Genomic DNA, 60,948 nt, shown 5'->3' with positions numbered 1-60,948 from the left:
CGACAACACATAATAAACATATATAGCAGGTTATTCTGAGAGACATGGAGGAAGAGGATGGAAATGCAGGGCACACAGAGAACAGAGTTAAAGTTTAACGTCGAAATAATTATAATTAAAAAAACAAAAACAAAAAGCAGGCAAAGGTTATACATGGGGAATCATATAATGTAGCAAACAATCAAAATGATGAGCAGGCAAAAGCTAAAGTCCCTGACATAGTCCAGAGTTCACACTCAAACACAAATTAACACACGGGAGGGGACTTTCCACAGTAAACAAATTAAAACTGGGAGTACATTTATTCCCAAGTGAGCAATCAGCTGATAGGGAACAGGTGAGGGAGACTAAACTCAGGTGACAGGTATTGAGGACAAACGATCAGAAAAGGGGGAAAGAACAACAAATACAGGAAGCAAAACTGGCAAGCGTGTAAACGGACTAAGAATTGCAAAATTAAACAGGGAAATCCCGAACAGGAAACTAACACCATGACACACACATACAACTAACTGTGCACAACATGAAGCTACCGGGAATATTTAATATACTATAATACAACCTTTTTGCCGTGTCAGTGCCACCCACTGCATCAGCACAAAGTTGTTTCTCTGAAATCTATGTGGCTCTCTGGCTCCATCTCGTGGCCCATCAGACGTTTTGGAGTTAACTGGTTGGTATGTCAGAACAAATAACCTTGTGGATTTCTGTGCTTCCCTATTTAGCCACATGCTTCATGTGGCTAAATAGGGAAGCACAGAAGCACACTGACCCGACAGGCATGCGTTATCGCCACGGGATCCAGGTGCACTGAGCCCTTGACGCTATAAATACCTTCGTGTTCCGATGTTAAAGGGTCAAACAAGAATTTTTATTGAACACCTCGTCTTATATTATTCATCACTAATAGTTGTTGCTTTCACATTGTGTCTTAGGCGATCTTTTATGCGCTTTGTTTCCGCTCGTTTGATGGGACCGAGCAGACGTACTGCAGCACGCGGACAAGAAACCGCTCACGGAGGACTGCGGGAGTTAAAGGGGCGGCAAGAGCCGGTGGAAGAGAGGCGGACTCTTGACTGTCAGTCAAACATCCGGGGTTATCCGTTGCTACGTTATAACGCCTTAGCAGATCTAAACGACTCTCAGAAGTAATTTTTTTCAGAATACCAGGAGGAGACGGACACACCTAAGTCTCTCAGAATGGGAAACCTGCTGTTCTCCACAGGGTAAAATATAAATATATACATATGTGTTTATCTATATATATGTAGACAGATACATCATGTTGTTTTGGCATTACTTGTGCATGCCCTGCTTACTGCTCTTTGCACGAATATCCACTGAAACAAAGGTAGTCAAAAGATGTGACGTGTCCTCGCGTGACCCAGTAATGCTCTGAAATTATCCCCCAGGATTCACTTCACTCAGTGCACGCGTTGGTAAAAGCAGCAGAGGTATAAAGCAAGCTGTAATGCTATGTGTGGATCATTTTCCTAAAGTCTGTTAATCACATGTTCAAACAATACGGTAATCAGTGGATCGGCGTGGAGCTTTAGGTGTGCGTCAAGAACGCAGTAAAAAATATTAACAACCAAGGTCACGCATTCGTTTTGCCAGCGTGTCGCTATAGAGCACCACCAGTAAAGAGCCAAGAAAGATGGTGCAAAATTGACTTAAACTACGGTTTATAAAAGTCTAAGGTGTTAAAAAAGTACAATTACAAGGAGGTGACACAATAAAGCCAAATATATAGCTAAATGCCATGCGTGAAGTTTTTGTGATCACGGAAATGGATCCATCGATGAAATGAAGGGGTGAATGTGTCACTTTAATCAGGTGTTTTCTGTGTAGGTCAAATTAACAACCTGGTAAAGTTACACTCATTCAGGTGAGGCAAGAAGATGGTTTACAGCTGACTTTTCCTTTCCGTCATCCATAGTAGCGAACAACCTCCAATTAGTTATTTGATTTCTTGTATTATTTCCTTTAAAACGACATAATTTTACACATAAAATGGGCCAGACTCAAATAGGAAGTGCACACTGACATGCAAAAACCTTGGCCTGCTATGCATCTCAGTTGCATGTAGTCCACTAATGATGATTACATGGCTTCAACATCATCATCTAGAAATAAAACTTAACACAGTAAACATGTTTCCAATATAAATTAAGTCTTTTAAAAACGCATGTAAATAAACAGTCTGTTGAGTCTAATGCATGGAAAATTGATCATGTGAACCACTGCACTCACAGGCTATGTAAAAATAATGTCATTAAAATGGAAATGATGGCATTAAATAAGGTAAAATGATTTTACATTGAAGTTAAACAAATGGCCATCTGGCACAATAAATAAACTTCCTTCCTTTAAAACCATACTGATGACTTTATTATAGTCATTTTGTTTGTCCATAATTTCAGTCCTACGATGGGAATTAAAGTTAATTTAACCTCAAAGAATTCTCCATGAATTACTGTTTGTGGTGACAGTCACAACAGATAATGACAATAATCAGTCTTTGAGTTCTCTGGGTCCTCTGAGGATATGTTTGCAAATCCTTAGCCAAGTGAATGTTATAGTCTGTTGTTCTGTGATGTTTCTCTGGTGAACTGTGGAAAGTATTCATGTTTCAATCTGGCCTCTTTTTCAGCCTCATAAGGACTGATGCAACCAAGTCGGATAAAGTTAACAGACGACATTTAATAGCCAAAACGATCTGCAATGGCATAACCTATTATTACACTCCACTCACTGGTACAGGTTGCGAAACAGAATGTCTTGCCAAAAATTTTCAAGATTCTGCAGCTCTTTGCCCCACGTTCCCTGTTTCACCATCTGCAGAAGCCTCCTCTACACTCCTCTCAGATTCACCGTCAAACACATCTGTCTCCTACCAAAAACAATCATATTCTTCGTCCACTTCTCGTCCACTTCTGGTTTTCTTCTCCTGGCTTGGAGCCCAACCAGGGGGAATGGCTAAGTACCGGGACCTTTATCTGGACCGTGGCATGGATGTCCTCCTGGTTCAGAGCAGTGTGATGCATTTCCTGTGGCCTCGATGGGGGCTTGAGTATGGATTGGAGGTTCTGAAAATTCTGGAGAACCCTCCCTTCGCAGGGAGGGTGATGCTGGTTCATGCTTCTTCCATCGGTGGCTACACTTTCACTCAAATCCTCACCCACATTGTCCAAGAACCAAAAAAACATGGAGGCCTGGCACAGAGGATGATGGGACACATCTATGACAGCTTAGTGGTCGGCACACTGGACCACATGGCGATAGGTGAGTGAGAGTGATCTAGTATATTCGGTTGCAGTTCACTTTTGTGTTGGATACGTGTGTCAGATCTTTACATAATTTATTAGCCGATCGACCCACTGCTCCAGTTTGTCAGGAGTTCTCTCTAGCTGCTTGTTTTAATCGGCTTTAGGGCTGTGTCTGCAAGCAGTTTATCCATTTAACATTTGGGATTTTTATCAGGTTCTATCTAAGCCGCTAGTTCTGTCTAGTTTTCTAAAAAAAATTAACTGGCATTCACACTGTGTAGTTACTGTACTACCATCTAAAACCTCATTTATTTAAATTAAAATAAATTCAAACATGTGCACCCAATTCTTTTCTTTTGTTTTTTGAAGTCCTTAAAGATTCCAAAGAGGAAAAAGAACATTTTGAAGAAATCAAAAGTCTGTTAGAAGTGCAAAATTTCCATCAAATTCATGCCCATGATGCATGTAAACTTCTGACAACATGGACGCAAAGCACCTGGTAATTAGAGTTACGTTAGGTTACAAAGAAAAAGGCTAGAATTGCAATCAGAAGAACTGGAGCACAGACTTGTTGGTGTGTTTGACTACAGGGTAAGCCATGACATTACTTGTCAGGTATTGGATTGGATCATCAACACAACAAAAGCACTAAAAAGGAGGTAATAATATTTGATTTTGCCCTACAGCTGGCCATTTTAGGACTTAGCTATATAGGTCTAGGTTATTTTTGATACACGGCCTACATAAGAGTAAAGCTTTAAAACTCTAAACTATTTACTCTCTTGTGTTTTTTTTTTAAATTTGTTTTTTTTTTTTTTTACATTTTTTATTCAGGCATTGGTAGGACTCTGGTGCCACGTTTTGAGAGCTTTGTCAAAAACACTGCCATGCTTTACTTCTGGCTTTTCAAAACCCACACGGCAGACTTCTATGAGACCAGCATCCAAGTGTTCCACAACAGCCCAGTTACCGCTCCCGCTCTCTTCTTCTTCAGTGAAAACGATGCAATGTGCAACACTGCAGTGATGGAAAAGCTGATTGACGTCTGGAGACAGAGAGGAGTGGACGTGCACAGCAGAAAGTGGAAGAAGTCGATACATGCGGCCCACTTGCGCTGCCACCCAGATGATTACCTCTCCACCCTGCAACACTTTTTGAACTCGCTGCCCATTTCCTCCTGTAAAAAAACAATCTAAGAGGGGAGGTAAAAATACACCACCACCAAATATTAAAAAACAAAATAAGTTTTATGATTTAAAAAAGAATGCACTTTGATTTTTTTTCCTTTAGCTTTGTTACTAATTAAAATGAGAAGTATTTTTTCTCTCTTTGTTACGACCCCCTCTGCTAGGCGACAGGTGGGGAGAAACATACACAAGCCCACTCACGAAGTCAGAGTAAATAAGGGGTTTTATTGCAAACGTTAAACTAAAAACTGACGGGGCTGTTCAACAGACCACCGGGCAAATAATTAATACACAAAGAAAAGAACAGGCAAGAATAAAAACTAAGGGTTAACTAAGCTGAGCCAGCAAACACAAGACTCTAACAAAACTAAGGTCAGCTGTATCTCAGAGTTTACAAACGGAGTTCAAATGCTAGGCAGACGAGGAGGACACTGCATGTTCACGTCAGCACAGCAGTTCCCCTCAGTGTGAATCTTCAGCGTTTTTATACTCCCAGGTGCAGACAATCAGCCAGTCAGTTGGTCTTGGAGTGTCATTGGATCTCCAGGCAGCCAATCGTCCACGCAGTCTGGCACACTTTGATCTGCATAAAAGAAGGCTGGCACAGGACTCCCAGCAGCCAGTCATCCACGAGTCCTGGCACACTTAGATTTGCATAAACAAAAGGGCAGTCTCACTTCCTCCAAGGCCCAGGGCCGTAACACTCTTTTGCATATTCATTGTTTGAATTTTTGTTGCTTGCTGTTAAGTAAAGTTGTATTTTAAGTTATTTTAAAAAAACTGATGTTATTTACCTGTGTGCTTATGTTATGGATTATTTTGCACTTTAAACAATCAAAAGCTTTGATAAACTGTTGGTACTCTTACCAGAGATGTGGTTGCTGCACATTGAGTGAAATAAAATATTTCAATTGCGCTGCTTGGAACAGGACTTTTACTTGTGAGTTTTTTCCATATAAAAAATTGCCAACATGGTCTCACTTCTACTAAGAACTTCTTGAAAGTCGGCGCTGGTTTAGCTCAGTGCGTTGAGCGAGCGACCACATGCCATACGGCTGAGAACGGCCGGCCTGGGTTTGAGTAGCACCCGCGGCCCTTTGCCGCATGCCTTCTCCTCTCTCTCTGCCCCCACCTCCTTGTTGTCTATACTGTGTCCATCTAATAAACTTAAAAAAGGCCAAAAAAATAATTACTTGGAAGTCTTGTAACTGGTTTATCATTTAAGTCATTTTAATTACTTTTATACACATATATATTTGTTTATTTTATTATTATTATTATGATATTTAGTCTATCTGATATTTCTTTTCCAAATTTTTCCTTTTAATGATGAAATCGGGTACTTCATAATGTGGAAAAAGGATAGTTTTCTTTGAATGTGAATGGGTGGACCTGGAAGTTAGTGGGAAATTTATTCCAAGTTGAAAAAAATACAATATATAAATGGGTTTATAATGTGTGTATAAGTGCAACCAAAGGCTTACTGTTAGTCTTTAACTAAAGGAGGGTAGCAAAGTTAAATCTAATACTAAAGAAATGCTGAAAATATATGTGCTAAAGCAAAAATATTTTTCTTACCCCAAGCATATCATCTTAGCTAGTTTAGCTTATCTACACATGTTTATTCCAACCATATATTTTAATCTATTTTAGCAATTTGGACTTACAATAACGTTTGCTTAGAATTAGACCTGTTTTCTAGTCTTTTCTGTTTTATTTTCAGTGTAATTCAAACATTCACATGAACTCATGTTATGAAAGCACAATCACTCTTGGTAAGTAAAACATAAACTCCATAAAACCTATGTCATTTAACTTCTTTCCAACCATCTTTGAAGTCGGTATGTCTGTTTTCAACCCTTGCTGTTTATTTTAGGAAAACACAAAGATAAACATTTTGAAAACTTTAATATTTTTAGTTGAATTTCTTTTTAAAAATTTCAGTCTGCAACCCTCTCTGTGTGAAAAGGAGCTTATGATGGTGTTTTGAGGTCTCTTCATCCACTTCTGTGTGAGTTACATTTGAGGAATGATATGTACTGCAGTTACTCAGAGTTGTTCATATATATTAGGACCACTCTCACAAGAAGTGAACCAGAAGTGCTTGATTATTGATTATTTCCTGGCATTGTTCATAAAACTATGTTCTACATCATCCCAGATGTTCTGTGATAAAAAGCCATACTGTTATTCACTCTTATTGTAGTATGATCTTAACAGCTTACAGTTGTTGCCATTGTTGTGTAGCAAAGGCACATTAGACCAGATAACTAAGAAACTTCAATGTAATGTTAAGAATGCCTAATAATTCTAAGCACTAAAAAACAGGTCCACAGAAGTATATACGTCTTTTCAGTACAGCTGTTAGTAGTAACCCACTGTTTCCTCCCTGCCACTGTTATCTAACACAAAAATAACCCTGCATTTCCTCTCTAATTACAGAAGCTTCTCTCACGCCAGGAAATAACAATTAAACGCTCTGTTAGCACGGGCTAATGTATGATTCAAAAAAGAGAATTTTACTAAGTAATCAATGGAAATTTAATAAATAAGTTAATAGAATAAACATGCTTTCAAACTGCTCTCAAACAGCTCCATATCACACAGATATTTCTGGCAGTCATTCGTCTTTCAGAGGAAGGCCAAGTGTAGATAACTGTAAAGGCAAGGAACACCAATAAGTCTATATTTTAAAAAAAAAAACTTAATCCTCTAGTGTTATCGTTAGACTTTCTTTGGAATCTCATGAAACTCAGCTGGAATACACAAAAAGCAGACTTACCATAAAGTGCTTACAAGCACCACCTCTTGTGTGTTTAGTCCCTTTAGGTATGTAGTAATTTTTTATTGCATGTCTGAGTAGTATGAAGAACTGACTCCCTACTGTATATTACTGTATACTACTATTCTTATTGTATATATTGTATATCTTATTCATCTGTTCCTCTGTCTCTCCTGCTGCTTTGAGCATGTACGTGACAAAAGAATTTCCCTCGGGATAAATAAAGGTCTTCTTATTCTTATTCTTAGAATGTAAAAGAGTGGATCTGTAAGAATTTACTGTTGATTTACCTTGTAAAACCTTATCAAGGTTCTTGAATTTCAACTCTGTTTACTTTTTTATGTTAGCGTTTCACACACACATGCACTCGTGCTGTGATTATTCATCATCGATTTGTGGTGACTTGTGTTACATTTCCCTTATAAGGTACAGAGTTTTTAACATTTTCAAAACGTGTAGCATACTCTGCTTAGTGTTGTTTAATGGCCGTAAAATTAGAGGGTTAGATTTTGTTTTTCTGTTTGTTTCTTCGAAAGTGGCTTTTGGATGAGAAGTAAAAAATCTTCAAAAGCCTAAAAGAAGTCCTGCTGACTTCAACTCACACACTTCAGACAGTCGTACTAAGAGGCTGCTCTGTAGTTCCTCATTGCTGAACAGCTGCATGTTATTAAAGTGTCTTCTTGCTCTTTTGTAGTTCACGGGTAATCAGTAATGAGTAAGTTAGTTTCTGTTTTTGTGCCGTTTGGTGTTTAGATTGGAATGTGTCTCATGAAGAAAGTGAATCATTAGATTGAAATATGGGTAATTGTGAACTAATTATTGCCTAATGATATCTGTTTTGTTTTTTAAATTCAATTTAGTAGAAATTCTTATATAAGAATAATAATTTTTTCTTTAAAGTTTAAGCAAAGGATTGTTGTTGTTGTTGTTGTTTTTTTGTAAATATATTATTATCATCTGAGTAGTCAGCTTGATGTGATAAAATAAAATAAAATAAAGCCATGATAGCTGAAAACTACATTTTATAATAAAAAACAAACTTAATTCTTTATGCTGGTTAAAATGCTGCTCCCAGCATATGATATACATTAATGCCATTATTGTAGATTATTATATATGAAATTTAAATTTATTATATCTATTGGCTTGTTTTATTTTATAAAACTGTATCATTGTACCATTAAGTTTAGCTGTATTTTATGTCATACATAATATTTTAATAAAGATTTTTTATCAAAGTAACACAAGTGAAAAAAGTCTTAAATGCATGACTTAAATCTTTTAAATTTTAGAAGAGCATCAGTCATGACAGAATTTGTTATTGCAAACTTTATTACAAAAAAATAACACATTTCATTTTTAAACACAACCTAATAACCTTTCGCTTAATGGTTCTGCTCAATAGACCACTGAGACAAGCATCCACTAAAAAACAGTTAAGATTGCACAGTCATCAAAAGGTCTTATATGCTTTCTCTGGCAATAGTTTCATAGCACCATGCAATTCTTTGCATTAGTTTTATTTACTGGCAGAAATGACCACAATCATGCTTATTCACACAACCTCCAAGTACTATGTAGTGTCTCATTTTTCCCATCCTGACCCTCAAAACACACACCATGTCAAACGTGTGTAAAACAGTTTGCCATAAAGTATTAAAAAATGTATTTTGTTAAAAAATATATGAGTATTTTAATCTATCTGTAAAACCCTATAAAACATTTGTTGTATGAAATAAAAGATGCCCTTTATAGTTTTTTTCATTATATTACAAATCGCTGAATTATTGGAATTAATTGCATGCTTTTAACGACTGACAGTTGTCCACGTAGTAATTATATGTATAGAAAATATGCATCACAAAGACAAATTAACCTTTGCCTACACTGGGTCAAGTCCTGGCTTACTATATATGCATCAAGCTTAAATTTGTTAGCAGAGCTTGAGTTTGCCCTTGTTGAGAAGAAGTTCCTCTAGGTAGTGCTGCACCTTTGTCACTGTCATGTAAAGGTGGCTTTCTGGGAACACACTCTCATTCATCTGTACTGCTGGTTTGGGCTTAAGGGGACACTCCATTGAGAAGGCGAGGGAGCGCACCCTTCCTTCCAAGCTGGAGACATCAGCCTGAATCTGGATGAGGAAAGGGTGCTGCTGCAGTTCAATATCCAAAACTCCAAGCTCATGGCTTATATTACTTAGTCCTACAATGGAAGGAGGGGGAACACCTATCGGTGAAGCCAGCAACTAAGAATAAAAAAAATAATACATAAGCTTAGTTTAATATTGAATAAAAACATTCCTCAATGAGAAAATTTAGGCAGAAAACAGTATACGCAATGAAAATAAACAGCAAATCGCATTAACATAAAAATAATCAATATATTGGTACCTTTAGTTTCTTAATGTGGACAAGGGTTATCTGAGCAATGTTTACAATGTTGTGTATGGTGTTTCTGATGGATTCTCCCTTTGTGAGAAGACTAGTGCTCTGATGAGCTGCCATAAGAAAGACGCAGAGAAGGGCCAGAATGTTACGCATCCTAAAAAGGAAAAACGAATTCATTAAATATACAAAAAGAAAAAAGCCATATAAACAAAGACATAATAAAAACATGCAAAAAAAAAAAGAAGTATAACCTTAATAACGTCTTCCTCTGGATATTTTTTGCATTTACTGTGGGGGAAAAAAAATCTAATCTCTTACCTGGATTTCTTGAAATGTGCTCCTCTAACTGGCTTCTTTGCAGGTTTCCAACATTTAAATAGTCTGCCCTGCACTTCAGTCTTGCCTCGGTCTGTTCTCCTCCTCTATCCCCCCCACGATACATCTTAAACGTAAGCCTGACCCTTGTAGGTCAACTTCTTAACATGCACTGATTAAAAAGGAAATTCCCATTAAATATCAATAAGAAAACAGATCACTCTGACTCAGACACACATGTTCTTATTTTTTTTCCCCCCTAAGATGATCATTAACAATGTTAGTATAAGCCAGTTGTTAATGTAACACTTTAATCTTAACTTTGAGTTACTGGAAAATGTGTAGGCAGACTGACACAGTGCAGAGTGCATGCAGTACAGCTGTTTAAAAGAAAATGTGTATGTAGTGCTATTTGAACTCTTCTTGTTTAGTATAAGTGAGTCATCCTATCAGCTCTTGTTCTAATATTTCTGATAAACAGTTGTGAGTTGCAAAATGTCTGCTGGAAAAAAATTTGATGCAGTATGGAAACAAATAACGTTATATCGGTATGATTTTGAATTTTGAATGTTGTCTTGGTGTTACTGTGACTCATCTGCGTGTGTGAAAGGGAGTATATTCTGTTCATTCTTTTCATTTTACCATTATTTGTCTTCAGTCAGAGCTTCACTTCATTGAGAGTTCACTAGCCGTGATCAGGAATGGAATCAGTAATAAAACCAGTGACGGCATGAGAGTTAAGTGGAACAGTGTGGAAGATCCTTGAACACTGAAACCTTTGAATCTGCCGATGACTGGAAAACCACTAAAATCTTGGACTTCAAACCTTTACAGGGTACCGTCGAGGTAAATAGACCGTTTTATCTGATTGCTTCCGTGTTTGTTTTCTTTTTTGATAGCTAGTTTACATGTTGACAAGCTATTTTTTTTTTTTTTGGGTTGTATGGAAGCCCCAAACGCAATTTCATTGTTCTTGACAATGACAATAAATAAATAAATACTAAAATACTAAAATATTTTCTGGGTTGTCTGTTTAGGTTCTCAGTTAAGTTCTCAGGTCATGGCAGAACGTCTTTTTGTAAGGCAGGGATAGCATGTCTGTAACTAATTTAATTCACTATGAATCGTGTTCTCTATACATGTAAATATACCTATACTTCTTTTTATGTACCACACAACAGAAGCTTAAAACCGAAAAAGCAAGAAAATGCAAGAGAACACACTTTTTGTAAGTCAGATGCGTCATTGCAGGGATAGCATGTCTGTAACTAATTTAATTCACAATGAATCATTTTCTATGTACCTGTAAACAATCTTCATAACATACATATGACTTATTCCTAATGCACTGAAAACTTCTCTGGCTGACCAGTAAATTTGTGTACGGGGGTATAAAAAAAGAACTGAGCAATAGAGTGTTTCAGATATTTTTTTAAAAAGCATTTGATATCTGCTTTAGTCTAAATATTTAAGTTGCGAGTTGAACTTCCCGGGTTTGCAGGTTTAGGAAAATGTGGGTAATAACAATATCTTTATTCACCCCTGTCCTAATAAAACCCTGCTAAACCTGCACATTCACTTTAGCTTACTTCTTAAAACATCCTTAAATCATCCTTTGTTAGTAGAAACTTTCTCTGTCAACAAGAAGAAAAATATTACATTGAAGAAAATTACAAAGAAAATAACAAAAAGGGACTTTTTTCACTGGACTTCTTATATATATATATATATATATATATATATATATATATATATATATATATATATATATATATATATATATATATATATATATATATATGTATATATATATATATATATATACATACATACATACGTGTGTATATTTATATGGAATATGTTTGTGAAGAAGGTAATCAGTCCTTAAGCTGATCATGTTGACAGCTTATAATAATAATTATACTATAGTAATTATGTTTATTATAATAATAACAACCACAATTAATCTGAGCTGGTCTTCAAATTAAAGAGACTGAGTTCTTTGGAAAGATGACAGTCACAGATAATGAAAGTTGAAAATAAAAAGAAAACACAATGCTCCATAATTAAGCTGTATTTATGCAACTTTCTGTCTTACTATCTAACAAACTTGTGGTATATAAAGGCAATTTCCCCCATCTTTTCCTGATAGAAAAGTGGATAATTATATGACATATTCCACTAAACAGATTCTTCTTTTTTGCTTTGTTCACTTTTCTTTTCTTTTCACAAGCACAGCTTGGCTGGATTTGTCATCATGCATCAATCTCCCCTTAAACTCAGAGGTCATACCAAGCCGATCCTATAGTTGCTGATGCCCATAATTTTAATCGTTGTTGGTAATATATTGAGATGGTACGTATCATAATATGTACTCCACGTTACTCCTTTGTATTACAGAAATAACATAGTGCAGATGGAAATACTTTGTTTTTAAAGTAGATGATACATTGAGGCAAAAATGGGCAAGTGGGAGGAGAAAACTGGAAAGTGTATTCAGGTCACTTCCAGTAAGTTAACATGACGGAGCACCAAGTGAATTTGACCTTTACCACCCATACTTGGCTTTTTGAAACCAAGTGACTCGTCTACAAAGGAAATAGTTGTGGTTTAACACACATGACTAAAGCATTATTGCATGATTGCAGAGGATTTAAACCTCCCAAAAGATTAGTCATCGCAGACAGGATTCACAGGACTGACCTTTAAAAAGAAATCAGCTATTAAAATGAAATGTTCTGGCCTCCTTTTGACAGATTTATATGTGATATCACTTACCTCACTTAGCTCACTTTCAACCTGCTCTTTGTAAATCACTTTCCCCACAGTTTTATATACATTTAATATCATGGTCCTGGGTCTTTGACCCAGCGTTTTGAGTTTTGGGATGTTTTGAGTTTTGTTGCGATCTTGTGATTATTTCTTCTGCATTAAAAGATGATTCAAGTTTATACTTTGTACTCTTTAGTTAGTTCTTCATAAGTGTCTCTGAGTTTGTTATCTAGATTCCTTTATCATAGTTTCTTGTGTTATAATGTTAGTTTTGTGTCTCAGCTTTGTCTCTGTGTCTTGTCCTCTGCGTCTGCTATGGAACATTACCTCTCTGTCTAACCAGTCGTGTCCCTATTTGGTTTCTTAGTCCTTGTCTCAGTGTTTGTTACTTCCTGTTTTATTTTGATAGGCTCTTGTCTTGTATGAATTCTTAGTTTTGCTTCCCTCGTGGTGTTAGTCAGATTCCGTTCATCTATGTTCCCCGCTGTTTCCCATCTCCCTAATTACCTGGTGTTTACATATAGTCTTACTCTCCATTTGTTCTTTGCTGTGTTGTCCCTCTTACTTGTGTCTCTCCGTGTTTTGTGTTTTTAATCAAGTATTATTGTTTTGTGTTTTGTTAGGGCTTACAATAAAGCTGTTTTTGAGTTTTACGCCTCGACTTCCAAGTCTTGCAGTTGGAAAGCAAATGTTAGTTCCATCAGCCTCAGCTATGCTTTGTGTTGGTTCCAACACCATGTAGTAGTCAATGTTAGCATGCTAAACATCATCACATGTTAGCATATTAGCATACTAAACATCATCACATGAGTGCAGTGCAACTGCTGTGGTTACTAAAGCCTCCTTTAGTATGAGTTCCTGCAACATACTAAAATTAACTTCAATTTGTTTTAAAAAGCTAAAGCTTCACTTAACTTTACCTCTATTAATAGATAAAAATAAATGATCAAAGATCAGTAGGAAAAATTGGCCTTGTCATTTAAATTTGAATATTTCTCTGAAGTATAGAGACATGAGAAAGTACCCCCACTTTCAATTGTAATGTTTTATGTGTTAGGACATAATAAAGATAACCTAGTCCTTAGAAGGTCATGTAATTAGTGAAATACAATCTCAGATTGTGCTCTATAAAAGCACAAGTTTTGCTAGCTTGGTCAGTAGCATTCAGGTGTATGGTAGCACAATGCCAATGAGGAAAGACACCAGTAAAGATCTTAGAGAAGCAATTGTTGCTACAGTAAGAAAGAATATTCATGAGTGGAACACATTCAAGACAGTTGGCAATCTGCCCAGGAGTAGAAATCCCTGCAAATTCGGCCTTGACTCAAGGTCAGCTTGTCCAATGCTCAGAAAAACTGCAAAAAACCCAAGAGCTAAATCATAGACCCTACAGGCCTCTGTTAGCATGTTAATGTTAAAGTTCATGACAATAACATTAGAAGGTTTGGAAGCGTTGCCAGAAGAGAACCCTCTCCTTTAAAAAGAATATGGCAGCACAGGTTAAGTTTGCAAAGCTGCCTTCGACCAAACCACAGGACTTATGGAGCAATGTCCTTTGGACTGATGAGACCAAAGTGGAGATATTTGGCCAGAACACACCACACCACATTTGCAGAAAATCGAACACAGCACGGGTCATCATAAGGACACTGATTTCAAAACAGCAAATCATACAAAAGAATAAGTGAAAAAGACAATATTTAAGATGTCTCAATGGCCCAGTCAAAGTCCAAATCTTAACCAGATTGAATGAAAGAATAAATGAATGACTGCAAACCTCAATGAATGGAAGCAACATAGTAAAGAAGAGTGGGACAAAATTGCTCCACAATGATGTGAGCTACTGATGAAGTCATTACTTCAAGTTATTGTTGTTCAGGGTGCCTCTACTTCCTATTGTATCATGCAATCCCTTTAGTTTTTCACACATTTCTGCATTCTTCATTCTTAGATACGTTTTTGTTGACTACATTATGACAGAGTAATACATGATGTGATGTTGTTCATCTGAGGTTGTATTTACCTACTTTTAAGACCTGAAAGAAAACTGTATATGTAAATATTTTTTAATTTTGTTCTCCCATTTAGAACAAAAGAAATATCTCGTATTTTCGTACCTTGATAATATGTAGCTCTCAGTTTCAGATAGTATACCAAAGTTACAAAGTTGTGATCCACTGGCGTGTAATTTTCTTGTCTGAAAATAAGATCACACCTGTGTACTCTATGCATACATTTCTTCCTAACTCGACCTGTGGTATGTGTGATGGTCCCTGTGCCTCCCTGGCCAGCCCAGTGTGGCCACAAGTGTTTGTTGTTTTTCTCTCTCTCCTACCTGTCTGTCTGGGTGGAGCTCTGATTGGGCTCCCGCCCTTGACCCACGCACCTGCAGCTGATCTCGAGTGAATTGCAGTTGATCTCTGGCTCTTCTTATGGCTGGGGCTCTGAGCTATTCGTCGCTGGAATATTGAGTAACCCTCGTCAGTATTGCCTGGCTTCATTGTGAATCAGTTGTTCCCGTGCTTGCCGCCTACTTACCCTCGTCTATGTTTATAGATTTATCTGGACCCGCCCGTTTCGACTCCTGGACCCCGTGAGTGTGAGTGTGAGTGGGTTGCTCGTGTGAGGAGTGTTTGGACAAGGAGCGGAGCAAGTGTGAAAAAGTGTGTTTCCCCGGCCTATTGATCCCCGGGACCCTGGTGTCCCCCCCCCTTCACGTGTACATAGCGCACCGGAGTGATTAATAAAGTCTGTGCCTGAGTCCGCCCATCACCGTGACAGTATGCACATTTTAATTACATTTCATGTAACTACATTTGTGTGTTCTGATTTCAGAAATCCTAAACTACAGAAAGATAATGATTAAACTGCTAAAGACAACTAACAGATGTGCATGATTCTTTCTTTTGCGTCATTTCCAGAGGTTGGAATAACAATAATTTTTCCACTCCTGCCAGCAGCACAAATACATGGATTTCTTTTCTGCTGAGCCAACTCACAATAAATGAATAGTACTTGGCAAGATTGAGAATAAAAACACAGACATGATCTTTGAAAGTATGTTTTGGTAAATTAAACAAGGCATGAAAGTGTTCACATTTACAGCCTTTTACCGTAATCTTGTGTTGAATACCTCATAGGGAGGAGACTGCCAGTATGCATTTGGACATACTGAGTAAGGTTTCTATCAACCCTTAATCCTTGTGAAAACATTTCAGGAAGAAACTTTACTGTTAAGAATTATTCTGTGCTTTTTAAAATTCTTCCGTTAGTCTTTGTAACAGAGATCCATGTCTTGCAGTTCTCAATCCATCCTCTGGATGGCTATACTCACCCAGAGATGAGCGGTTTCCCCGTTTGTTTTGACTCTCGGCACAGTGTAAAATTCTTCCCCTGTTATGAATTTTCTTTCGAGCTTTAAATCTTCTATGAAACATAACATCGCAGCATTTAAGTCCTTGAATTTTTAAAGGGTCTTATTTGTGAATTACAATAAACTACATTTCAAACAACTGTGTGGTGTTTTCCAGGTATTTACTGTAGTTAGTTTGAATGTATTTCACTTTAACCTGCTATTGGGATTTTTTACCTTTTATGCACACTATTCTTATGTTATGCTATAAAATAAATCAATTATCTCTGCAAGAGGATATACATTTTAAACAAAAAAACATAGCAACTATGTAACAACCTAGCAATTTACTATTCCTAGATAAATCTCACTTTTTATACTTATCAGGTCCAACTAATCCCAGCTACATAGGATACATTTTATCCCAAACCAGAGTTCATGTGTCACCAGGTTAACTTTTCTATGGCACTCGTTTCTTTTTCTAAACATCTGTGTTAACATCTTTTTGTAATTGTGCAAGTTTAGGAACTAATTTCAGTGTCTAATGTATTGAAATTTAAATCTTTACATGTGACTTTTAGTCTTTATTGAAGGCAAGAGTAAAATGACTTTATGGTTCACTATTGTAAAGACAAGAATAATGCCACACATTTACTTTCCAGGCATTTTCTTCTGTATATGATTATCCAAAGCTACTGATATAAAGAAAAATGTGTAATACCAGACAATAAATAAATAAATAAATAAATAAATCCCTATCTACCATCTCTTGCCTGTGGTTACCAATTCAATTTACTCCATTACAACTGAAAGGAGCCAAAGTGCATCCACCAACCTACATCCCTATCATGGATGAGGCACTGCTCTATTTCCCAAGGCTATGCGTGACACACAAATTTAACTGTGAATCTCTAGCTCCAATCAGAAGGTCAGTCAGAGACTTGTTTGGTCATTTAGTAGTTGCAGAGGCCCTTGTGCAAAAGCACATCACTCCTATTAGTCTTTTTGATACTGTAACAACCCACAAGGCAGGACGAGTGGATGACTTCATCTGGAATTTGCTGGCGTTGTTCTTTCAGGCTTAAAAATAGAAATAAAATTAAATTCTTGATATTTTTAGGAGCTGGATTCTTAAACGCCACTGATACACCTTGTGAAACAAGAGTTAGAAATCACAACCCATTCATTCATCAATCACCAACAGAGAAACAAGTGTAGTTTAATATCCTGCACATATGAATATGTTGCTGAAATAACTAATCAAAACTACGCAATGCTTACAGTTTGGACACTGGATTGACAAAAACACAACACAATACTCCATCAAAATTTTATTTCAGCTATATTTAACAAGGCACAACATTTAACAGGGAACATTCACGTTACTACAAGGAAGCTTCTAGAGGTTTTGAAAGGAAAAGAAATAGAAAAGTGTCAAAGGAGTAGAAGGGTGCAAAAAGTTGATCACTGCCATAACCATAAGGGACAAGCTCATCAGCATAACATCACTTAACATGTGCTCCTAATTATAATTGCTCATGATACCGTAAAGAATGCCTCGTGCACCCTCGTGTGCTATATGCAGGCATAAAAACGCTCCCCAAGCGATGAAGTCACATGGCCAGTGAAGTGCACAGAAAGTGCCTCGGGTTTTGATGTATAAAAAGTACATTGTGAAGGCTTGTGGCATTGGCAGGATAAATAATCATGTTTATGTAACACATAGAACGTCAAAGCCTTGGAGCTACACAACAATTTCCTCTTAGCTTATTTAGTCACTATTTACATCCTGTTAATGCAGTTTCTGGGGTTACATTTTAAAATGTATGTCTCAATGAGAAAATGCCATCCTATTAGTTCCTTCTACAATAGTACACCACTGTACGGTAGCATGAAAATATGAGGAAGGCATAGATGCACTTGGAATACACTGAAAGTGTACAAAGGATCAGACAGTCATAAATGCCTTACCCAATCATGTTGTATTTCTCTATGCACTTTCATAAACAACTGACTGGGCAGAGACGATAAAAAATCATTGAACGTGTACAACACAGTCTACAAGGAATGTATGAAGACAGCATCTGTTGTAAGATTCTTCTAGTAACATATATAAGTGCCAACATATGTAAAAGAAATAATGCATTTTTGGATTGCATGACAAAGAAAAAGCAAAAGTGTTCCACATTAATGAGATATGACAGATCTAAGTGAGAATTTTTTGGGTTTTTTTGTCAAATCTGACAAAGTAAGACAAGTTGCTACGTGGATTACACTGCCTGGTGTGTCTAAACTGGCACACTATAAGATTTTTCCCAGAAAGAAATTTGATATTAAAGCTCACTTTGGAAAGTGGAGCTTTACCAGACTGATGAATAAAGCTGGTGTCTCTTTCTTGCTGTTTCTTACTGTAATAAGATTCTTTCCGATCTGATTTTTCTCAGGTTGCAGACATGTGTTGTGCCACATCCTGCATTAAGCTTCTAAAATTCTTCCAATTTAAAAAGGTAAGTTCTTCTGTTTCGAACCAATCAAAAGCCACACCTTGCTTAGGTTCTTAAAGCAACTCAATGCAATCAATATACAGTGTCCTCATTTCAAAACTCACAGGGAAGATATGCAATAATTTATCAGAAAGCAAAAAGGGCGATTTCTGCTTCAGATGCCAGAATCCAGTGCAGATACTTTTTGGGGTAAGGGCTTCCTGGCTACTGCCTTAGGAACAGCAAGCCCAGACCGCAAAAAGACCCACAAAGGACAGTTTTGATCCTTTGTTCCCTATGAGAATGTCCACAGCACCTAGAGAAAGACATAAAAACCCAAATATGAGAGAAGACACATCTCCCTCAAAAAGTGCAGTTTCCGCATAGTAACCAAAAAATCTTTCTAATTGTTCTTTTAATTGTCTTGGAATATTGTGCAGAAAGCAGAACAACTGTGGGTTTGTGTCCACTAACAATAAACTGTGAATTGTTGATTTTAGACTTGCATTTCAGAAATGACTTTAACACTCCACGGTGTGGATAAGCAAACAGCAGTTAGCAGTTTCAGTCATCATGGTCGGGAAGACCACTGCTCGCACGCTCTCTGTTTAACAAGTCTTGGTCAAAATGCAGACTGACGAAGAAATGGTTTGGATGTCGTGAATTTATAAAACATGTGTTCGTGTTTTTAAAGGTGGTTGAAGTAAAAAGCCCTGAATGATGGAAAATGACAAAGAATATGACAAAATGTAGAGTCGATGTCTTCCACATTAGTAAAGCATACAGGGAGATAGAGCTGAAATAAGCCATTCTAGTCTAGCTCTACATTTCTGTATCAGCTTGATCAAATGTTAAACTACTAGCTGAATTTGCCTATTGGTCAGTTCTTAATCTAATCTCTTCTGCTTTGGTAGCAACACAGTGTACAACCAACACTAACATGACTACATTTAAGAGGGTAAGATTCAGTGTATAACTGGACATTTAATGTATGATTTCTTTTTAAATAGGTAGCTGGAGATCTTGATAGATGCAGAATCCTAAGCATGCAAAGGTTATGGATTTCCACTGTGGAAATTTTATACTGCCAGGTTTAGAGTTTAATAGAGTTTAATTTAAAGAAAATTAAGTAGCTATCTTTTTTTTAATTTTAACATAAACCAGGGGGCCAAGGCGCTCTGGTAAAAAAAATACAAGTTCTATATAGGGATGCACCGATACCGATACTGGTATCGGGTATCGGGGCCAATACTGTAAAATGTGTGTGTACTCATACTTGTAAAAGTTAACCAATACCATGAACCGATACTAACTTATTTCATTAATCAGAGGGTGACTTGTCATTTTTGTTGTAGTTTTTTAGATTGGCCACTAGGGGGACATCCCGCGCTAAACAGGCACAGGGTTAGACGAGTCAGACTGGCAGCTCCAGATAAAAAAAGAGAAACTGGAGGCTGCTGTAGCTAGGCTAAACAAAATGTCAGCAGTGTGGACCGGAACAGCCAACTTTAACTCAGGTTTTGGAAAAGCGATGAAAAATGTCAAGAGAAAATCCACGGGCAGTTAAAATAACAGAGGCTCTGACTCATTTTATCACTCTGGATGACCAGCCAATGCCAGTCGTGGAAAACATAGGATTCTTCTCAGCATACTCGAGCTGCGATATGAAATTCCCAGCCGCCCACACATCAGGGAGATAATGGTGCCAAAACTTTCTAAAGAGGTAAAGACAAGCAGTGTGTGCGCGATGTCAGTCTTTGGTTTAACGGCACAGTGGACTGATGATCCACGGACAGATGGGGAGTTCGTTCGTCAATGCCAAATACTTTCGTTATTTTTTTTGTTTGTTTACAATATGGACACTCTGCAACAATTTAAACGTTTATTTTATTCTCAAACCTAATTTGTATTTAGTTTATTCCAAACAGAAGTGTTTATTTATTATTCCGAAAGCTCGAGACAGTGCCAATAGTTCAGTGATATTTTGTTAAATTACAATGTGGAGACTGCAATAATTTAACAGAAGTGCTTATTTTTCACTTGAAATCTTTTTGTGGTCATTTTTATTAAGATATTATTTATTATCGGCAGAGAATAAAATAAAACCTGTCTTCCAATTCATTGCGTGTGTGTGTGTGTGCGTGTGTGTGTGGGTGTGTGTGTGTGTGGGTGGTAGAAGTATCGGTTTTCGTACTCTGTATCGGCAAGTACTCAGATCCAAGTATCGGTATCATATCGGTTTGAAAAAATTGGTATCGTTGCATCCCTAGTTCTATATATATCCTCCTCAATAGATAGATAGATAGATAGATAGATACACACACACACATACGTTAAAACTATATGTATGTATTTATGTACAACCAGAAGCTTTATATGGCTTTAGGAATGAAACAAAAGGGTTGATCACAAGATCTTCTTCTAATAACACACAGTCTCTCCCTTATTCTATCAGCAAAAGATCAAAAAGAAGTAGCTGTAATTTTTCCTCAGATGGAGATGACAGATGGAGAAAGGTTCAATATTATGCAAACTTTAAGTTGAGAATTCCTGATGGCACTGCAAGAGACGAAAAATTAAATGAGCTTTTGACACCACCCCTTCACTTCAGTGCAAGCAGGCCAACGTGGCACCCCAGTGGCTGAAAATTAGGTTGTCATTCACACAGATGTCGCAAGGGACAGGAACTGTAATTGTGGACCTGGCGTGGTCTTTGATGTTCTTGGTGCATTTTCAAAGAGCAACATTGTCACCGCTTAGTGATGATGAAACTGGTGTGCAACCATCTTGTACTCCACTAATTCTTTAGCCCTCTGGCCAAAAAGGACACGGGTCGGCATATTTGCTTGGTTCTTTCACCTGATAAGTCAAGTCTTCATTGTTGGCCTTCAGCGTCACATAACTTTTGACTAATCTCAGCTGGACACTAGTGAGCTTACATAGTCCCGTCCTTCAGGGAACAATGGGATCTCTTTTTCCTCAAACTAATCCCACTATCTCCACATTCAAGATCTTCAGCTTTCGATAATCCTGCACATGCCTTTCCAGAAAATGAAAACATTCACGTTTTCCTTATATTTAGAGCAAAAAGTTCAGTGAACATCGCTTTCTTTTGAGTTTGGTTTCTCAAAATGAACGTCAGCGTTTATATAGCCGCCCACTGAGAGAATGTCTGAAGTGAACATTGTTATGTAGCCTGATCATAACGACTACAGTCTAGTTTTGAGAAAAGTTTATTGTTTAACATTACATTTCTGTCACACGCAGAAACAATAATAGCTCTTTTCTATCCCATGTGACTCACAGAAAAATGACCATCACTAATAAATCTCTGATTCAGCTTCAATCAGCTGCAAATGTGTCAAACCTCTCAGACCAAACTACCTTAACAAACTATCAAAAAGCTCTAAAAGGCTAAATTAGACAAATAAACCTCAGAGATATAAAAAACCTATATGAAATATAATACAGCAGCCACCATATTATATCAGTATGCCTTACTATGTGAAGGCGACAGTGGTAAAAGTAATAATTTAGCTGCATTTTTTTGTACAGTGGTATTCAGGTACACAGGTAGCTGATTTAAATATGCCACACCCTTTTTGAAACTAAACAACTACCTGCATAGCCACCACCTGCTGAAACTCATAACTGCTCCTGCTGAAGGCTACAGATAACGTGGTGCAACAGGGCTAATCGCATAAACTTTTTATATACAGTCTCTTGGTCAACGTTTGGTTTGATCCTCTGGTTTTCAACATTTACTAACAACAAAATACAATGAAATGCTGTTTCACACCGTTTTTGTTTAATACTAGTCTTGAAAAAAAAGCTTCATGCTGTAGTCAATTTCATTACCTATAAACACAGTGAGACTTTAGTTTAAAAAAGTAAGAAATAATATAAACACAATATGAACAATTCACACAGCTCAAATCATGCAGACAGCATTGCCAGTTTCATGAATGTAGCAACAATAATAAGACTAATAATAATAATAATAATAATATAATAATAATAATAATAATAATAATAATAATAATAATAATAATGATGATGATGACGATGATGATGATGATGATAATAGTAGTAGTAATAATAATAGTCATAATAATGCATATTCATCAAAGACTATGGGAAATATTTTGAAGATGTGCATGCAATGATCGGTACAGGAAATATTCTTGGATGTGCAGCATGAAAAAATGATCTGAAATAAATATCCACCTCAAATCTAGAAAAAACAAAGAGAAAGTCTAGTGAGACAGTCCACACAAATGGTAAATGGTAAATGGTAAATGGCCTGTATTTGTATAGCGCTTTTCTAGTCCCTAAGGACAAGTTAAACTATGAGTCTAACTCCATAGACCATAAAATTTCACGCTCCAGTAAAGAACAAGTTCATAAAAAGGGGGTGGGGGTGCTTTAAAAACGGCTTTTGTGGTGTGTACTGAGAAGGCACGAACAGCACACGACCACATCTGGACGACAGGGCCTTTGCCTATGGGTGTTACATCAAGCCCAGGGCGGATAGGGACCAGCACACTGGACCATCTGCACACGTAGGCATCTGCCACACTTACCTCACCACATGCGTCATATGTGAGGGGGGGGGGGGGGGGGGGGGGGGGGGGGGGAAGTTTCACAGTTTCTGCTCTTCTCTAAATATATCTTACTTTCTCCCAACTAATCTCATATACGATTGAAAGCGATGGAAGATAGGGGGTTCTGATCGTTTACTTACTTAATGAATGCAACGATGATGGCTTCACTGGGCTCCATTCATCTCATTTTCGTAGTGTCGGTTGCGCAGGCCCTCAGCCACTTTAGGATCGCCTTCTTAACAAAAGTTGCAGAGGCAAGCCGACCTTTACAGCAAAGAATGACTAGTCCAGTGTTCACAGAAACAACAACAAAACCCCACAGCGCCTAAAAACGATGGGTGAAAGAAGAGCGCTCTCCATGGTCCTGAAATGTACAAGTGATCTATCCATGGTGCTGAAACCAGCTCTTCCCCGCGTGGTGAACGCCCTGCACCGGAGCTCAATTTGTGGAAAGACTGGAAAGTGGAATTGGTTAAAAAAGAGGCTGAAAAAACCCCCCCACACACCAAGGATCAAAACTAAAAAAAAAAAAGAAAAAGAAAAAGAAAGAGAGAAAGAAAAAAGAAAGAAAGAAGAAAAGAAAAAGAAATTTAAAAAGGCAGGCAAACAAGAGCCAACGTGTCGATTTGTAATCTGCGGGACGAACTGATCGTGCATGAACTGGCACTTGTTGCCATAACGCATTTGAAAGCCGGCAAAGTGGGCAATATTTGTATGCGTGCGCGAGCGCGTGCATCGGCGGAAAGGGAATCTTTGCTATTCCGAGCCAAAAAAAGAAGTAACGTTACTTATTCTAGGTTCCACGCGCACGACTGCCCCCCTTCCCCCCACCTACACACACACACGCGCGCGGCTATGAAAAGTAGCCTCTTGGTAAACGACGATCAGCCAGCTCAATTTCTATAGATAGCTCGATCTTAATGAAATTCGCCGGAATCGTTTACATTCACTCTCCAAAACTGATGCAAGATGTTGGGTGACTGGCATTGCAATTAGACCGCTTGCAAGTATCGCATTGATCCTTTTAATGGTGTTTCCAGTGTTTGAAAGATTACGGCCAGTCGTCGGAATTGTAATTATAGATAGTAAAATGTATTTCCTCCCGGTGCACGCTCTCTGTCAGCGGTGAATATGTGCAGAATTGCTGTTGCATCGGAATAGCAGGACTGTAGACAGAGCACGTCCACCGTTGCGGTTAATGATAAAGAATTGCAATCAACTCGGTGGAAGTCAACACGAAGACACTTTTAGTTTAATATCTTTTCCACCACCCCCCAAGCCAACCCCCCACCTCTCGCTCCTATCATCACACATCAACACGTCTCCCCTCCGGAGGAAGCACCGGCCACTCACGCTTCACCATCAAACTCTAGGGAGGGGGTGGTGGTGGTGTAAATTTCTCAATGGCTCTGTACACAGCAACACAGTCGATAACCACGAAAACAGAACGGCAGGTTGTTGTTTTACTTACTTCAACAATAAGCAAAGAGGATATAATAAAATATAATAAAAATAGAATGGGCTCACCCAGTCATCACCGATCCGAGGAAGCGTGCATCATTTTTCTCTCGCCCTCCCGCCCCCCTTCTTTTTCCCCTCCAATAATCCCTGGGAATTTGAACGGCACCCATTGATATGCAGCAGTAGCCCCCCCCCCTCCCTCCATCCCCTCCCTCCATCCTTCCTCCTTCTCCTCCTCCCTCCACCCCCCTCTCGCCCTCCCTCCGTCATTTCTCTCGCCAGACGTCAGTCGCATTGCCTCCCATTCATTTTCGCTCTACATTTATTTTTATTTCTGTGCTTTTCTTAATCTTAATCCATTTTGGTCCTCCTCCCTCCTCTCCGGAAAATGCTGCAAAACCTCTAATGGAAGCCACTCAATTCCTCCAGTCTGCTTCTTGCTGGTGACCTGCATTGACGTCATTGCGTCATTAGGTTTCCCCTGGAAACACGGGAGAACCAAAAATAGAAGCACATTAATTCAGACCCCAAGCTGGGGGAGGGAGGAGGTTGGGGTAAGGGGTAGTTGGAAGGGGCTGTTTTCGACGACTATTTCGTTCAAATAATCCATATTCTGACCCTCGCTGGACACACACACACACACACACACACACACACACACACACACACACACACACACACACACACACACACACACACACACACACACACACCCTTCTCTTGGCTTTCTTGTGGAGTCCCAAGATAAGAAATTAAGAATTTTTTTTTAAAATGTTTTTGGTCAATGCCCACCTTTTGGAAGCAACGCACTGTTTGCAGCTTTTGTCGCATTTCCAGGACACAATGCGATACACTGGGGTTATTTTCCTTTTTGATACAACCTCTGTTTTTTCTGTATAATCTTCTGCAGTGAACCTGAGAAGCTACAATAAGTAAATAAAAGAGGTCTTTACATCTACATAACGTTAAAAATCGTGTTTGTTTTATATATTTGAGGATTATTTATTTACTTAAATTCTCTCTCTCTCTCTCTCTCTCTCTCTCTCTCTCTCTCTCTCTATATATATATATATATATATATATATATATATATATATATATATACATATAAACACCCAGCACGCCCCTGCGGGCGGTTTATCCTTCAAGCTCGGGTCCTCTACCAGAGGCCTGGGAGCTTGAGGGTCCTGCGCAGTATCTTAGCTGTTCCCAGGACTGCGCTCTTCTGGACAGAGATCTCCGATGTTGTTCCCGGGATCTGCTGGAGCCACTCGCCTAGCTTGGGAGTCACCGCACCTAGTGCTCCGATTACCACGGGGACCACCGTTACCTTCACCTTCCACATCCTCTCGAGCTCTTCTCTGAGCCCTTGGTATTTCTCCAGCTTCTCGTGTTCCTTATATATATATATGTGTGTGTAATTGAAATTAATATTTTTCATATTTCTGTTTTTGTATTCTACCGGTTTAAATATATTCATATGCTACATTTGTTTTAATTTGTCTTTTTTTTCCAACTGGTATTTCAATGAGAGATTCCACAAATATTGCTTGAGTGACAATAACAATTATTATGAACATAAAGATTGTATGTTTGTGTTTCAGTCACATTTACATCACATGGGTGGATGCCCATATCACAGCAAAAATGGTCAAAATTTAATCTAAAGCTCTGGTGTCAGATCCCTCTAAACGTTCGCTTTATATGGTTTATTCTGCTCTTGGCTCTGTATGATGTCATTGAGAGGGAATATCCCATAAATGACCATTTCGGACACATAGCTCTAGCTGTGAGCACAGCGGCCCCACCCATAAGGGGCAGAAGAAAGAGGGCCTAAAGGGAGGGTGGCCTTAAAGGGGGCATTTTATGCTGATTTCCAGCTCTGTCTTTTTATTCTTAGGTTGTACTAGAGTAGCTGTGAACAGTTTATCAGTTTATCTGCTTTATGAAACAATTCATTTTATCTCCAAACCAGTGTTGTTCTAATTCAATGAGCCTCACAAATAGAAGGCAGGTGGGGCTTGTGTACTCAAAGTCAGCTGAAATGATTATATTAAAAACACCCCCTCCCATCCCTTGGCTCTTTATGGGATCATAAAGAGCAAAAGACAGAAAAAAAAAACTCCTCTGAAATTGAGCTGAACTTTGGTTTGCAGGGGTTGCTTGTAAGACCCACTGACATAACCCCAACCTTATGTTTTGGTGAGAGCCAACACCAGAAAAGGGAGACCTAAATGTACAGTATATGCAAACCATACATTCACTGGCCACTTTATTAAGTACAGCTTGCTGAATGAACCCACCTTCATTCTTAATAACATATATTCAACAATGTACTGGAAATATCTTTGTCCATACTGACATGATAGCATCACACAGTTGCTGCAGATTTGCGGCTGCACATCCATGACAAGAAGCGCTTGTTGCACCACATCCCAAAGGTGCTCTATTAGACTGGAATCAGGTGACTGTAGAGGCCATTTGAGTGCAGTGAGTTCATTACTATATTCAAGAAACTAGTATGAGATCATCTGAGCTTTGTGACATGCCATATTAATCAGTTGGAAGCTTTCATCAGCAGACACTCTATTTAGCAACAATCCTCAGGTAGGCTATGGTATTTAAATGATGCTTAATTTATAATAAGGGGTCCAAAGAAAATATTCTCCACACCATTACACCCCCAGCAGCTGTGTGGGGAAATCAGTGGATCAGTACTTTCTGAAATATTCAGGCCAGCCCGTATGGCACTAACAATGATTTCATGTTCAACATCACCTTTCTTCCACATTCTGATTCTCAGTTTGAACTTCACCACATCTACATGCCTAAATGCTTTGAGCTTTTGCCACGTGATTGGCTTTAGATATTTACCGTAATGGGCAGCTGATGAGCACGTGCTCACATATCTAACAAAGTAGCTGGTGACTGTAGATGTACAGTAGGTGTGACAAAAAATTAGGAAAATCATAATAACTCAACTTAAATATTGGAGGAGCAAAAATGACTTGATTCAGTGCATGAACTGGACTCCAAACGACCTCTATTTTTAAAAAAAAGAAAGACATAAAAAAAACACAGTCAGAAAGAAATGTGAATGAACAAATACTGGTCCCATTAACAATCACTTCTCCCACCATAAGAAAGAAATGGTTAAAGCCCCAAAACCAGAAATGCTTTAACAGTACGACACAAACTCACTAATCTCAAGTCAGGCTGTAAACCTTGAGGTCTGCAGGGATCTGGGTTTTGGTTAGTCATCAAAATTTTGGCGACTCCCTCTGTATGAATGATCCATACAGTAGATCATTTCTTTGACATCTTGTACTCTGAGCCCAGAGCGCTGCTGCTTTTAATTTAAACTTTATAATCAGGATTTTACTTTTAATGTCAGGGAGTCTGGGGGACTGCAAAAAGAACATTGAATATCTTCATATCAGTTTGAGGGTACTCTGTGCGTACTGGAAGATTTAGATTTATTAAAAAGGGAATAAAATTTTGTGATATTCATTCATTGTCCATTCATGCACTCAAGTTCCCTTCTTAATCCATTCACATATCCAGGGCAGCCACCTTGCCAGTGACGCAAGGCGCTCCTCTCATTTAATCGCTTTAGCTATATCTATCTGCTCTGATGTTCGAGATCAAGTGACATGCAGCGCTGCGTGCACCCATCCCCCCTTTTCAATGCGGACCCACCGTGCACCACCGCTCACATACAGGCACGTGTTCACGTGCACTCTCCAACCTCATGAGATCTGGCTGCTCCCATGCACACTGGCACATGGGTGGTGATGCTGCATTCATGTTATAGCTTTAATGAAAGAAAAAAAAATCACAAAGAAATAATTGAATGCACAAAACAAATTTGTTAAAACATACACTCTAAGACTACAAACAGTGCTAAATGTTTGTACTTTGGCCAAAATCCAAAGCAGTTACAGCCATTATTGCCAAACTCAATGCAACACCCCCTGGAAAAGAAGACAATGCTGTGTTAGTTACTGCTGTGATGCTCTAGCTAATCTTCTTATTTTACCATGTCAAATTAAATGTCTTGATGCGTGCTAAATAATCCAAGTAAAGCAATCCCAGAAATGTTGATTTTGTTCATATGGATGCAGTGTTTTCACTGTGTCATCACACATCCAAGTGACTTCTTGAGTCTCAGCTGACTGCAGGTTTTCCCGGCCTTATAAAGAAATCACTTGGATGAGTGATGAAATATATTTTCCCACTGGAAACGCTGCACCCACAGACAAACAAAATCTACTTTCTGGGATCCCAAATTAAACTTTATTCACACTTGAAGGGGTGTACACAAACCCGGCAAGTCATCATCGTAACCCTAAAATGACAAATTTCCCTCAGAACAATTTGGCTGCTGTTATTTAAGCTCATTTGTCCAGTTTTGTCATTCCCAATGCAAAACTGTCATTGTTTGAGATGTGTTTGTCATGTGATTACATAACTTGTCACAAAATTAGACAGAAGACCTAATGATCAAACCTTTACTATTTAGCACTGCCTGATCTCATATGTGGTCAGCAATGTTCCCTCTAATTTTTCATGTGTCTGAGCGAACACACAAACTCCCTGAGCGACCCCTTGGTCTACTGTGAGCAACAGCAGACGTGTGCACTGTGGTCACACCAGCATCGAACCCATCCAGGTTACATGGTTTATTAAAATAATCAAATTACAGCATTTACATTTATGTTAGACTACTTTTAATTAACTGTTCATGACCTGTGTAGTATGTTAACACTATTAGAAGTAAAAAATAATTTGAACTTCAATTTTGAAAACACAACTTTCTTTCTTTTTCTTTTTCTTTTTTTTTTTTTATAAAGCTCTGACTTGTATTATCAGTCTGTGGTCTGGGAGAGAGTCCTGTAACTCTCTGTCTGCAAAATACAGTATATAATGACCAATGCTGGGCAATTAATTATATAGTTACTTCTTCAAAAAAGTAACTGAGTTATGCAAGCGACAAAGTTTTTTTGCAGCTGTTTATCTAAAAATGCAGCCAAGGTGTTTTTTTAAATAAACATTTCAAACTATTTACAGAACAATCAGCTGTTCCGCATCAAATTTGATGCCACACAAATTATTTGTGCCACTCCAAAAATAATTTCTGTCCACTATGAGATAAAGCAGAACGACAGTCTGATACCTGCAGGCCTGACAACAGGAGATGTATCACTGCTGTAACACCTGTAACATTCAGCAGTCGCCTCATTGTTCTGACACACACAACAAAATTATTGACTACACTACACACTAACTACACAAGAACGCCGCAAATCTCTCACATCTCAAAACACTGCCATCACTCCTAAAACTTCCCCCCTTCCTAAACAACTAAATACCATGTCGCCATATCATTTTTTGATTGGTCGACATGGTACATTTTTCGAAGAATAGGAAAGGGTGGGGTTTTTTGGTTTTGCTCACAGGTGGAGAGCATTCGAGCATTTTCCTTATAAAACGCCGTTTTTACCGTTTCTTCCCGCAGTAAATATAAACAACGATAGCACTCAGGAAGAAAACCAAACATTGCATATATTTTTATCATAACTCTGGTTTTACGTGGCCTATCAACACAATTTAAAAACTGGTATAAAGTCCACAGTTTTTCCGTTAATTGTTCCGTCTGTCCTGCTCACATCTCCAATGGTTGTGCACGTTGCCATTAACATGGCTTCACTCCACATCAGCCACTCCGCTTTGCTAGCTAAAACACCGGTGTCAGCACATAAGGACGCTGTCATAGCCTGTCAACGACTTTGATTAGCTGCGTATATACGAATGTGAATCGCATTATTGGCTGGACTACAGGATAAGGTGGCATCGTTCTAATCCCATACGGGAGCAGCCCAATTCAGGTTGGATTTTTTTTGTGCGCAACACAGATTTTCTGTGCGCAGAGACAGTGCGAGCAGTGCGCAATTGCGCACGCGCGCAGCTTAGAGGGAACATTGGTGGTCAGCTTTTTTTCATAAGATTTCAGCTTGACTTTTCCTTCAAATTAGTCATATAGCCTTTCAAGTCCTGGGTCTATATCTACCATGTGGCCAGACTCTTTCTGTGTAGAGTTTGCACATTCTCTTCATGTTTACTGGGTTTTCTCTGGGCACTCTAGCTTCATCCTGCAGTACAAAGACATATAGATAATGAGGTTAGGTTAACTGACGACTCTAAATTGGCTGTAGGTGTGAATGCGAGTGTGAATGGTTGTCTGTCTCTCTGTCCAGGATGTACTTCCCCTACAGCAGCTAAGATAGTCTCCAACGCCCTGCACCAGTGAATTAGATAAGCAAAAGAGGATGGATGACACCTTGGCTCATGTGATTAGGTAGAGGATCATCAGGGGGTCCTTTGTCCCTCTTTGGGTGGAAACTCCCACTTGGTTTAAATCTGGGACTCCCCACCATTTGACCTTAGAACTGAAGAAGCTTCTCGGATGAGAGGTGAAACGTCTTCAAGCAACTCAAAGAAGTCCAGACGCTTTTCTTTCCAAGCTCCTTAGTCATGGATGACTGAATTTCATTGCTTATAAATAAAGCTTTAACAAGCCCAAACCCTTCCTGTATTGTGTTTTTTATGAAAGCTTGTGTTCGTTTTCAGATACATTTACTTTTGTGTTTTCAAGGTAGGTACTACTCCCCTAGGGCACCTCTTTATTTTTTTTTTTATCTAATACAAGTGATTTCTACAAAGTTAATAATCATTACCACTTACAGATAAATTGATGCTTTGAACAGCATATCCGTATCCAATCTCTAGCAAGTCACCATTTTTGTCTTGGATTATTTTCCTTAACGGACGTGGACACACATTTGTTTCTTGCTTTGGTCAAATACATTGCTAAGACAGTGTTCAAGCTAATCTGCGTTTCTCAATGTCTCCATGTTTCAACCACCCTGTTTTAGCTGTTGTTAAAGCGCCTCCTCTGTACTTCCCTCAGACCATTTTGTGATGGACATCACAGCAATAGGCTTCTGAAACATTTAACCAATTTTATGAGTTAGTCATTCCACCAAGAAGACTGTGATTATTCCACCAGTCTACACTTTAAAGTCACTTCTAACTTTGACTGGCTTCAGATGTAGCGTACCTCTTTCTTTCTTTGATTAGTTTGCCAAACAGTTTCTCAAAGTTTGTTGTGGTATTCCTTTGATCCGGTTTCCTCCTATAAATCCTTCCTTTCTCAAGGTGACCTCCTTAGTGTCAATCCTACACTTGATGGGATTCACATGAACTGAAGCTCTTTCCTCTCAGCAGTGCTACAGTTTTCTCTTGACTGTTTCTAAAAGAGATGTGATTAGCTAGACTGTTGAAAAAACCCTAATAGACTGATGCATGATGTTCTCTACTGTGTGGTCATTTTTAATGAATTTGTCCCTGACTGAGGATGCGCCAGCGTGAGTAACACAAGATGTGCCCAAATGACTTGATGAAGAGTGATGCAGGTGTGGTGCATGCCTTTCAACACTGGAAACTACACCTGAGAAATATGTTAGTAAATAGATAAGTGGATCGGCAAGTGAGAGACTTTTTGTTTTTATTTATTTATTTTTACCCCTGAGTATCCATCCTGCATGGTTCACCTTAACCATGGGCATTGCATTGTAGTTAAAATTGTGATTTTTATAAGACTCATAGGCTGTTAAAACAAACTCTATTGGGATGCAATTAAAATAATTAAGGTAGTCATCACAGTGATGGTGGCACAGTCCTTTATTTAAACTAACTAAATACTAACCTTTTAAGTACAGAGAAAAGAGAAATAATAAAATAATGTTTTAATATTGTACATTAAATAATTCGCATTAAGTTTGAATTTCATTTTTTTTTTAACTAAAAGTGCGCTGGGAGTATGTAGTCTTGTAGCTTACGTTTTTAACGTGACCCGGATGTGTACGTTTCAAATGAAATTTGTTGTATGCGACTGAAAAACAGGCTCCTGCCAAACAGGCAGAATGACGATACATTTCACTCTGATTTTTAAGCCTTCACAATATATTTAAGTTTTATACATAACCATTAAATAATCTTGCTTCAGAAAATGTAAATAAGCATTGTCCACAACCTGACTGGATTCTAATTTAATTGCTTAATTGTGTGATGTACTACACCTGTTGTTTCTCCAGTTCCATTATCATAAAGTCTACGTAGTGAGCTACGTAGACTACGTAGCTTTTTTTTTTTTTTTTTTTTAGCTCGCATTGGCTGATGTCAATGCACTAGCTATAAGCTAACGTCACTCCTACCAAAATAAAAGCTTGCTGTAGCTGCATGTTGTGTCATGGAACAATCATTCACTGCAAGTTAGAAATGTTTTGTACGTTTTCGCAGAACAGAGGTCAGTTCAGTATTATGTAAGCGATTGTCACGAATGTTTGCCACCTTGCAAACGTTTCCTTCCTAGTCAGGATATGTAAATTTCAGGTATGTTAACAGGCTTGGCAGTAAAGGGTCAGCATTATGGAAAACATAAAGGAAATGTACTATTTACTCTAGCCATACGTGCTACCTTTGTGATATTGTAAAGCTTTGCATTACTCAATGACTAGTATTATACTTTTTTTGTTTGTTTTTAGAACTATGGTATGTGGACTTTCAACATGCCTAAAATTGGTTTGCAGGTATGTTTTTCTACCCTAGGCTGGCCTCTGTAGTACATGGCAATTGAAAACCTCAATTCTGATGTTCATATTGAAACAACACAATGAATATATTTGCAGTTTTCATATAATCATTATGAAATGCATAGCTTTTTCCTCTTGAACTGTTTTGTCTTTCGAATTTCTTGAGTTTCCTGTATGTGAACAGGATAACCAGTTGGTGGTACATGTGTTAAGCAGGTGTTTTCCTAGCTCAGAATGAGCCTTTGGGGAGTGACTACCCATGTAAGCACAATTGGTTTGCATGTAGTTAAGACAAACACTCAGTGTTACTTTAACTAACACTGTTTTATTTATTTTTAATTTTTGGCCATTTGCTAAACAAAACTGAATTAAAGCCTGGGTAAATTAAAAGACAAATTAGAAAAAAAACAACCTAAAAATATCAAAGTCCTGGTAATTTTCCTTTCATGAAAGGACGAAACAATATTACATCAGCAGAACACTGATATGGGTTGATATCAACCTAGTTGACTGTGTTTGGCATATTATACGGCCGTTTATTGATAGCAGGGTCACATCAATTTTGCACTCGAAGTTAATGTGATGAGCTTTACAACTTTAAAATGGTTCAGTTGTTTTTATGATTTTCTTTGTGGAATAAACGACACATTGGTATTGTTACTGTAAACAACAGTTTTGGCTCAGAAATTGTGTTCCTGTGACTTAATAGTGTTTTCGATTCACTGGTGTTACTCGTGAATTCCCTTCATAACTGAACCCAGAATCATAGATTGAGCTTATTAAATATAAACATTTACATGTAAATCCCAAAGCCTATAATTAATCAAAGAAATGAGAGCTTGTCCTTAGTGCTCTGAAGAAACCCCAACAGATTGTGTTTAACCAACGTGGTGAATTAGGTGTTAAACCACCAGATTTATGCTTATAATGTTAAACCTCTATAAACCCATTTTATACGGTACTTGTAATTCTGTCACACGTAATATTTCCTAGTCTCCTAATTCCCACAGTGACACTCTATGTACATTAAATGGATATTAACAGATAAAAGTTTCTCACCCATTTAGACAGGCCATATTAGAGCTGCAAGATGAAAACACCAGTTGGCTAACTGCAATTTTTTTTCTCACCTCACCCCATTACCTCAGTCAATATCTAATCATCCTCTTCCTCCTCCTGATGTTTCTATTGATTCCCCAGACAAGTTTTACCATACTCCTTAGCATGTGTATTAATGATCTACTGCTTTCTTTCTTTGTCTGTTTCACATGAAAACATCTGCCGTGCTGCTGGGTCAAAGGCACTTTGAAAGGGGTAAGTATTCGTGTGTGTATGCCAGCGTGTGGGAGGGTGTACAGTTCAAAGGGGCTTAAATATCGAGCAGAATTTGGTGAAAACGTGAGAGGAGTGAGGCCAGCAGTGCAAAAGTGCTAGAAATTGTAGCGTATTCTACAAATCTAGACCCCCGGGTATCTGATCAAAATAAGGAAGCAAGCTATTTGCTGCAACCAGATTGCCAAATTGTAGTTGCTTCACTGCAGCCGCTGCCCAAAAGGACAGAAAACGGGGGTGGTTCTACTGCGCCACAGCACACTGCACTAACTGCTGATGCCATCTGCTGGCCAAAGAGATAAACTACAGATGCAGGGTTCAGTCACATTCATCAGATCAAACGCCTGTCTGCAGGCTTGTCTAGCTTTTCTGTGCAATTATAATCCGTTCCTTGTTAACTCTGCTTTTTGGAGCTCAAGAATCATCAATCAAATTTATGTGCTCACAACTTAAAGTGCACAGCCGTTTCTGCAGGATTAAACAAACAGATTTGTCTAACATGATGCTAATAAGACCTGGTGCGTCTGTGTAGTTCAGAATTGTACTTAATTATCTGTGCTAGTGGCAAATAAAACCACCGCAGTGAAGGCTGTATTCAAAGTCTAAAATGAGTGTTTAAAATATCCAGTAAATGAAATGCAATTCGCTTGAAGAGTATTATGAAATGATGTCTGCTCTTTCTGTAATTCCAGATCTAATCCCAGTAGCTGCATTTATGAATGAATGAGCTCTATCATGCCTCGGTATTTTTTGCCTCTTTGGAATTTAAATGTATGCAAAGATCAAAGCCACCCTTCGGGAGGCAGAGGTGGTGCAATAAGCAGAAACCCCTAGACTATTTTCGCAGAAGTCCCCCTTCTACTGTAACTCTCTTACAGCCTTCTTTACATAGTACAGCAAGATGCTACTGCAAACTGCCACCAGGGGGCAGAAGTGCTCAGGAATGTTTTTTCCTTCCTTCCGTCTTTTTCCTAATCACTCTCTCTTCAGTCTCTTCAGACTGCGCATGCATATGCATGTGCGTGCAGTTTTACTCTGATCACAAATCCACATTACGCTTGAATGTAGCTCTAAAGTGACTTCACAAGGTCACGACCTCCCCAGTTCTCCCCCTACTGATGGCTCCGTTGCTGCGCTGCATTATCAAGGTTCAGCTACATCACCCATCTCTTCACAGCCGCACGTGTAACAACTTCCTATTTCTACCAGATTGTTAATGGCTGTTCTTATTAATTTCACAGGGAGGCGATCAAACAAAGTCTTATCTGGGTGGAGCAGCAGATGTCTGGTGTAACCTTTGCAATATTTTCAAATGGACACTTAGCAGGCATACTGCAACCTTGTTGTTGAGAGGGAGAGTGAAATCATGGGTGCGTAGGGTTGGGGTTTTATGCCAGCACAATCAAGCAAACAAGAAAAGAGTGTATTAGATGCAGAGAGAGTATAAAATTGAGTGAGAGAGGGTGGGCAGATATCAAAGAGGCCTTTGTTCCAGTCTCTCCCAGTAGCTGTATAAGGATCACAGCCAGAGAGCAGTGGACCTTGAGGACCTTGAGAGGGGGAATTGAATGCTTACGGTGCAGAACTCTATCTTCAAGGCTCTCTGCCCTCAACTTTTTCATTTTTTATCATTAATTATTTCTCGCTAATTGCCAGGATTAAAAAAAAGAGGGAGCAAGAAAGGGCATTCTGGGTCTCTGGAGCCTCACACTATGAGTCTGTGAGCGTGCCGGTGTGCGGCGTATACACCTCTGGCTCACATATAAAGAAAAAGAAGAAGAAGAAGAAGCACAAATTGGACATTCTTGGTCAGCAATGTAGTTACAGTTGATAGTGCTTCTTGACCTATGAAACTGTTTCCATTAAATTTAAGATGTTTGCCATGTCCTTGCACAGCATTTAACACTGAATGTGAGGTTATATTTTTCTTTGCTGGTTCTGTTATGTCCAGCAAACTTTAAAAGCATATAGTGAAGATTTGTCCTTTTCCATCTGATTTCATTTTACAGGTTAGTCAAGTTATTTACAGCCTCAGAGCTGAATGTTTACTTTCCCTCACATTTTTGCAGTTTCGCAACAGCTAAAATAGGAATGTGAAACTTTTCCTGTTGATCCCAAGATAACACCTTTATTTATGCTGCCGTAAAAAGGATAATTCAAATAAGTAACATTTTTTAAAAATTATTTTTATGACTATTTTCTCCTTTTAAAAACTGCTTTTAAAGGTTGTTAAATTGTATTTTCTTTGACCAAAAGTGTATTTAGGATTTTTATATCTGGCAGGAATAATTCCCTCTTCTTTTCAGTACAGTAGAAGGTCTCACTTGAAAACATATGCTTTGTCTATTCCATTACCGAGAATTTTAGTTTTTTTTCTTTTTTGTCCATGTTGGTAATGGCTTTAAAAATGCACTCTCTTTTGTTTGTTTGCTTGCTTTTACATGATAGTAAAAAATCTGAGGCACGTGTTTTTTGAGGTACAGCAGTAACATTTGCAAAACAGGTTCTCAGAAAGCTAGCAAACAAACATAAAGATGTGCAAATTGCACAGCACTGGAGGGTAAAACAGCTTCTACTGGTATTATTACTTTTGTTACAGACAGGATTTAAGGGATGCAAGTTCTCCTCCCCCTCCCCTTTTCTTTGGACAGAAGGCTGGGATGTATTTAGCTGAATCATGCTCGGCCTAATGAGTTCTTAATGTTCTTGGGCAAGAAAGACATTTTGTTGGATTTTGATGGACTTATGAGCAGAAAGCTGTTTGAAATGGCAGACAGATCGCACACTCATTGGCAAGATCAAAGCAAGCAGTAGATCTTTATTCGAAAAGCAATGTTTTTCCAGCTTCTATAAAATAACACGGCGGATAGGGTTTTTTTTCTGTCCAATCACCACACAGCAAGGGGAGTTTTCTGACACACATAGAAGGCAATAAATGTAAGATAATTCCTGAACCTTTGACTTCTGTAATGAGTGGATCTGGTATTGTTCCTGTGCCCCTTGTATCCTTAGAAGAAAGGCTTTGTTTCATGAATACAAAGTCAGTCTGAGTCACCATACCCTTTGAAGTATTTCTTCTCTAATATATAGATATATATCAACACTGATGATAATGTATAACAGTATGGAAATGAGGCGAATCTGATCTGACATGTATGCAGGACTTTAGCCCAACGTGTTTCAAAGAGCTCTGTACCGTTATCTTTAAAAATGAAGAAATATCCTTTGGAGGAAGGTGCATTGAAAGCCATCAATAACCTAATGGCTCACCAGCTTCTTTCCCAGTGTGAAATCATAGATTGCACTGTGCATCTTTGATAATCTACATTAAATTAGCTTACTCTGACCTATTACTGTGCCCTTCTGAGGGCCGAAGCACTCAGAGGCTGAACCTGCCACTTGCTAGCAACAGTCATTACTAGTATTGAGGAACTTTCTTAGGCTTAGCTGAAAATGCATTACATTACAGCCTTCATTTGTGCCCTTTTTCCTTGTAGCTGGACTTTAAGGAGTCTTTCTCCCTCCAACAAGGCCAGTGAAAATGGTAGCATTTATGTCAATTTCTTGGATCTTTCTGACATTGTAAATCATTTCTCCATACCACAAAGCTCAGCCCGGCATATCAGCTGTGCCAGCTGTGATGTAATGGAATGGAGCAAAAGAAATGTTTGAACATAGCTTGGCTTCAGACCAAGAATCCAGTTTGCCATTTTAATTTTGATCCCAGACTGGCCAAAAAAAGAAACAGCCCAACAGAGAATATCCTGTAGCACCAGTTTTTTGTTGTTGTTGTTGTTGTTAAACAGTACTTTATGCAAACGGGTTATAATGTCTTGGCCATGTTTCCTATCTTTGCTCTTAGCTTAACATTTTAACAGACAGAGTTGTAGTTGACAGCAATTTACATGGTTTGTATCGTCAAAAAAATAGTCTAACAGACAACCAGATCATGAATAAATCTTTGGCTGCACTGTAAAACCATTTTTAAGGCAGATTTTGATTTGTGGCCCAAGGATTTTTGAGTTAAGCTGAACTTACAGACACAGCATGCAGTCACATAGTATTTATTGGCTTAATTATTTGGGTCACACCTGTGTAAAAGGAGCACAGCACACCGGTGAAAAAACAGCAAGGCTTCACAAAGACGAATGAAACGAAACAATCAAATGTGATATCATCATTATTATTGTAAACGTAAAGCTATTTTTTAAAATTAAAATGTATTTGGGACCTAATAGGGATATTCCTGGCTCAATATGGGCCCTCGGGAGTGGCTACACACATAATTGTGATTATGGACAGTTGTGTGGTTAAAGCAGCAAGGCTGAACAGCAGTCTTTTTGTTTTTCTTTAGTATTATTTGTGGCCTTTTGATAAACGCTACGTCCAGATGAGCAGAATCAACTTTTTGGAGAGCCTTTTGATAATGTTGACATTTGCAGTAGCTTGTTGCATGTTGCAGCTCCTCACATTGGTGTGGTCATCCAATGCAGGAAGTTGCTTTTACTTCATAAACAAAGTTTATACTGTGCAAGAGATTTCAAGCAAAGAATGTGAAAACTCGCCTGCAATTTATGCTTATTGAACAGATGTATGGGAAACAATCTTAAAAATGGCTTTTCATCTGTGAAGGTGATGCGCATGTGTTTATTAGCTTGGTAAAACTCTATATTTTCTACTTCTTCACGACCTCTTGTACCTGTGTGTAAGAGGCTGTGTGTGTGTTTGTGTGTGCTCGGCCCTTCCTTTAGGCAAACGCTGACAAAGAGATCGCAGAAGAGAATGATAGAGAGGAGAAGCCCCTTGTGCAACGTCAATTACACCAAAATCAAGTTTTCCGCTATACTAATCTCGCTCCCGTCTTCTCAAGTACAGATTAAAAAAAAGTCTTAAAACTTGAAAAAAGCCATGGTTCTTAATAATTTAGATGCATTTCCAAGTCCGTATCTGGTTTAGGGACCATCCCTGTATTAAACTCAGTTAGTTGCACTGGTGCACCCCAAAATTTTTTTCTCATTCCGATACCAGTTTTCAGTCGCATATCCAAATAAAATGCTTCCACTCTGGAGCCCTGTCTATTTGAGCTGCCTCACTACACGGCATAAGGGTGCAAAGCCAATTTGAAACAGAACCTACTTTTTCATTAATGTAAAGCTTGTTCTCATGGTATCGCCATTTATCTTACTAAGATTGAGATCACCTTGCATAATATTCATCTTCCAGTAAGCTGGGCTTTATTTCTCATCAACTGGAAATAACAGCTCTTGTTGACAGCACGGCGCAGCACATCCATCTGCACTGGACCAGGTCCTGTGGCTTCTGTGTTTTTTGTAGTGATGGATGAACCTGCCTTGTTGCTTCTTGTTGTGCCGTACAGTTCACCTGATGCCTTCAATGTATGTTCCAGTTCAGTGACACCAATAAAACCGCTTGAGCTTGAGTAGCAGAAATGCTAATGTGATTTGACTGGCACCTGCTGACAGTCACTAATGTCACAGTTTGCCACCATAGTTAATTGATTACATTAGCTTTGGCCACTGACATACAGTAGCGTAAAACATCTTGCATACTTTGAGACAGAAAATAGTTGGAGCAGTTCACAAAGTAAAGTTGAGTTAATCTTACATTCACTGTGGGATATCTGGAGGGAGATTTGGAGTTTTTCTCTTTCATGGTTAATTTCTGCATTTTTAAGGTCAGTAGCTCTGCATACAGTTTATTTATTCAGGGCACTGAAGCGCAGGTGTAAAATTAACCCCCACCTGGTTTTAGAAGGTTTGTGACTTTTAGTTGTCATGTTAACCCTCCCATCTCTTTCTCTTTGTGTCTTTGTCTCTACAGCTTCTTTTTGCCTGCTCTTCCAACAGCGTGCTGACATTTTAGCATTAGTGGCTCTGTCAGAGTGTGAAAGAATCAACCCTTACCGTCCCCCCATAACACCCCAGGATAGAACTCTGTCTGCGAGGTATGTGTGTTTTGTGATTTCTCTGCACCAAGCAATGTTGTTTTTCATTCAGTCCTGTAACCTGCTGTGTGGCACTGGGAATGAAAGCACCGTGTAGACTTTCAGCTCCTCTAAATCCACTCAAGATGACTCTGTAACAAGAGTGTCAAAGTTCAGATCAGACAATATTCTTGCTCGGGCTTTTCACAAAACCACTGTGCTGTCCAATTGCATCACTTTGCAGCCATCCGTGCTCCATCACCCAGCCTAGTCCCTGCCTAAAATCCTTTGCTAGACCAAGGTCTAAGGCGTTGTAGGTCATATGCAGAACACAGGGCGCTGGCTGCTTATAGCACAGAGCATTCATTATGCAATTCGTATATGGAACAAACAGAGTTCAAATTATGAGTACCCAAATGGACTACCTGAGGGCAAAAAAAGGTCCCTATTTATGTAATCTTACAGTGCGGTAGATAAAATTTGGTTTGTGTGAGGACATTTTCATGTTAGATTAGAGGGTATTGTATCTGTGTCAGGTATGATAAAATTAGCGTGTTTTTGTTTGAGTGTTAGATAGGAAAGAGTATAATGTGTTTGGGCGCATGGCCTAGCATGCCTGGTGTGCTTAGTGTCAGGATACAGTGTGACTGCATAGAGTAGGCTGACATGGCTGGGCATGCCCTGTGCACCCCCACAGGGCTTTTTGGAAAGTGCACATCTCAACAAAATGTCACTTTAACTACTGTGAGCCACCCTAAACACAAGCAAGTGCTCTTTCTGCTTTGCACTCCTTCCCTCTCTTGTCCTTTTCCACTCATTCTCTCATTCTCATTTCGAACACACCTAAATCATCCTCTTGAGGAAAAGAGGCGACTCAGAATGCCAAACGATATGTTCCGCACCTGACTGTGGCCACTCCTGTACCGTACACAGTATATGCAGATGTGTGTTGGAGATATGACCATGAAAGAATATGTCCACATGTGTCAATAACATTTGTGCATGAGTGAATTTTTTCAATCTTGTTAGACATTAATAAGCAAAAAGGCTATATTGCCTCAGTTCAACAACTCAAATGCTATATGCATAGTTATGCAATTTTAATAATAAGCATTTCACAAGCTGCAAAAGAGGCGCCAGGGGCCAAATGGGGAGATGAGGGAAAAGTTACTTAGTCCCTGAAAATAATTTGACGGTAGTTATTACAGGCTTATTGCTGTGGATGACATCTATTTCTCTGGCTTCTGACAGCACATCATCCTGACTTTCCTATAATAGCTTTGGTTGGCAGATCAGGACTGGTGAGAATAAATTAGAAATGATTCCTAGAGCTCAGTATTAGGAGCTTTTTTAAAATAGTGACACTTTCATGGAAAAAAAGGGGCCATGTAATCACTCAGGCTAGACTTTGATTAAGCGGTAAAGTGAGCTGGTAAAAGTGTGGATGTCATAGTAACGGAGCTTATGTGGTTTTGACAGTTCATCCTCCATGTCTTTTCCTAATTCCAATCTTTACTCATCCGTCCTGTTATGCCACACCCCTTTCATGTTACTTCATATTCTTCCTCTGTGTTCCCGTGTCATTTCTGCCTACCCCCTTGCCATTATCACATTCCTTGATTTTGCAATCTATTTTGCAGTCTTCTTCGACATTAAAGTAAATATTTAAGGTCTTTTACCGTGGCCACCAAAAAGTGTAGCTCCTTGGAAGTAATATATAAAGAAATTAGCAGTGGCTCAAGACTTTTGCATGGAGGTGTATACTTGGTGGGTAATGCAAATATCTAATCAGCCAATCGCATGGCAGCAACTCATGTATGTAGATGTAGACATGGTCAAGATGACCAGGTGAAGTTTAAACTAGGAATCAGTATCTGGAAGAAAGATTATCTATAAAGACTCTGAATAAAACATGGTTGTTGGCGTGAGACTGGCAGGTCTTACTGCTTCAGAAACTACTGATCTACTGCTATTTTCTGCACATCCATCTCCTAGGGCAGCGGTCCCCAACCTTTTTTGCGCCACGGACCGGTTTATGCCCGAGAATATTTTCACGGACCGGCCTTAAAGGTGTTGCGGATAAATACAACAAAATAAAACTATTACCGGTACCGAAAAAAAGATTTATTCATAACACATGTGAAAAGACCCAGGAAAACAGAGTTAACGATAAAAACGATAACAAAATAACGCTGAAAACTGATAAAAAACCTGAAAACCATACATTTCACACCTGAGCCTCAACTCTCGCGTCCTGGTACCAAACGACTCACGGACCGGTACCAGTCCGAGGCCCGGGGGTTGGGGACCGCTGTCCTAGGGTTTATAGAGAAAGTTTCTCTTTTTGGACCAATCAAGTGAGCACCAGTTTTCTGGGTGAAAATAGCTTGTTGATGTCAGAGATCAGAGGAAAATGGCCAGACTGCTTTGAACTGGTAGGAGCAATAACTAAAAGACCAGCTCATTACAACCAAGGCATGCAGAAGAAAATCTGTGAGCATACAGCACACATTGAAGCTGGAAGCAAATGGACTGTAGCAGCAGCAGCAGAAGACTGCATCAGGTACTCCTGTCAGTTAAAAACTGCACTGGCTACAATTTACACTGGCCCACCAAAACTGGACAGTAAAACTACTGAAAACATTAACATGGTAGAGTCATAATTTGGCATAAACATCATAAAAGCATGGAGCCATTCTGCCTTGTATGAACAGTTTAGGAAGGTGTTGGCACATTTCTACTCTCTTGGGCCCCGTAGTACCAACTGAGCATTATTTAAATGGCATGCCCTCTCTGACTATTGCTGCTGTCCATCCCTTTATCACTACAGTATATTCATCTTCTGATGGCTGCTTCCAGCAGGATAACACACCATGTAACAAAGCTCAAATCATCTCAAACTGGTTATTGTAGATGACAGTGAGTTTCCTGCATTGGCCTCAACACTCACCAGATCTGATATGAAGAGCACTTTGGGATGTGATGGAACATAGACTGATATCATGGAAGTACAACCAGCAAATTGTCAGCATCTGTGTGATGCTGTCATTGTCAATATGGACCAAAATCTCTGAGGAATGATTTCAGCACCTTTTCATGAAAAATTAAAGCAGTTCTGAAAACAAAAGGTCGTCTAACATGCTAGCAAGGTATATCCAATGAAGCGGCCAGAGAGTTTGTATCTACTCAGAATACAATTTTCTCTATGACATGTTTTTTCTTTCACTTTGTAACCTATCATTCAGTGATAATAGGGGGAAAAATAAATTATCACTCAAGTTTCCTGTAATTGCAATTCTGTTTCCCTCTTTAGCAGATGTGAAAACAAACCCTGCGAATACATCTTCATTGTGAAGCCCAAACTACTTCAAGTTAGAATGAAAATGTTTGCAGAGGAATATCAACAAACAAGTGCATTTAGTGACTGCAATACACAAAGATGAAAAAATAGATCTAGTAAGCTAAAAAGAAGTAAATCAGTTTATTTCTATTTGCTGACTTAAAACCTGTTGTGATGAATGAGAATCACTGACAGCATAAGAGAGAGATGCACATTCTCACGTATTTACATGAGAACAAATAAATGTAAAGTATGTATATAATACATAAATATTTGAAAGGCAGATAGTTGATTTAATGCTATGTTTGTCTGCTATGCTATGCTGCTATGTTTTTTTTTTTTTTGTTTTTTTTTTTAATGCTATGAATGTTTATCTGAGAGTCGGGTGATAGAAGGCACCTAACTCTAAACATACAACTCGCTTTCTCATATAGTTGTAAGCAAGTAGGATATTATATAAGATCATATAAAGACATGCACATTTTAATGAATACCCTCTTTGGTTAAGATTTGGCTAGAGGGAAACTATAAATAATGGATGGATGAATAGCCATAGTGTTAAACCTTTGCTATCTCAGCAGAAAAATACCTGTAGAAATTCTGAGTCTGATAAGAAAATATGTATTCAGGGTCACACAGGAGCAGAGTGCTTTGATGTGGTTGAGATATTGAGTTGTTAAAAAGCAAAGTTCTATATTTCTTTATTGAAGAGCTGATACATGTGATGGTATGGTGGGGCTGGTGGAGCACGCTTGAACTGTTCCCAGTAGATATACTGAACTGTGGTAGTGTGAAGTGTGTTCAAGGGCGTATTGGCTGCTGTCAGAGTGCTTAACATTTTTTTACCAGCTTTGGCTCAGAGCGTGCGAGTGAAATGATAATCTTTGCTTGAAGTGATTGATCGCTTGTTTTTTAAATTCAAATCGGCCTTTAGTGTTGCCTTTAAGCATTACTATCTCCTCTTTCCATGTGTCTGTGTACAGTGCAGAAGTTTGCAAGTGAGTGAGATGACTTCATATGGCTTTATCGTGTGTGTGTGTGTGTGTGTGTGTGTGTGTGTGTGTGTGTGTGTGTGTGTGTGTGTGTATTGATCATATTGTTCTAAATGATATAAAATGAGAGAGAGGGAGAGAGGAATAGAGAAGCCATTAATCTACTGGTGTGCTTTTGGAAGAGGTCTAACAATGTGTGCTCATCTGGACTTGATATCTGTGTATGAGGGATGCCTGTGACCTCCAAGCATAAATTCTCGTGCGTGACAGTGTTTGATCTTTTATCGCTAAAACACAAAGATTGAATAGGACTCTACGTGCGGCCCATGAGGAGATTAGCTCAGAGCCCAGAACTTATTGATCAAGATTACATTCGCAGTGCAGACTTGCAGTAACTAGCAAACCACATTCATTAGTTGAGGCATTTAAATTTTAATTGCTCAACACCCACGAAACTAATGTGGGTCACGAGAGCACACACACACAGACTGTATATAATCAAACATCAGCCTTTGTGGGACATACATTAAAACACACTTATTATCACTGTGGCTTCACACATGTGCCACCAAATAGATCCCATTTACAGATATTTAACCACTGTAGGGTTAGAGTTATCACACCAATTATTCTTCTCCCAGCTTCATTTGCATTCATGCTCTCTCCCCTTCTATCTGTCCTCTTTTTTCTTCCTTACTATATTTAAATTTTTTTTCCTCTTTTTCTCTTTGAATCTCCATGTCATTTGTAATGCCGTAGAGCTGTTATTTAATGAATTAGAAAATAGACAGTAATCATAATTTCTGCATGATCAACACACCCCAGCGATGACGATATAGCCACGACGAAAAGGAGACATTTCCACTGCCTCTATCTCCTCTGTGTGTCTCTTTTCTTCTCTCTCTCCCGAACTCACTTACTAATGATCGACGTGTCCTAATGTTTCAGACTTGCCTAAGTCTCTCTTATCTCTACTATGCAAACAAAATTACACACAGTAGTAGGGCCGTAGTAAGAGAGGAGACAGTTAATTTTCTTTTAGCCGCGGGCAGGCATCTGGAACCAGCATGGAGAAACATGTAGCGAGAAAAGGAAAAAAAGAGAGACAGAGAGAATGAGAAGAAGTTTGAAGGGATAGAGATGGTGAGAGAAAACAGCTGGTGAGGTCTAGCAGTGCTGTGTTTGCAGAAAACATAGGCAGCTGGTGACCCAGAAACATCCTCGCCTCTTCCCAACACCCAAGCACTGCTGCAATCACCGCAGTGAAAGGGAGAGAGTGATTACACATCCAACCTCCACTCGTAAGATAGCGGTTAATTAGCCAACCATAATGAAACTGAAAATAAACAGAAAGAACGGCCAAAAAACACAGAGTTAAACTTGCAGAATGCTTATGCAACTTCTTACCTCTGTTCCATCACCCACAAAATAAATAAATAAAAATGATGCCCAATGTGAGGCAGTGGAAAAAAAAAGTAGGTGGAACTTTCCCCCTTGAGTTGTTTATTCATTGTACTATTTTATTTATGCATGCATTTTTAAATAAAAACAATTCAAGATGGGTTTTGTGTCTCTTTATTATGCTGCTTAATTGCAAAATCAGAGGTAAACAGAAGGATAAATTGTATATCTGAGCCTGTGAGGAATTTACGTAGCATCTCAGCGCCAGAAGCTTATATGCCCAGATTGTTTACTTTGCTACTTATGCTTTATCTCTTTTAAAAACAACCTAAGGTAAATGTAGACGATATGATTAGTTAAAAAAAAAAAAGCCATACTTAATGCGGTGCTGTGCGAGCATTTAAAATTTGTTGGCTTCGCTTCACTTTTAAGTCTGCGTTTGGGATAATTCTGCATTAGCGTGTGCACTGATTATGTTATTAGTGCAAATTTGGATGATGGTATTGGCCAGTGTACAGCAAACAATTACTTGCCTGATTGCCTGGCCCAAAACCGCATTAGTTGAAGCTTTTGATTTCTTGAATAATCAACACAAATGAAGAGGCTAAGTAGTTAATTCGAAGCTGTATTGCATGATTTAATAAGGTTTTCATAGATCCCCTATGGATTTGCTTACAGTCGAGCTCCTATAATGAATAATGTTTTGCAATCTTTCTCTGTTTAGTCACAGTCAGACATCATAGCGATTCAAGTTTTATCTGCGGAGTTTTATTCCATTTCTTATTAATGAATCATAGCCAAAGACTCTGTTAAGCTTTATGAATCTTAAGAGAAACTTTGACTTGATTCATTTTCTATGAAAGCACACATTCGATTTAGCAATTAGATTGCCTTGATGCCGGCTGGGATGCCTACACACATAATAAGCTTCATGAATGTGGTTGAGAGGTGGGGATTATGATGACAGACCCTGACATTAAAAGCTTAGGTGCGATAAATGAGAAAATTCAATTGAGATATTTATTTATAATAAATAGCAGAAATTCACATCAATTTATATGCACACTTTCACACATAGCCACCAGTGTATCTATTACCATGGCAACACTCTCCAGAAGCAAATTTGCAAATGTCCTCTCTCTCCCCCCTCTCCTCCCTTTTCTTCAAGTCTTCTTCTGACACTGTTATTCTTTTGCATTTGTCTCTCAGCTGTCTGCCATAGCCAGCGGTGAAGCTCAGCAGGTAGGCATACTGCAATACGCAGGTTAATAATAAAAGGCTGATAGGTGGGATTAAATTACTCTGCACATAAAAGAAGACGTGCATACTTTATATACATGCACCTGCCTCGTTTTTTTTCCACACCATTTTTTAAACCTAATTTGTCCAGTCCTTGGTTTCCTGTTTCTCTCTTTCTCTGTCACGTCCTCTTACAAGTTTTCATCTTGAGGTCTTCAGCTACATTGACCACGCTTCTTTGCTTCTCTTCTCCAGACTTCTTTGATGCATTTAATGCTGTTGCTTTTTAACCCTCGCTCCCTACATATTTGTCTCTTATAGCATCTTTTCTATACAGGCAATATCTCTCCCCTACAAAGACAAGTATCTTTCTCTGTTATTCTTTTTTGTGTGCTCTTCTTTTCTCACTCCCTCTGTGTAGGAGGAGCGCACTCTTTTTTAGCTGAAGTCCTTATCAAGTGTGACTCACAATTCAACTATTTCTACAGTGAAGCTTGTCCTCTAGAGTCTTGTTCTTTTTCTCTGTCTTCGTACATATTTTATCTCTTTTCGGCATTCCTTCCAATTTTCTTGTCCTGGCCTTTATGCTTCCTAATCTTACCTCTCTTATTATCTCCCCTAGTCGTCTTTTTTTTCTAAAAACTCCCTCGCTCTTTGTTACACCGCCGTCCCTTTCTACTTTCCTTGCAAGTTCTGTAAACATAAACATTTTGGGTGTCTGTTATCAGAGATATCCGGGGCAAGTCTGTCACCAGAATCATTTCAATGCTAATTTCTCTGATAAATAAATTCCCTCTGACAAACACAGTCCTCACTTCAGAGGATTGGACCCGCTCGTTTTTTATCCTTGCCTCCCTCTTTTCCCAGAGCAGGGGTATCAGGGATCTGAAGCCAGCCGTGTTCAGTGAACACACATGGGCTCGTGTACACACACTTTTTATTCCAGAGCAAACGTACAAATATTGTAGGCATACACGATCAAGCATATACTCTACATGAAACGAATTTTGACACCAATGGAGGCATACACACTCAATAATAAATGCAAATCAAAATATATGCTATATGATATATATGATATATATATGACTGTAATTACTAATTCATAGTCTTCATTTAAAAGCACATATTGGAAAGAGTTGCATCTTTACTTTACGTGTGCTTCGGACAGAGTAGAGGGATTCCAGGGGAATCCTCTGCAATGCAGTATTGTTGTGGGGAGTGAGCTCCTATATCCCTCAGATGCAAATTCATATAGATATCCAGATATAGCGCACTTATATATTCCTACTGCAGCAGCAATGCTCTTCTTGTATCACAGAGATCCAAGGCACAGAAAGAGCCCCAGTGTTTGTGTGTATGTGTGTGTGTTTGTTTCTCCCTGTGTCACTTCATCTGTGTTCCCTGTGTTCTTCTTTTTGTTGTCCATGTTCTAAATGCTGTCTTCAACAGCCCTGGTTTGTACTTTTGGCTTTTCAAACCTTTTTTTGTTGAGCTTCTTTTCAAGGTTTTGCCAGCAACTCCGTGTTTTAGTGATTAAAGCTCGCCTTTTTTGTTCTGCTCACCACACTCGTGTGTCCTGTGTTTGGTGCATTGTTCTTGAACTCTAAGCTACAACATCAAAAACAAGAATAATGTGTTATGGCAAACCAAGAAAAGATTTGTGAGAAGCAAAGGATGAACCTAGCCATTATAACTGTTGATGACTAACTGCAGTATTGCCGTAATTACTTCTTTTATATTTATGCTATGTTGGGTACAAAAGTCTTAAATGAATTCGTACACCACTTCTTCTTTTTACTTTGCTTTATAAGGACTCTACAGTAATTTATAAAAGCTCTAGTGATATGTGTTGTGTCTTGTCATCATCATAACTTCAGGCCATTACCTGAAGGAACAGCTATACACAAAGCACATACACGCTGTCTTTCTTTGAACTTCATCATGATCGGTTTCTCTCACTCCCTCATACGTACTGTTTATCTACCTTTGTCTCACCTCATGGCTATCTCTCCCCCCACCCTTTCTCTGCCTCTTACACAATGCCTCTTAGACTTTTTGTCTTGCCTGTCTCATTCTTTTCCCATCATTACTTCCCCTCTCTATGCTTTTTGCCGTCTCTTGTCTGTCCATCTCCTTGCTTCCTTTTTCTCTCTCCTCCCTAGAGGGTCTGCCTTCAACACTGGGATCAGGGGGCAGGCACTCAATATCTTCCACCTTGTCATGCCGCGAGGAGGCCATCACCCTGGCTTTGTTGTGTTGACACATTGATTCTCTCTACCATGCTACATAGAATGTGGATAGCAGGTGTGTCTGTGTGTGCGTTTTGTTTTTGATAAGCATGTGTCTAGGTTTTTGATCTGTGTGATTACTAGCAACAATGGTGTGCCTGGTATCATTTTCACCTTGTGAGTCTTTCTGCCTGTCTGTCTTTATTTATGTGACATCTCGGGAAAATATAATCCCGCAGACATCTACAGTTGTTGGAACTACCACAAAGGCGGTGCAGGTGTTTATTTAGGCTTTTCCACACAAACTCAGGAGAAATTCATTCCAAAGTTGCCCTTTCATGCATGTAGCACACAGCAGGAGATAGTACCTCTTCAGAAACATTTTCACCAGTAATAGAAATGCTCTGTTTAGCTTGGATGACGGAGCTGCCTGGGTAGAGCGTGCAGGCGAGAGGCATGACACCCACTCGATCACTGTGAATTCATTGGACGATTATCTATTCTATCTATTTTCACATCGGGTACCTCTCAACCTTTGCACTAGAGAGCTTGCAGGTTAAAGACTTATTCTCACATGAATCTCCGATGGGTTATATAGAGAAAGTTCAGGGCTGCGGTCCATTTTTAAAATCCAACCCCATCAGTCTGCCTGACAGATTTTTGTCAACAATATCATCACAACTGTATAAGACGTGGCTCGGAGACGGTGCGGTCTGAGAAATGAATGTTAATGAGTGCATGAGTATTCAAGATATGCCCCAGTGAACAACAACAGTCTTCACAGGCAGTTTATTTGGTAAAAGAAAATTCTCTCAGTATTTGAGGTGGAACCCCAATGACCAACTGTCCTTTATGTGCTTGGCGACTCCCTTTTAATAGAAAGAGTCATCTGGCAGAACTAGGCCCAGTTAGTGGCAGCCAACTGCACAACCAGTTGTGGGAGAGAGAAGACAGAAAAGAGGAGCGCAGAGAGCCCACAAACAGCAGTAATAATCTAGTAATGACTGCTAAGTAGTCAAGGTCAAGCATGCAGAGCAGCTGGTGCGATCTTGTTGCAAGATGGTCTGTAGTTTGTTTTGATGCCTGCCTGGCGAGAAGCAGTTTTAACTTCTGTAAGGACAGTGGATATTTTTCAAAGATAAAACTTGAAATCTAACAGTCAGTTTGTGTGTTTCACTGCTCACCCCTGCAGTGAGCTTGCTGACCGTTCTCTATCCACAGCTGGTATTGTTTTGCATCGCCATGTGGTACGTTTGTAATAGAAAAGTGTTATATAATGAATATCCTCCAAATAAATATATTTCTTCAAATGTTTGCAAATCTGTGATTTAAAAAAATAAATTATGTGAAATGCTTGATGTGGTTTTGTGCCATGGTGTTTCAGAGAAGGTAGCAGTTGGTCATTCAGTTACAGTTTGCCTCCATCATGATAAATGCTGTTTATGATATATGCATTCAGCAAGCACTTTATTACAGAGACCTCCACAGGTATTGTATAATCCAATATAGTTAGAAGGTTAGACATTTTCAGTCCTTGAGTTTGTATTAAAAGTGATTAATGTTATTTATGTTTATTATTGAGGTTTTAAGAGCAGGTTAGGGATGTTGTAATAGGTGTAGGTGGTAGAAACAATACAGGACTGTGTTCCTATTGTTTTGCTAACTTATGGATGTCAGCAGGACAGGCAAAATATATTCAAAGTCACTTTTATATTTAATTCTAATGTTGAATTTTCACTTAGTGATGACATGACTTGAAAATATAGTTCCTTTGATTTTGCTCATTTTATTGGTGTCATATACCCGTAAAGGCAAACAGAATTCTTGTTTTTTGGCTTAGTCTTTATTTTTGCATTGTGCACTAGGCTCTGGGCACCTAGTACACAAGAATGTGGGCACCTCACAGTTCCGTACTTATCCAAACACCTCCAATCACACCTCGCCTCATCAGTTTTAGGAGTTACAGTGTTCCAGGTAAACATTTTTTCATATCAATAATTTAAGAATAGCAGGTGTTTTTAAACACAGTGCTTTGTAAATAGCATTTGTAAAATGGCACCCTGAATGCTGACAACACCTGTACATTTGTAGCAATAGTAAATCATCACACACTTGGAGGCCTGTGCCAGTTTTCCTTATAAATTCATATAATTATTCAGTTATCGCACTTGTGGGAGCAGCGTAATTTGTCTTTGTGAGTGAACCTACATTTCTAGTTAGTCAGACTTCAGTGTGTGCTTGTGTGTAACTTTCAATGGCTTTGACCAGGGTATCTGTTTTTTTGCTGCCACTGTCTGCAGCTCCAGAATGTTAATTTAGGATACTGTCTGTGAGGGGAGCTCCGCTGGGAGCTTTAGGCTGCTAGCAAATAAGTAGAGTATGTGTGGACTTAGGGTGACACAGCAACAATTCCCCGACCCGCTCCAACCCCAAGCTATAACCCCTAATCCGTTACTGACCCTCCGAGAATGCCAGAAAACTTGTCTGTTCAGTTCTTGAATCTACACTCCCACCTTGGATTAGACCTCAGGGATCCGCAGTCTGAACAGGAAAGACTAGATAAGGCTGGAGGATGGAGGCTGCTTTCACTTGCAAAATGTCCCTGTTCACAGAATTGGACTAAGTATAAACATATAACATTTTGATAGAAAGGGTAAAGGTGAGAAACGAACTGAGAGAAAGAGAAAAATGGATGGGCTGCGGCGGAAATAATCAATGTCTTTGAATGCATCTGTGGGTGAGATGAGTCAGTAAAGTGTGTGCACAATGGACATGAAGGCCACAGAGTCAATACACACTGGCTGTGCTAAAGCCAGTTGTGTGAACATTGACAGAACAAACTGCGTTGTCCCTTCCTGCTGAAAGCACACTAGAGAGTGGAGTGTGGGCTAAACTCTGTGAACTTTATCACTTCTCACAGGTTTGCAGTTTGCTCTGCAGCTCTTGAAAAGGGTATATCTTGCCCCTCTTTTCAAACATGCAATTTAATGAAAAAGGAGGAATGCACTACAGAAAGTAATGATGAGAAGAAGCAATGTGTGAAGAAAATTTATTTCTGACAAAATCTGAAGTTAATAGACTTCTACTCACATATTAAAATTGTGTTGACTGCTATTCAGAAGGAAGAGTATTCAGTTTACATCCAGTACAGGGTTTCAAGTACCCAAAACACAAAAAATGTGTTTTGGGTACTTGAATAAGTTAGCAAAGGTAAAGAATTTCAAAGCGGTACCAACATCAAATAAGCCCAATTCAGTTCAACAGCTGGGATACTGTGTAAAATGTTCATAAGAACCGAATGCAATGATTTGAAAATCTCATGAACCCAGATTCTATTTAGGTTGGGTAGGCGCTGAAAAAAGTAAGTGTTACTAAGAAGATATTGCTGGAGGAGCATTTTGAAAGTAATTAGATTAACTGCCAAGATGTCATCAACATCATTAGGTACAAAACAAGCATTTTGGAGAGTTGAGATTCTTAAATGTACAGATGGCAGAGGTTCACCAACCTACAAGAAAACAAAAAAAAACCCCCAAAAACCCAGCATCTATAAATTGTTCCTCAACGAAAAAGTTTGACTTCACCATCTACAGTGCACAATATCAAAGTATTCACAAAATCTGGAGACATTTCTGTGAAAGGGTCCTAAGGCGTTGCTGCTTAAAACAGACATAATTCTGCTATTTGAAATTGATGCATGGAGTCAGAAATCATTATCTATGAACACAGTTCACTATACCATCCACAAATGCAGGTTAAAGCTCTATAATGCAAAGAAATCCAGAACATGATCAGGAAACATTGTCAAATTCTGTTGGCCAAAGTCCATTTTAAATAAACTTTGACTATTTGTCTGACCACAGTCTGTGTTTTGTCAGACTGTGGTCGAAATCTTAAATTCTTTTAGAAAACATGGACGCTTGGTCCTTTGGACTAAAGAGGACAGGGACCATCCAACATGTTATGATTATTACAGTGGGTGCCTTAGTTCCTACAGTATAGAATGAACAGCTTGCACATCTGGAAAGGCACCATCAATGCTTGAAACAGGTTTTAGAGCAACATATGCTCCCTTCCAAATGACAATTTTTTTTCAGGGAAGACTATGCTTTCAGATTCTTAGAAGAGTCCAAATACCGACGTGGCAACCTGCAGTCCAGACCTTCCATGAATTGAAAACACTTTTATGAAACCAAAACGAAAATAAGACAAAGAAGACCCAGGACCATTGAACAGCTGGTGTCAGACAATATTGCTCTCCCAAAGTTCTAGTGACTGTACGCAGTTCCCAGACATTTATAGGCTGTTGTTAAAATAAAAGGTGATGTTACACAAAAGGAAATATGGCCCAGTTCCAACTCTTCTACGATTCGTTGTTGGGAGCAAATGCTTGGTACATTTTCTCAGTTTAAATATTCAACCTGGTTTCTGTTTGAGATTTGCAAAAATTTGCATTCTGTTATCGTTTACATTTTATATGGCATCCTAAAAATTTTGGGGACTGTTCACAACTGTTTCACAAAGAAAATATTGCTCATCTTTCCCCAGTACCATTCATAACTGAAAAACTGAGAAGTTAGAAAGAAAATTTGAGTGGTTTTTAATTTTTCATATGTGATGCAAACCTACTCTGCGTGCTTCTGCAAATATAATGACAGATTTATATTCAGGGATACATACACACCAACATCCACCCACTGCCAAACACCTGCCCTGTCTTTACTCAAGGTCGTTTCAGATCAGCTCTTTCTGTATTCTCCCCCTCACTCTTTGTTCCCTTTTTAATTTTTTAATCAACTGGAATTAATTTAGATATCACTTTAGATTACTTTCCTTAGCCACAAAAGCTTTGAAGGTGGTCAGACCTCCATCTCGCCCTAGTCTTATTTTTTTCCCCGTCGTTTCTTCCGACATGATTGGTTTTAAAGTGAAGCTTTACTGACACATTTTCAAGGTTGAAGTTGATGTTTGTGCTTTGTTTGGATTTTGCTACCTGATTTACTCACCATTAGCTGTCAGTTTTGCTTCTTTCCTGTTTCTGTCTCCCTCGGTCTCTTTGTGACGGCGGTGTGAGGTGTGCCCTTCGATGCTTTTAGCTTTGCTCTGCTCTCCCCAGCTGAGTATGCATCTGTCCTCTACACGTTTAGCACAACTTCCTGTGACAGTGTTTGTACAGTGCTTGTTGTGTGTCCTCTAACTGTGCTCTCTGTGTAGAGAGTGTAGTGATGCAGGATGCTGCTCCAGCAGGGATGTGGCTGCAGGCTTTCAGTGCCATACACTGTAATTGTCAAGATGCCTCAGTGGATGTGTACAAACAAAACTAGTGTGACACATATACACAAAAGTGTGGTGTGTGTACTTTTTGACTTTTCCTTGTGCTCCTGTAACCAGAACTTTGATCATTTTCATCTCACTCATTCGCTCACTTACATTTTCAAGCATTAAGAACAGAGATGGGCAGTCACACGTAACACGTTACTGTAATCTGATTACTTTTTTCAAGTAACGAGTAAAGTAAGGGATTACTATTGCAAAATCGGTAATTAGATTACCATTACTTTCCCGTAGGAACGCTGCGTTACTGCGTTACTAAAACCGTGATTATTTTGCGAGAATGTCTCATGACAGTGACGTAAGCGAGTGCGACGTTGGTGACAACAGCTGTGTGCAGATCAACAATGGATCACATATCGATTGTGGGAGAGAGTATGAGCGTGCAGCGTTTAAAGCGTGGAAGTACTGACCTTACTTTGAGTTTGATTCCATAAAAAGTGACAAAAACATTAGTGTCCGTCGTGCGTGGGAAGAAAACTTTTTACAGCGAAAAAAACCCCTAAACTTCCAAGCAAGCACCGAGAGCGCAACGACGTAATGGGAAACTCACAGAGAAACTCGCGGATTCTTCAACTGACCGCAGCACACCTGCACCAGGGTAAACCTCCGCCTACCCTAGTCCTGCTTTACAGGTGAAAATAGAGCAACAGGACTGCTGAGTCTGTGACTTCATTTATTTTCTGCTGTGTTTTACTTGCATCTATTTGAAAGAGTGAGTGTAAACACAAAAAACATTTTATTTTATGTGCTGGAATGTGCAGAAAATAGGTTTAAATGTTAAACTAATTTATTCAAGTCAGAGAATGTTGCATATAATTAAATTTTTGCTTGATGCATAAAGTTAAAAGATTAAAACTGATAAAACAAGTTAAAGAAAGAGACCTTTCCATTTGATTACATTTTGTATGATGGATTATGCAGAAAAAGTAGAATTGGGCTGAAACATCTATCGCTTTATCACCTCTTCAGGTTGTAAATCGTGTTTTTAAAAAGTAACTAAGTAACTAAGTAATTAATTACTTTTGAAAATAAGTAATCAGTAAAGTAACGGGATTACTTTTTGGGGGAAGTAATCAGTAATTAGTTACTGATGACTTTTTTCAAGTAACTTGACCAACACTGATTAAGAATACCTTAAACATCAGGTGAGTGAGATTCGTCATTTAGAGCACTTCTTCTCTGGACAAACACTCCATGTCCTTAAGTTACAGAAAAACAATTTAGTCAGACAGCTCTCATTGAAATTGCTTCTTACAGTAGAACAATATAGTAAGAATTGTCTGTCTGGTCCATGCCTGATCATATAGCTATCACCTTTGAGCCTCCTCGTGGATGCTGGTGTGGTGGAGGGGTTAAAATAGCATGCAACAATGTTGGGCACTTATATGCAAATTGAGAGGTTGTGTTCAGACAAACACATTCTCTTAACTAACTTAAGATTAAAGCTGAGCGTCTCTCTTTCTTTTCTGACAAATGCAGTGGAGATCGCAGAGATTTCTGCAACATCTGTGTGGTCTAATGAGAATTCAAAATAATTTTGAAGCTCTACGCTATTTGATAACCTAGCTCATATGGCTTAACTGGCCCTTGAGTGTTCTGGCAGGATGCCAGCAGACTACACTGGCACCCCGCCATCAGTTGTCAATGCACACAGTCTTAGTAGCTATCTATTCATCATAGAGTATTAAGCTAATGGCATGCTTCAAGGTCTTTTTACTATAAACAACACAATTCTCATGTCTTCAGATTTAGTTTATTACTATATGAAGTGATTTTCTCCCTCATATGCTTAAGTTGGTTGATCACTCATTTACTCAGCCATCAGTCTTTGAGTGTGCAGAGCTCTGGAAACCAACACAACACAGCTATGAAGAATATCATCACTGTCATACTTAATATTATCTTAGTAGAGATGGTTATTGTTCTCATAATCTAATTTGACTTTCAGTATCCTTTTATGGTGTGTAAATTTTGCAAATAAACCATCTTGAAAGGGGTAAAATTCCTATTTATTGTAAAGACAGATTGCTGTGGATATATAATTAATTCTTTATTTGATCATTAAAACAACTTGAAATGTTGCTCTGACTTCAATTATATGTCATTAGAAGTTGGTTTGTGAGGTCAAAAAAAGCAGCAGCCACCCTTTCAATCTTTCTGCTCAGTTCTTCTTGTTGTTTCTTCTTTTAACTTCCTTCATCCAGTTGTTTCTAGTGAAAGACTTGTGAGATGAGGCATAATCAGAGAGTTCTTACCCTAACACAGAGAAACCCCTATAAAGGACACTTAGCTTGATTGCTGATGTTAGGATAAGGAGTAACACAAAGGTGGTTATCAACTGGATAAGTGCTCTGATCAGTAAGACTGGAGCATTGCTAGATTTATAAAGTTTAGCCTGATGGCAGCCAGGAATTAAAGCTGGTAAAAATACCAGCTTAGCAAACTTATTATTAATACAGTCCCGTCATTAGGACATGGGAGAATCTGGTTGATTATACATGTTATTCCCTAATATTAATATTTAAATGTGAAGACATTTCCCAGCTAAAGCCCAGTGTTTAATGTTTTGAGAAAGAACATATATGAAAATAGAATTTGAACACAGTCTTAGCCTACTTTAAAACATATATACATAAGGTCAACAAATATAAATAGTCCTTTTTTAGGATCATATATAAATGCTTATCAAACAATAAAACAGTTTAAAGATTCTTTGCATTGAAAAGAAAAAGAAATGAAACAAAGTCTAAGAATCAATATTTGTTATTACAAGACTTAAAACCGTCTGCACATCAAGGTCAGAGAAATCGTCTGAAATCGGGGATGCTGTTTTTCTGTGAATTGATTGGTCTTTGGTGATTTCATAGCAGTTCAATTTTATAAGTTTGAATATTGATAAGCTTGTATGTTTAACTGAGTATATCTCCATGGTGTAAAAAGTGAACTGTGCTGATAACACCGAAAACCCAAGGTTGCCCCTGAATTTACCTATATAAACACAAATCCTGCTTTATAGTGCGGACATCAAGTGGTGTCGTGTTGGTGATTGTGTGGGGAAATTTTTATTTTTGTTCCCAATGTCAGCGTTAAAAAGATCCGTATGTTCCCTGTGGATGGTAGGCAAGAAGCAGTGGTGTTAGCAGCGTTGCAGTCTGATTATACTCTGCTGTTACCAATAGATGTCATAGCTTTTTCAATTATTTGTGATACTGACAGATTGTCTTTTTCATTCTCTGTGAAAGCCAAGGGAAAATTATTATTTCTTTTGTCCCAGTGGGCTCTGTGATGATTAATTATTCTTATTACTGTAACATACATTTCAAGGTTATGATTATATGTCTGGTAATTTTCTTTTAACCTCAAGAGCCAGTAATATTATTATTGCATTCACTTTCTCTGCTCAATAAAGCAGTATGAAAAGTGAAACAAGTGGAAATGAACCAAATGCAGTCACGACTTGCAATCCAAATTTCACACAAGGCTGACCTGAAGGAGCTACAGCTGATAAAGAATGCCTTGTTTTTTCTTACGTATCAAAAGGAAGTCTCAAATATTGTTTCTCAAAGTATTTTATCTTGCTTTATTTAAAGTTTTTGTCCATTTTAGTTATTTAATCTGGAAGCATCTATAGTGTCTTACATGGTTTAGGGAGGGTTAGGGAGAGTAGAATTGCAGTTTGAACCAGGTTTTCCTGGTTAAATACTTTTAAAGCCGATCTCTCCTGGGATATGCTTTTATGTTGGTAAACTGTGAATTTAACTAAAAAATCTTGACAGTTTATGTAACTATCAAGGCTTTTTCACGTTACTCGTCATGGTGAATGCCAGCAGGTTTTTTACGGTTTAATGTTGCTGAAGTTGGTTTCCAGTGGTTTAAGGGTGATGTCAGTAGCATGAACATGCTGGATATCTCCATATTCCAGCGATAAAGGAAACTGCTGATGTGCCTGTGGCCATGGGAGAGCAGAGCTTGATGTCAAGAGAGGCGATGCTCTCAGCCGCTCTCAGCTCTTGTTACGTAAAAGATACATGCTATAAATGTGTATATAATAGGTGTACCTTTACTAATCGAATGTCAAGGGGTACATGAGGGCTGCACTCATGGGCTGTGCTAGCCATTGTGAACAGTACAGCAAAGCTTTTGAATTATGGGTGCCATAATTATGGGCTATGGTTAAAATTCCATCTAATCTTTCGTCAGAAAAAAAAAAAAGATTAGTGGTTAGTTCACTATCCAGTGTCAAACTAATGAGCAAGATGGTTTTATAATTGATCACATGGTATTTGATGTTCCACTGGAATTTAAATTGATATGTCAGTCGACCGGGCACCTGTCCTGGGTTTGACCCCACCACCCGATGTCAGACCAAAGACACATTGTTAATGGGATTAAGTTAATAGTGATTCTAAATTGCACTTATGTGTGAATGTGAGTGCAAGTTGTTGTCTGTCTCTTTGTGTTGGCCTTGCGACAGGCTAGAGACCTGTCCGGGGTGTGACCTGCTTCTTGCAGTACGGCAGCTGGGATAGCCAGCTTTTTTTTCCCCAAGGGTAATAATTCTAATTCATGTTTATTGAAATGTTAGTGTTCTGGGGCCAAAACTTTTAAAAGTATATTGTGTTTGTGAAAATTTTCTTTATCTACTGTTTTTAAATATGTAGAAGATGTGCTTCGTAAAACACTTCAGATTTATTGGCATTTATTTACTCAAACAGGCACTAAACTGCTTCTCTGCTCCTTTCAATGCCACTTTGTTTTATGCCTCAGTTTAGTTTCTTCACTGATCCTCGACTGAGCCTCGATCCTTACTGACCTTGGTATGTCCCTTTCTGTTGAATGAAAGCCTATGATGTCTTTAAGCCCTCAAGAACAGGAGTCAAAACCTTGCTGGTCATTACATCATACAGCCAGTGCAATAACAGTTAGGTGGAAGAAGTGTGCCAGCTAGGTTACTGTGTAGGTGTCAAGGGTCCCGTCTCTGTGTGTATGTATTTCAGGTGTTTATGCACTTGTACTAATATGTGTTTCTGCACCTGCACGTTTATAGCGGGTAAAGGAGCGGTGAGTGTTTATGTGTGAGAGGATTTAATGAAGCACTCTTAACTCAGCACATTTCCCCAGGCATGGGTAACTCAGAGGAAAGCCCGTCAGAGTTTGCGGGAGTACACTGCCAAAAGATTGCCTTAGCTTCACACTAATGTTGAACCAAAGACTGCAGACATCACTTTACTCACCTATCCTATTCCCATAATCCCATTTTTATTGGATAGCTGATACAGTGTTTTTTCACTACCCACCTTCCTACACGTGTGCAGACACACTCTCACATGCTCCTTGTGACTTGCTGAGTTCGATTGGCAGGCTCAGCCAAGTGTGGCTGAATGCGTAGTTGGTATTTCACAAAGGCAGATCAATGCCCTTCAGAATTGCCTTTTTTTTTTAAAATCCCACAGCTGAGTACATTTTCATAAAGAGTTTTTCTGTTTTTATTTATATACATACCTATATAGTATATGTGTGTGTGTCCATATAAAATCTGTAACACTGCTGGAATGGGTTGGGTCATATGCCCTCATTAGAATGGGTCACTCCAAATCAATAGCAAGTTGTGTGAGTTATAAGTAATCCACCTTATCCTATGATGGAACATTTCCAATGTAATGAGAGTGACCTATTGCAGGACTCGTAGGTTACATGGGCACAATGGATGGTGAATTATTTGCTATGGTCTCTAGCGTCACATATGGGATATTTTGTACTCCAGAATCATCAATCATCAGCAAATGAAAGAATATGTTTTGGAGGACTGGTTACAGATACTTGTAGAGTCAATCCCAGTGTCCACTAAAGCTGTTCTGGTGGTATATGG

General features: G+C 38.7%; 2 protein-coding genes across 3 annotated transcripts; one reads left to right on the top strand and one right to left on the bottom strand.

The window, feature by feature from the left end:
• The first annotated feature begins 751 nt into the window (after positions 1–751).
• On the top strand, positions 752–8,492 carry LOC308399748 (transmembrane protein 53-like). 2 transcript variants are annotated; one of them, XM_080887186.1, is made up of 4 exons: positions 752–805; positions 936–1,226; positions 2,654–3,285; positions 4,104–8,492. In XM_080887186.1, the coding sequence occupies exons 2-4, from the start codon at positions 1,201–1,203 to the stop codon at positions 4,463–4,465; spliced, it is 1,020 nt and encodes a 339-aa protein (XP_080743312.1). In that variant the 5' UTR covers positions 752–805; positions 936–1,200; the 3' UTR covers positions 4,466–8,492. The 2 variants fall into 2 exon arrangements, with proteins under 2 accessions (XP_080743312.1, XP_080743311.1); XM_080887185.1 differs by having other exon boundaries at positions 764–1,226.
• A 221-nt stretch (positions 8,493–8,713) lies between these two features.
• On the bottom strand, positions 8,714–10,844 carry lepb (leptin b). Its single transcript, XM_080886997.1, has 2 exons — positions 9,629–10,844; positions 8,714–9,483 (listed from the first exon to the last, which is right to left on the bottom strand). The coding sequence occupies exons 1-2, from the start codon at positions 9,851–9,853 to the stop codon at positions 9,172–9,174; spliced, it is 537 nt and encodes a 178-aa protein (XP_080743123.1). The 5' UTR covers positions 9,854–10,844; the 3' UTR covers positions 8,714–9,171.
• Positions 10,845–60,948: the final 50,104 nt, after the last annotated feature.

This window comes from Rhamphochromis sp. 'chilingali', assembly GCF_963969265.1.
Source record: "Rhamphochromis sp. 'chilingali' genome assembly, chromosome: 7".
Classification (NCBI taxonomy): Eukaryota; Metazoa; Chordata; class Actinopteri; order Cichliformes; family Cichlidae; genus Rhamphochromis; species Rhamphochromis sp. 'chilingali'.
This window is presented reverse-complemented; position numbering and strand designations above follow the sequence as displayed.

Bases quoted from the DNA above. Each gene is read 5' to 3' on its own strand.
- LOC308399748 (XM_080887186.1), top strand. From the start codon at position 1,201: ATGGGAAACCTGCTGTTCTCCACAGG. The intron at 1,227-2,653 runs GTAAAATATAAA...CCTCTTTTTCAG, and splicing joins AACCTGCTGTTCTCCACAGG to CCTCATAAGGACTGATGCAA. The intron at 3,286-4,103 runs GTGAGTGAGAGT...TTTTTTATTCAG, and splicing joins ACTGGACCACATGGCGATAG to GCATTGGTAGGACTCTGGTG.
- lepb (XM_080886997.1), bottom strand. From the start codon at position 9,853: ATGTTTTTATTATGTCTTTGTTTATATGGCTTTTTTCTTTTTGTATAT. The intron at 9,484-9,628 runs GTACCAATATAT...TTTTATTCTTAG, and splicing joins TCCACATTAAGAAACTAAAG to TTGCTGGCTTCACCGATAGG.